At 56.0% G+C, this 66,643-nt stretch overlaps 5 protein-coding genes across 11 annotated transcripts; 4 read left to right on the top strand and 1 right to left on the bottom strand.

The window, feature by feature from the left end:
* Positions 1–27,239: 27,239 nt before the first annotated feature.
* SP6 (Sp6 transcription factor) lies at positions 27,240–33,326 on the top strand. Its single transcript, XM_059998546.1, has 2 exons — positions 27,240–27,332; positions 29,509–33,326. The coding sequence occupies exon 2, from the start codon at positions 29,567–29,569 to the stop codon at positions 30,692–30,694; it is 1,128 nt and encodes a 375-aa protein (XP_059854529.1). The 5' UTR covers positions 27,240–27,332; positions 29,509–29,566; the 3' UTR covers positions 30,695–33,326.
* A 3,937-nt stretch (positions 33,327–37,263) lies between these two features.
* On the top strand, positions 37,264–40,893 carry SCRN2 (secernin 2). Of its 2 annotated transcripts, XM_059996554.1 has the most exons (8): positions 37,264–37,322; positions 37,706–37,879; positions 38,182–38,363; positions 38,958–39,157; positions 39,602–39,817; positions 39,914–40,079; positions 40,172–40,352; positions 40,583–40,893. In XM_059996554.1, exons 2-8 carry the CDS (start codon positions 37,706–37,708, stop codon positions 40,739–40,741), a joined length of 1,278 nt encoding a protein of 425 aa, XP_059852537.1. In that variant the 5' UTR covers positions 37,264–37,322; the 3' UTR covers positions 40,742–40,893. The 2 variants fall into 2 exon arrangements, with proteins under 2 accessions (XP_059852537.1, XP_059852536.1); XM_059996553.1 differs by lacking the exon at positions 37,264–37,322 and having other exon boundaries at positions 37,333–37,879.
* A 401-nt stretch (positions 40,894–41,294) lies between these two features.
* Positions 41,295–45,782, bottom strand: LRRC46 (leucine rich repeat containing 46). Of its 3 annotated transcripts, XM_059996428.1 has the most exons (8): positions 45,656–45,782; positions 45,450–45,555; positions 44,030–44,138; positions 43,141–43,187; positions 42,746–42,855; positions 42,487–42,556; positions 42,037–42,185; positions 41,295–41,788 (listed from the first exon to the last, which is right to left on the bottom strand). In XM_059996428.1, exons 1-8 carry the CDS (start codon positions 45,663–45,665, stop codon positions 41,418–41,420), a joined length of 972 nt encoding a protein of 323 aa, XP_059852411.1. In that variant the 5' UTR covers positions 45,666–45,782; the 3' UTR covers positions 41,295–41,417. The 3 variants fall into 3 exon arrangements, with proteins under 3 accessions (XP_059852411.1, XP_059852412.1, XP_059852410.1); XM_059996429.1 differs by lacking the exons at positions 42,746–42,855; positions 44,030–44,138 and having other exon boundaries at positions 41,905–42,185; XM_059996427.1 differs by lacking the exons at positions 44,030–44,138; positions 45,450–45,555; positions 45,656–45,782 and having other exon boundaries at positions 41,905–42,185; positions 43,141–43,517.
* A 130-nt stretch (positions 45,783–45,912) lies between these two features.
* Positions 45,913–51,724, top strand: MRPL10 (mitochondrial ribosomal protein L10). Of its 2 annotated transcripts, none has more exons than XM_059996430.1 (5): positions 45,913–46,206; positions 48,082–48,251; positions 49,488–49,652; positions 49,907–50,051; positions 50,771–51,724. In XM_059996430.1, the coding sequence occupies exons 1-5, from the start codon at positions 45,927–45,929 to the stop codon at positions 51,025–51,027; spliced, it is 1,017 nt and encodes a 338-aa protein (XP_059852413.1). In that variant the 5' UTR covers positions 45,913–45,926; the 3' UTR covers positions 51,028–51,724. The 2 variants fall into 2 exon arrangements, with proteins under 2 accessions (XP_059852413.1, XP_059852415.1); XM_059996432.1 differs by having other exon boundaries at positions 46,142–46,368.
* A 2,851-nt stretch (positions 51,725–54,575) lies between these two features.
* Positions 54,576–66,117, top strand: OSBPL7 (oxysterol binding protein like 7). Of its 3 annotated transcripts, XM_059998105.1 has the most exons (22): positions 54,576–55,311; positions 55,420–55,545; positions 55,720–55,773; positions 56,385–56,498; positions 56,854–56,964; positions 57,060–57,177; positions 57,855–57,958; positions 58,312–58,404; positions 58,489–58,621; positions 58,710–58,804; positions 58,988–59,083; positions 59,754–59,891; positions 60,486–60,579; positions 61,513–61,745; positions 61,891–62,028; positions 62,879–62,942; positions 63,043–63,121; positions 64,014–64,158; positions 64,257–64,401; positions 64,488–64,614; positions 64,825–64,947; positions 65,115–66,117. In XM_059998105.1, exons 1-22 carry the CDS (start codon positions 55,237–55,239, stop codon positions 65,221–65,223), a joined length of 2,514 nt encoding a protein of 837 aa, XP_059854088.1. In that variant the 5' UTR covers positions 54,576–55,236; the 3' UTR covers positions 65,224–66,117. The 3 variants fall into 3 exon arrangements, 2 of the variants coding, with proteins under 2 accessions (XP_059854088.1, XP_059854089.1); XR_009517073.1 differs by lacking the exon at positions 65,115–66,117 and having other exon boundaries at positions 64,532–64,614; XM_059998106.1 differs by lacking the exon at positions 58,988–59,083.
* Positions 66,118–66,643: the final 526 nt, after the last annotated feature.

The following is a 66,643-nucleotide window of genomic DNA, read 5'->3' as shown; positions in this document are numbered from 1 at the left end:
AGTTCATTCCAACCATCCCCCTGCTTCCGGGTGGGAAAAGCTTCCTTCAGGGGAGGCCTGCCCCATGGAAGTCAGAAGGTCTTTGTGTCTCACAAGAGTCCTTCAGCATCAGAAAGGGGTTTTCACTTGTCCTCAGGGAAGAGAAATCCCAGGTCTGTTTATTCCTAGGACAAGGTCGACAGGGAACCAGGTTCATACCTGGGACCCAGACACAGTAGTGGAAGCCTCTGACTGGTGCCACCTTGGATGTTGGCATCAAGGGTCAGGAGATCACTGGTTTTTCAAGTACAGTCTGACTCCTCTCTCAGACCATCCATCCCCTCCACTAGACTGAACACTGCTCAAGAAGGTGTCTTCCCAAGAGAGGACCAGGCCTCGTTTGTTCTCTGCCCCTTCCCTCAAGTGGGCCTCCGCTGCTGTCCATCAAACAATGGTTCAGTCTTTGGCCCAAAGGGGGGGCTGCATGCTGGCTAGGAAGGGCAACCACAACCTGTCAGAGCCTTCACTTCCTCATCTGTAAAATGGGGTAATAGTAAGACCCACCTCAGGGGTTGTTGTGAAGAGTCAACAAGAAACTCTGTGTGATTGGCCCACGATAAAGGCTCAGTAAATGCAAGCTCTTATGAGCTCTTTGGGCAGCTGGCAAAAGGGAAGAGACTCCTTCCTGAGCAGCAGCAGAAACCAGATGGGAGGGACTTCCTTGGTGGTCCAGTGGTTAAGAATCTGCCTTCCAATGCAGGGGATGTGGATTCGATGCGGGGAACTAAGATCCCACGTGCCACAGGGCAACTAAGCCCACGCGCTGCAATGAAGATCCCTCGTGCCTCAACTAAGATCTGACACAGCCAAAAATAAATAAATAAATGTTAAAAAAAAAAAGATAGAAACCAGATGGGACCCCAGCCTCCTAGGTGTAGAGGGGTAGCCCTCGAAGTGGGAGTGGCTCTGTGTGGGTCTCTGCATTTCATTGCTTCAGAAGACTGGGGAGGGGTATGGTGATGTCTTTCTTTTTAAATTATTATTATTATTTGGCCGAGCCACATAGCTTGCAGGATCTGAGTTCCCCAACCAGGGATTGAACCCAGGCCACGGCAGTGAAAACATCAAGTCCTAACCACTGGACTGCCGGGGAATTCCCGGGGGTATGGTGGTTTCTTTGCTAGGGTGGTAGTAGTCTCAAACCCAACAGAGATGCTCACCCAGCATGGTAGAGGGTTGGGCGTGGGCAGGGGAGTGGACACAATGACCTCTCCCAGACCATGGATTCTAAACTCACCTGAAGGAGGGAGGAGGGGAGAGAAGGAGGTGGAAATGCACCCGAGCTGAGCACACACACATCCACCTACTCTGTCATGGATAGAGAAATGCCCCTGAGTTCAGAGCAGTCCACAAGCTGCTTCACACATGGATACTGCCTCTCATCACACGGAAGGGGGCCTTCACGTTGACAGATGTTGGGAGGAAAAGGAGGCACTGCCTCCGCAGCTGGTTCTGCCCTGAATAAGGGTCCTGGGTGAGCCTGAGTAGGTTGACACTTGGCTTGGAGCCAGGGCCCTCAGGCGGGCAGGACAGGCTAGTGGGAGGAGGAGGGAGCACCATGACATTACAAAAGAGATGGGACAGACCCTCTGCCCTCTGTCTTGGGCTTCCGAGGAAGAAGCAAGTGGGAAGGGGAAGGCAGGGTGGGAGGAGGTGCTCTGAAGCTCTTGGGGGAGAATGCCCTCTCTTCTTTCTTCTTTTTAGTTTCAAATTAAAAGTCACCCCCACTGGAAAAGAAGCCTTTCTTATAAGTTCCCATTGCTCCCTGGGCTTACCTTTGGGGTGATCTGTTTACAGGAGTAGAGAAATGAATGTGCCTGTCTTCCTCCACCCTCCTCCCTCCCCAGGGCTGTTGGCTACGCCTGCCAGTGGGCAGGGTTCTGTGCTCGGTGCTGGGAGTAGGTCCAGAAGGAGATCGTTTCAGGGAGCTCTTGGTTAGACAGGGGAGACATGGCTCTAGACTACAAAGATTTCCCAGTCTGAAGGGAAAGACAGAACACATCCCTGATTCATCATCAGAGTCCAGAAACAAGGGCAGACAGCAAATGAATGGAATTCTTGAGGTGGTGCTGGAAGAATAGGAAGAAAATCTAGGGAGGGGGCTTCCCGGAGGAGAAAGTGAAGTAGATTTAGGGGGAGAAGCCAGTGAATGCCATTTAACCTTAAGCTATACCCATTTATCCGAAGAAGAAACTGCCTGAGACTTCATGGTAAATCTAGGCTAGGACTCCAAATCGCCCCTTTTTCCCAGGCTAGGGGGAGGGAACAAAGATAGGTGTGGAGGAAGGGAAGAGGCAGGCGGGCAGGGCAGGGCACTCCCAGGGAGCGGGAGGGGGAGCATGTCATTTGGTGAATTTCCTCCCTGGCCCACGGATGAGCCAAAGTCACTGAAATGAAAAAGAGAGCGACTTCCCTGGTGGCACAGTGGTTAAGAATCCGCCTGCCAACGCAGGGGACATGGGTTCAAGCCCTGGTCCAGGAAGATCCCACATGCTGTGTAGCGACTGAGCCTGTGCGCCACAACTACTGAGCCTGTGTGCCACAACTACTGAAGCCCGAGAGCCTAGAGCCCCTGCTCTGCAACAAGAGACGCCACTGCAATGAGAAGCCGGCAAACCGCAATGAAGAGTAGCCCCCCCTTGCTGCAACTAGAGAGAAAGCCCGCGCGCAGCAACGAAGACCCAACATAGCCAAAAATAAATAAATTTTAAAAAAAAACAAAGAGAGAGAGAAAGAGAGGCAAGTTGAACAGGTCCCCGTCTGGTGAGTCAGGCAGCCGGCTGGCCGTCTGATCCTCTGAGCCAAACCCCCAAATCTCTGGAGCTTTAAAGGTTCCCTGTGTCCAGCTCTGACCACCAGGTAGGGATTTGCCCCCTCCCTGACCCCCTCCTCTTCCTGCCCTTTTGCTGCACTCTGACCTCTAGAATGGGCCTGAGGGACCCATTCTGGAAGACTGAGTTACTCCTCCCCCTACCCAGATTTGGGGTAGACCTGGATAAAAATGGCAGGATGAAGAGTCTGTGCAGATGGGCACAGGGCAGGGGTGCCAGAGAAATCCATGTTGTTCAGTCTGGCCACGGCTGGGTCCCACTCCGGTACCGCAGTGGAATTTAACCCTATGTAAGAGGGTGCCAAGGGCAGGAATATGTTGTGTGGGAGAGAAGGAAGAATTCACATGGGTCCCCAGACCCCCTTTATGTGGGTGCTAACTGCCATTAGAGGGAGTTCATTAGAAGGAAACACTGCAGGGAATGCCCTGATGGTCCAGTGGCGGTTAGGACTCCACGCTTCTACTGCAGGGGACCTGGGTTCAATCTCTGGTTGGGAAACTAAGATCCCGCAAGCCGCGCGGTGTGTCACAAAAAAAGAAAAAAAAAAAAAAAAGAAGGAAACCCTGCGGGGAACTGGATCCTGTGGCTCTGGGTCTGACCCTTTAGGGACACCAGAGAATCCCTTATCAGCCCCTGCTTTAGGGAGGCCCAAGCAGGGCCAGCCCAGGGGGTCTCCTGAGACACTTCCTAATCAAGACACTTGAACTGTCTGGCCTCTCAGGAGGAAGGACCCCCTGAGGTGGCACCTGGGTCATCCCCCTGTCCCCAGGCACATTCACAGGAGTGGGTCCCCTTGGCAGAGTCAAAGGCTCTCTATGTCCCACTCACAACAGGGTGGGACATGGGGGAGAGGGGCAAGAAGTGGGATGTGTGCTCCTCACTTCGCTGGAGGAGAGGAAGGGAGAGGGTATCCCCTGAGCCCCTGGACCCTCTCCCCCAGCCCACAGGAGCTAGTACCACAGACCTGCGCCTGAGTGGCGGGGGGCAGGCTCGGAGCCTGGCTGAGCCCCAGTCTTAGGAGGGAGGGAAGACGGTGCGAGGGGGTGGGATGTCTCTTCCGCCTGGTAGATTAGTGACTCTGAGACAGGAGAGGGCCTGTCACCGGGCCCATAAATAAAGCAGCTGAGTCTCTCCCTCCATCTGTGTTTATCTGTCTGGCCTCGGAGTTTCCGGGACAGGAGATGTCTCAGCACCCCCAGCATCAAAAGCCAGGCGTGGAGGGGAGGGGGGCAGCCTCCTGCCTCTGCTCTCTACCTCTGTTTCTGCTTCCTCAGTCCCTTCCTCTCAGCCCCTCTCTCTTTAGCCTGGTCACTGACTGAGACCAGGGGGAAGGAGCAGGTAGGGTGGGGAGAATGGGCTGGGTCTCTGCCAGACGGCTCTGCCATCCATCCCCACTGGCGCTGACCCTTCATGGACTCCAGAGAAGGTGCCCTGAGGCCCTGAGGGAGGTGAAGGGCAAGACTCAACAGGCTGCTGAGAGACATGAATGTGCAAGGTCCTCCCCAGGAGAGGGAGGCAGGCCTGCTCCTTAGGATGGCGAGGGACCGGGAGGGGACCAGCAAGCAGAGAGCGGCCCTGAGGAGAAGACCCTGCATCTCCCCTCCAGCTCCAGCTGACTCTTCCTCTCAACACCCTCCTCCCCTCTTTCTGCCTCCCTGGGGCCTTGAAACTTCAGGCTGTTCTTAGAATCCAAAACATACCACCAGGGCTTTTAAAATTGTAGTCCCCAGACCACTTGCATGAACATCACTGGGAAAGGGAGGGAGAGACGCTTGTCTAAACGCACAGTCCTGGGACCTCATAGACTTACTAAATCCAGAGGGGCGTGGGACCTTTTGTTTTAATGAGCATCCCAGGTGATGCTGGTGTAATTCAAGCTTGAGAACACCCGCTTGTGCTATATGAGGGCAGGTTCTCTTGTCCACCACACCCTCAGGGCCCAGCTCAGTGCCTGGGACATAGTAAGTGTTCAATAAACACCCGTTGAGTGAATGCATGTCTAGACAGTGACTACTCTTTCTTTCACTCCAGTTTTCTTCCCTGGCCTCTCCAACAATCCCAAATCCACAGGGAGGGGGAGTTCCAAGTTCCTGCTTTCTGCTGAGGTGGTAACACATCAGCCAGACCCTGCCCCCACCCCACCCCAGTGTCACAGGTCTTTAAATAGAATACGTCTGCGTTCACCACTGACATCCACAGGAACACTCTAATGGCAGGGATTTTAGGCTCATGGGCAGGTTGGTGGGGAGCACCCACTGGGGCAGGTGAGACCCCTCAGAGTCTGCATGGGGAACCACCTCTGTCACCCAACGACAGGGAGTGATGGTGGGGTTTGGGGCTCCTGTGCCGAGGGCAAGGAGTGGCAGGAGGCAGAGAAGGGGAAACTCACAGAGATGGAAAAGTACAGAAACTGTGTGAAAGAAGAGCCACAGCTGGATGAGGTCTAAGGAAGAGGAGAGCACACCTGTTGCACAACTCAGGTCAGTGGCCCCTGGAATTTTCCAAAGGCCCAGATATCCCAGCCAGAAACACATGAGTAAGTGACTTCTCTCTAAGGCTCAGTTTCTCTGAATTGCAAATTACCATCTCTGGAAAGAAAGGAGAAGCTCTTTCAGATGTGGAGTCCTCTCCTTGGCCATCCAGTGTTGCTGCCTCTTTGTATTTTGTTTACATTGTGTTTGCATTAATTTCATTGGGCTGGACCAATATATGCAGTACACAAATTAATATCAAGTGGCGGGGTTCCAACGTAAGGAGTCTCTCTGAGGTGAAGACAGAGAAGATGTGGATGAGAGACGCTCAGGAAGATGCCTGCAGCTCCAGTGGCAACCCCCAGGCTTACTCTGACAGCCTTTCCAGCTCTGGAGTAGAGAGAGCGGTCTAGGACTTTAGGAGCCCTGGCACTGCAGGCCCCAGGAAGCCTAGGAGGGGAGTGAGCAAGGGATCCAAGCATTCTGGGGGTGGCGAGGGCAGCTCTGATGAGCAGGGTTCTCAGGCCCCCCAGGGCAGCCGAGAGCCTGGGAGCCAGCCCTAGGAATGTACTAACATGGCAGATGGCAAATACTTGCCCTGAGGCCCTAGAGAGGGATGAGGGAGACAGGAGGCTGGAAGAGGGGGAGGAGGCAGGTGCCAGGCCAGAGTTTCTTGAGGAAGGAAGAGGCAGAATGACTCCCGGGCAGGAGAGGCAGCTGGCAAAATCAGCCACCCTGGCCATGGCAGAGGGTTGAAGGAGAAGTTGAGAAATCAGCCAGTGAAGACCTGGGAGAGGCAGGCTGTCTGGGTCCCTCCTCCCCTGAGAATGGCTCCTCCTGAAACAGGCTTGGGGCAAGTCGGGGAGGCAGAATCCTCAACCCCAGGGAAAAGTCCTAATCTGATGGTAGAGACACAGTTCCACCCTGATGGGGGCCTCTGTCCCCAGGACACAGCCCAGGTCCTTGGGAAGGCCCTAGTCCAGTGGAAGAGACACAGTCCTTGCCTGCAGCCTGCGGTGGAGGGTGGAGGCACAAGGGGATATTACACACATCCTCAAAATTACCTAAGAGTTCTTTCAGCAACAATAACAACAAAGCCAAACTTAGGGGACAAGCAGAGCCTTTCACAGTTGGTGGGAACCCCAACATAAGGGAGCAATCAGCTCAGCAGGGTTAATCACAGCAGGCTCCCTGAAGTGGATTTTGAGTGAGATTTTGACGATAGAGAAAGACAGGGGTTAGGGGTTCACTCTCCGTTGACCTGGAGCAGGGAAGGGTGAGAGCTGGTGGGGATGAAGAGGGGGACAGTGGTCTCAAAGGCCCCTGAGCAGCAGCATTGGATGGCCCTGGTACCAGAAGAGGACTCCACGTCTGGAAGAGCATTTTGCCAGAGCTGGTCATTTGACATTCAGGGGAACCGAGCCTTAAGGAGGAGAAGTGACTTGAACAAGATGACCCAGCCAGTTAGGGGCAGAGCTGAGACCAGAGACCAGATCTTAGGGCTCCTAGTCCGCACTCTTTCCCCTCCCCCAGTAAGCATGCTGATAACCTAGGGCTATTGTCAGAAGGTTCCAGGAGCCCTGCCATCCTCCAGGTGGGCTGTTAGTACAGGGGAGAGGACCCGAATCTCTTAAGGCCTCTTTTTCCCCATCTGTACTTTGGGCCCTTTCATCTAGAGAGGGGAAAGTCCTTTGCAGGAAGGCCCTAAATGAATCCAAGGTAGTAACAGGATTTCTAACAGTTTTCCTGTAGCTAACATGGGTGGATGGAAAGAGAGAGGGAGGCCAGCAGACGCCGGGGCACCCCCTCACCCCCCACCCCCACCCCCACCCCCGCTGATCAGGCATACCGCACTTCTTCCAAAAGGGCCTGATCCAAGATTTTTGAGGGGAAAAAAAAAAAGAAGACAAATTTGCATTTGATTTGCATATCGATTGTGTGAATTCCAGGCCTGGCCACGTGCTCTGGAATCTCCCTGGCTCCTGCTCCCTCCTCTGTGGTTTTCCCCACCTGCCTGAGAGCCTCCCGGTTGCCAGTTGTGTGGCCACAGCTGGAGAACAGGGGTGGAGGGTGGGATTCAGGTGGTGGCCATTGGCTTCCTCAGGACCGACGAAGAGCTTCCCATGCCCCAGCCCTGCCCCGGCCCTCCTGCCTCGCTCCCTGGGTGCCCAGGAGGCCTCCTGGAGGCCTTGTGGGAGGCTCTGGGCTGGCTGATCGATGGCTGTAATCATGCTGAGGGCCTCCTACAGCTCTGCCTTTCCGAACAGGGACCCCCACTGAGGGTAACCCAGCGGGAGTCCCTGGGGCCCCCCTGCCCGCGGGGGCCGGCGAGAGCAGAGTCTGCACCCTTAGCCTCCACGCCCTCGGCGAGGCCCGGTGCTCAGCAGCAGTGGGCCGGCGAAGGGCTGTCCCCTCCCACTGGAGCCAAATAATTGCGTCCTGCTTTGTTGTGTGGTGTCTGGGGCCCGGGGCCTCTCATTTGTGGGGACGTGCTGTGGCGAGAGCCTCCCAGCGTAATTACCCTCCTCCCCATCGCCGCCGCCGCCGCCACTGAGCCTCCTGCGTCCGCTGGGCCTTACTCACCCCCGCTGGCCTGCAGCTCCCCCCGCGGCCCAGACGCGGGGAACTCCCCTCCCCGGTCCCCAACTGTCCTTTCCCGGCAAACAACCTCTCGGCCTCCCCGCTTCCTCACCCCCCGCCGCCCCCAAGCCGGGTGGGGAGGAGAAGTCCCGGCCGGTCGCGGTCTGTCTCCAGGACAGGGACCTGAAAGGATATTTCTGGTCTGAACAAATCCTCCACCACTGTCCCTGCCCGGGAACCTGACCCAGACCCGGGCCCTGGGCACGCGCCTCCCCTTGCGCAACATCTGGACAGGAGTTGCACCTGTCCAGACTCGCTCCCAGTTAGGGTTGGAGCTACCTGCGACCCTGATACCTGGGAGAAAACACTCCACTCTAGCTTCTTCTTCTTTCCCCCACTCCACCCTTTTTCCATTTCTCAACCACCTGTTTACCTACTTGCTGTAAGGAAAAGGAAGAAAACAGAGAGAGAGACGGAGGGAGAGAGGGCCTGAGACACACCCACAGACAAAGATAGAAACAGATTCCAGCAAAGAAACAGAGACACAGAGGGGCCACAGAGAAGGATACACAGAGAGCCAGAGGCACACAGAGACAAAAGGATGGAGAAGTGGAGAGGCCTTCACTTAAATGGTGACAAAAGAAGAAATAGAAAGAACAAATATAATTAGAAAAGGCAAGCCTCTTGTTTCTTGTTGTATTTTTTTAAACATCTTTATTGGAGTATAATTGCTTTACAATGGTGGGTTAGTTTCTGCTTTATAACAAAGTGAATCAGTTATACATATACATATGTTCCCATATCTCTTCCCTCTTGCGTCTCCCTCCCTCCCACCCTCTCTTGTTGTATTTTATTAAATCTTAGGTAACTCTTGGAGAATAGACCATTGAAGTTGAATGAAGGCTGGACGTGGAGGATGGAGGGAGGTAGTGAGAGACACTGGGATGGGCCAAGGCTCTTTTTTTTTTTAATTGAAGTATTTTGACTTACAACATCATATTAGTTTCAGGTGTACAACATAGCAACTCAACATTTTTATAGATTATACTCCAATTAAAGTCACCAGAAAATAATGTGTATACTTCCCCATGCTGTACAAAGACTCTTAAATTATGAAGAGACAGTCGCATATCACAAAGGTTTGCACACAGGAGGTGTGCCATGAATCATAACTGATGGCAGATGACCCCTCTCTTCTGAGGCCCAGACAACTGAAAATTTAGATGGCAGCAATAGGGATGTAGGATGGACTTCTGGAGGAGGGACTTTCCAAGCATAAGAACCATTCGTCATCCAACAAATATTTATAGAGCTCCTACTATGTGCCAGACACTGTTCTGGGTGTTTCTGATACAATTGGTGAATAAAATGAAGATCCTTGGGAAGACTTGAGAAGGTCATGGACTCTGCCTGCTGGATGGAAGTTCAGAAAGTACAAATCCCTCTTCTCAGTGTGTTTTAGGGGAGCTACTTAGAGAGGATGAGTTCAGGGAGTGCTGGGATTTGCCAGAAAACTAGGGAAGGTGAGCTTGAGGCTCCAGGTTATGGAGACCATCGAACCAGTGTAGACCAGGTCTCCCCACTGAGTTCGGAGGCAGGAAAGAGTGGGTTCCTCCTGAGGTCACACAGCGCAGGCAGAGTTTCACTGTCTGGTATGGCTGTGGGTTCTGGGGTACCAGCTGAGAAACCAAAAACATTTATTCCAACCAGATAGGCAGTATCAGGAGGAAGAACCGTCACTGTGTTCACGCATTTCCCTCCTGGTCCCTCCAAGCACTTCTTACCACCTCAGTTATCAGGAAGTTTTCTGGAAGGTCCAACTCAAAATCCTCTCCCTCAGTGGCAGTGGAAGAAAGCAAAGCCTCCTACCCTTTTCCAGGGGGAGGAAGGACAAAGAAGCAAGGATGTCATTTGATGAGGTAGAGACCAAAGGCTCTTTCACAAACACCCCTCCACCTCTCCCCAGCTACTTCTTTTAGGCCCTGAAGCAGAGGAAGAAGATGAAAGGGACAGAGCTGACTTGGGGTGGTAGGCAGAAGGTGGGAGCTGACTGGGAATGGATTTCAGGAGCAGATAGAGGGAGTGGGGCAGAGGAGAGTAGAGATTCCGGCAATCTCATTGGTTCCTTGGGCATCAAAGCATCCATTGGCTTTCAGCAAAGTAGAACTGGTTAGTGTGTTAGTGTGAGTATTGGTGGTGGCGGTGGCAGGAAAGGGGTGCAGGAAAGGGGTGCAGGATCCTCCACCAACGTGCTCAGTCTGTAGCGCTTCATATCCATCCCCCTTCTTATCCACACACACAAATACAGTCAAGAAATTCTCCAGGAATCTGGCCCCACTGGGTCTTCATTCTGGAGTGACCCCTGTGATCTTCCAGCTGAGGAAAGAGACAGATATGAGAGCCCCTTCAAGGAATCACAAAGCAAAGTTTTGGCTTGACATGTAAAAATATTTTAATGTAAACATTTATTGAACCATGAGATGCATATAGAAAGGGGCCGTAAGTATATGACATAAGTAAATCACAAATTAAAAAATGAAGTGAAAGTTCACCAAGTGAACACACTTGGGTAACCAGCACGCAGCTCAAGGAACAGAACATGACCACCACCCCAAAGCCCTCGCTGTGTCCCCTCCAGTTACTACCCCACCCAAGAGTAACAGAATGTTCTGACCTCAAAGAGCATATACCGTTTTTCTGCCGATTTTCCACCTTCATATAAATGCAGTTGTGTACTGTGCACTCTTTTGTATATGGCCTGTTTCACCCCACATGTTTGTGAGATTCATCCTTTGCTTGAGTTTGAACCTGTCTGTGAGGGGTGGGATGGGATGTATCAGAGATTATCCCCTTTAGGTCTCAAACTCAGGCTCCCCTGAGATCCCTTTCAGCACCTCCAGGTCCCAACCAGGATGAACACTCTGGGAGACCTTGTCCTCTCAGGGCTTCTATCCAGGATGGGATCTGGGAACTGCTGGTCCCCCACCACACCCCTCCAAAGGGACTCAGAAGAAGTCCCTGACCTGGGTGGGGTTAATTAGACAGCACTTTGAGTTCTCAGGATGAAAGGACTGCTTAGAGCCATTATCCTTGGCCTGCTGTCCAGCTTGGTGGGGCAGGGGAAGAAGTACTCTATCCCCTCAGGCCCCAGGGATGGGGCATCAGCCTATTGGGATTGGCATCGCCAGGTTCTGGAGGATTCTTGGTTCTGAGAAGCTCCTGCCCAAAGAGGCAGGGAGCCCAGGGCCGAGAGACTGGGGAGTGGGGAGTCAAGGGCCCACGCCCCTGGGGTCTGCCTCCCTGCCTCCTGGGTAGCGCCCAGACAGCCCGACTCTGGTGCCGTGTGTGGTTTCAGGATAAGCTGCCGATGCCACCCAGAGCGCCCTGCTGACAGACAAGGATCTCGCCCGCTTTCAAAGACGCCCTTTCATCTGCCAGGGCTAATTACACCTGCAGAGTGGAGAGGGCAGTGGAGCCAGCCCCCTCCCTCCTCCCCCATGCCAGCGCCCAAGCCCCCTGCCTCAGGAACCCTTCTCCTCCCTCCCTTCTGCCTGCTCTAAAGCTCCAGCAGCAGCTCCAGCACCTGCCTATTATGGCTCCTCTAGTGACAAGTGGCCCTGTCTCCTGGGAGGGAAGACCCGTGAGAGCAGCAGGCTGGAGGGTGGGCCTGTGTGTGTACACGAAGATTGGGGCTTGAGGGGTCTGGGTGGCATTAGGAGGGTTGCTGAATGGCTCTAGAGAGTAGGTGAGGGCCTGAGAGCATGAAAGTTCAAGTTCCCGATGGAGGCAGTTTAATGGTGACCATGAGCACCTAGGCTCTGAGTCAAGCAGCTCCGGGTTAGAGTCTGTGTGCCATTACTTTACCAGCTGCATGACTGTGCTCTGACTTATTTGAGCCTCAGTTTTCTCTCCTGTAAAATGGGGCTATTAATACCTACCTCATGATGGTTGTGAAGCCCTGAGCCTTTAGCAGGGGTGCATCTGAGCATGGGCAAGATGTCACTTTATGTGGGAAGGCTCTTTGGACTCCCAAGACTGGGTAAAAGTCCCCATAGTACTTGGCGCTTACTCCCCTGCCGCCCTTAACACACTGCTTTGCAACAATCTGTTTATTGGTCCGAGTCTCCTATCACCTTGTGAACAAATTCCTCGGGCGCCATATTGGATCTGCCTCCAGCCCAGTGCCCAGAACAGAGCAGGTGCTCACTATAGAATCTGCCAGTGCGGGATGGAGGTACATGAATGCAGGGCTCCTCTGGAGTGAGGGTCGCTGTGTCAGCAAGAGAGTGTATCTGACTGCTGCAGGTAACAGTCACATAGTGAGGGGGGTCCGTGTGTGGGCTCGTGCACGAGTGGTCGCTGTGGGCAGACGGGGAGTGGAGTGACTCCACAGCATCTTTCTGCATTTGAGTCTGAATGAGCCTCTCAGTGGTGGATGAGTGAAGGGGTGTGTGCATGTGTGTGTATGTGTGTCATGGCAGAGGATCTATGTGATTGCATGTGAAAGTGTGCAGGAGGAGATGTATCCATCTATGTCTGGGCGCGTGGGGATGGCAGGGGTCACGTGCAAGTCTGGCTGCACCTGAGAGTCTGTGAGGGCTTCCAGTGGTGGGGAGGTCTTTAGAGAAGCAGATAAGGTCCCCAACTAGGGGGGCTTCTGGGTAAGAGCCCACTCCTTCCCCAGAGTGGGGTAAATGGGAGGCTGCCACTACCCTAACACCACAGTCCTCCCATCCTGGGCCATGGGAACTGGTGAGGTGCTAGAGGTGGGTTTCCTTGGGAGGCCCAGGGAGCTAAGGTAGGTCCAGAGGAGCTGGGGGCAGGAGGGTCAGAGTCCCCTCCTGACTGGCTGTGGAGCCAAGCAGCAATCTGCCCTTGCACAGGAGACCTGATTCCACACTTTCAATATTGGCTGTGGGGCTCTGCATTCAGACCCTTAATGGTCCTACTAACCAAAAGCAAGGAAGTTTTGGTGTCTAACCCAAATCTCCTGTATCCCAGGCCAACCTGGGCCCTGCCCTGTCCTTGTCAGAGTGCTTACATAGACATGAATCATTGATCGTGGGTACGCTGGATCCTCAATCAGAGGGCGCCGATATCACAGTTTCCCCACTTTCCTTCTAAGCCTCATCATTTCTCTTCACCTTCCCACATCCCCTCCTCTGATTCTATCCATCTCTGGAAAGTCAATTCCCCAAGCTCATCCTGATAGCAGGTCCTTCCAGGAGTCTAACTGACTTCATGTTCTCAGGCCCTGTTTGGGGGCTGGGTGCAGGGGGACCCCACTGGAACAGCGTGATGAGACGGGGTCTGACGGCCGGCTGAGGTCACCGGCCGCTGAAGTACGTCAGCAGAGGGTGTGTATGTCCCAGCCGGCCACACAACCTCCCTTTCATCCTTTGTTCTGCCTGCCCGGCCCATTCCCACCGTGGATTCTCAGATCCCCAGCGTGGCATGTCCGATGAGCCAGAGTCTTTGCCCAGACACGATCCTTTCCCAGCCCTGGCCTCCGCTCACCTCCTCCTTCCTGTCTCCCTCCCAGCCACGGGGAAGCCACTTTTGGGGTGTGGGAGTGTAGGGGGTGGGGTGAGGTGGGGGCAGTGGCTTGCAGTCTCCCTCCCGCCCCTCTCCTTGCCAAGCCCCCACTGGCCACCAAGGGAATTGCGGTCGGACACAAGGAAGAACTTTTAGGGGTATCATCCGGTGGGGAACTTGGGCAGGTGGCAGGCCCCACTTCTCCTGGGAGCAGAGGAGTGCCGGTCAGGAGCATGTGCCTGGGCAGAGAGTGGACAGGGGGACTTCTCCTGTCTCCCTTCTGTCCTTAATGCTGTCCCCAACCCTTCGTTCCCCACAGATGTCTGGCTGCTAATATTGGACCCTCCCAGCTGCCCGGTGACCCCATGTCCTGCCTCCTAGCCCCTTCCCAGGCATCATGATACCTCCCCAACCCGGGCCCATCTTCCTCCTCGTCTTCAAGAATTCTGTGGCTTGGATTTTCTACTCCAGACATCTCCTCACATATTCCTTCCCCTCCTTCTCCAGGGAGTCGGTCTTCACCTGGCCATGCGTCCTCCTTTCTGCCTTGCCCTGTCTCCCTAGTCCTGGTGTCCCCTGTGTTTTCAGCCAGAGTCTGCCAGCGTCTCTCCTGGTGTGTGCGTTGGGTCTTACATAAGTAAGCCAGGAGTTCCCTGAGGACGGGGCCTGGATCTCCCCCAACCCCTATTAGAAACACCCCAGAGATAGGAACCTTGATATTTTCCCAATTCCCAGAAAAGTCCATGAGAGCAGGGCTGGAAGATGTGAGGGAGGGCAATTATCAGGGAGGTGATGGGAAAAAACTGACAGGAGCTAAAGCCTAGGTAAGGCTGGTGTGTCCCTGAGCTCTGGCCCAGGGAGCAGGGCAGAGAAGAGGAAGGAAGAGTTACGAAAGTTCAGTGGGGAGCGGCGGGGCGGAAAGAAAGTTCTGATGGCTTCTCTGGTGAGTCTGACAGGAGGTTCCCTAGAAGAGTTTTTCAAAGCAAAGGCTGAGAGAGGTGAGGTTTCCTTCCTACCCAGGCATGGGGGAGGCCAGCTTTGGGGGTCAGTTGTTGAGATGGAGGGAATCTGCTCCACTGGTCTCTCTTTCTTGAGCCCTACTTGCCTGGCAGTAGTATTGGGGTGCCATGGGCTCACTGGAGCCATTCCAAGTCATAAAGTGCTAACAAAAGTCCCCAGGCATCCTCCAATCTTGGCCTGGAAGAGAACCCACTGGGTTCTAATCCCGGATCTGCCATTAATTAATTTGCTGAGTGATCTCTGGCAAGTTCCTCAACTTCTCTGGGCCTCCCTTTCCTGTCCCCACCCCTCCATCCCATGAACAGGTGCCTGAGGGAGGAAGTGGTGCTTCTCCAGCCTGGCTCTGAGGCAGGAGGAGGTGTGAGATGACCTCCCCAGAGTCCCTTTTGATGCCGGTGGTCAGAGCCTTTCCCTGGTCAGCGGAGGAGCTTGACAAGGAGGACAGAGTGCTGTTTCAGTCCTGGTGGGGACATTAATCTCTCCACACGTCCTTCCCTGCCCCTCCTCAGGTGCCTCCTGTTCCCTGGGCCCCCTCCCCTGACACTCCCATCTTCCTGCCCACCTGGGGCCCTGCACGGGAGCAGGAGAAAACCCTCGGGAGGGAGAGAGACTAGCCCAGCACTTCTGATGAGCAATAATTTGTTTTATGACAGAAAAGGAAATTGTCTTCAGTTTCACAAGAGCGAAACGAATTCGTTTGAAGTAGTTTGCCCTGCGGCAGGCAAGAGAAGGTTTCTCCTGAGCTTGCCTTCGCACTCCTTCTCTCCCCCTCTCTCCCTCTTCCCTTCTAATTACTGCAGCTTCCAAGCCGTTGGCATGAGTCAATGCCACACTGTCAGATGTGAACTGCCCCAGGATCTCACCTCTTGGGTGTGGATGGGGGATGTAGCCACGGGAACAAGGTGGGGTGGCTCTCAGTTCAGCTTCTGCCATGCCCCAAGCCTTACCTGGTACCACCACGGAGGGAGCAGGGGAGCCTGGGCAGAGGGCGGCTCGCCAGGGCCCTGGAGGGCCAACAGCTCCGGGCTTGGGAGACCACTAGCACCTTGATGCCCAGGGAGGGGACTGTCGTGGCCTGGTGGGCTTTACCCCATGGACCACCCATGTTTCCTGATCAGCCCTCCTTCCTCATCCTCTCTGATTGCAGCCTAGAAGTTGAATTCCCAGGTGGCATCTGGGCAAGAGAATGGACAATGGCCACCTACTGGCGTCAAGACTCAAAGATTCATTTGGGGGCTTCCCTGGTGGCGCAGTGGTTGAGAGTCCGCCTGCCGATGCAGGGGATGCGGGTTCGTGCCCCGGTCCGGGAAGATCCCACATGCCACGGAGCGGCTGGGCCCATAAGCCATGGCCACTGAGCCTGCGCGTCTGGAGCCTGTGCTCCGCAACGGGAGAGGCCACAACAGTGAGAGGCCCGCGTACAGCAAAAATAAATAAATAAAAAGATTCATTTGGGGCAGCCAGGATGGGGAGGAGAACACCTGTGGATCACCGGTGCCCCTACTAAGAAGTCCAGTAGACTGAAAAATCATGGACCCTCCTAGACTCATTCTAAGGGCCCCCTCCTTCTTTCCTTCCACCTCTCCATCCTTCCGTTAGTCCATTCAGCAAACTCATAAAGCCTTCATAGAGTGCCAGGCACCTACCTTTGCAGGCACTGGGAGTGTGGAGCGATGAACAAAACCCCCTGCCTCCAGCAAGGAGTATGTTAGCTACAGGGGGAAGGGGCTGTGCTCAGCACGTTCTAGGACAAAGCAGGCGCTTACAAACATCTGCCGAATGCCCAATATGAATCAGAGGTAACACTGCAAAAAGTCAGCCGGTGAAGGAAAAAAGAACCCCTTGTTTAACCCCTTCTCTGTCATGCCCCATCTCCCCACTCCCTTCCTCTCCAGGGAGTCCTCCTGCCGAGGTCCTGAGCGAGGGTGGGAAGGGGCAGCTGCTGCCTGGAGAGCAGGCAGACGCCAGGGTCCCGGCTGCCAACCTGGCACCGCTGCTTGGCGCTGGGCGCCCTCTAAAACAACAAACTTCATGTCTCTAATTCAGCACTTCCTGTTTGTCTTGATATTGTCTTCTGTCCTTGAAGCCCACAGGCCCAGTCAGGGATGGGGCAAAGGGCCAGAGCTTTGGGGAACTCAGAGAGAGGGAGAGGCCAGGGTGCCCTCCCCTGTAGGTTTCTAGGCTGTGTTCAGGGACACTGGGCAGAGGTCAGAGGTGTCATATTCCAGGGTGCTCAGTGAGGAGCCTGAGCCCCCTGCGCCCACACCATAGAGAGTTTCTAGATTCTGGGTTCTGGTCGTCACAGGTTCTCGGATCAATGATATTCCTTCCCCTCCATGACTCTTGGTTTTCTGAATGCTGCAGAACAGGGGGAATTCAGGGTGGGAATCACCAAGCTTCACTGCCCTCTGTTTCTCATTCTCAACATGGCTGGGAAGTTCTTCTTGATGTCTAACTTGAGTACCTTTCACTAGCCTTTGGGGAAGGACTCCGACTTTGGGTGCTTTAGCACCCACGTCTTATGTGTCTCAGGTTCCCGAATCAATACTGTAGGGACTTTACAGATGAAGCTTATTCTAGACTTTAAAGTCCCCCTGGGACCAGCTGTCTCCCATAAAAGCAGCCCATGCCCCCGCTGTGCGAGCATTCCACTATGATAGGCGTCAAGATGGCTGCCCTGTGGGTGGTAGGATCAGGGCAAATTCCAGACAGGCCCCCACCCTGGCCAGAGGGGCAGCCCTCTGCCACCCCCAGAGCTCCAGGTAATAACCTAGGGGCCATGCCAGGCTCGCCAGCACCTGAGCCACCGGCAGCAGATAATGACTGGGGAGCTGGGCAGGCAGAGCCAACCCCTCAATCAGGAAGCAAATTAAAAAGGGGAGGACTCTCTCAGACAGACCACAACAATGAGACTGGCCCCCTTTCCAGGGCACTGCCTGCCTTCCCCCTTCCCTGTCAGATTTCGCCTGCCAGCTCCTGAATCCCAGCCCTCCCCTCTAATTCCCTTCTCGTGGGATCCAGCTGGAGGTTATCTGGGTGACCCTGGCTGCAGGTTGGTGGCAGTGCCCGGCTGGCCACGACACAGGATGCTGGACCTCTCAGTGAGCCTCGTCCACCAGCCTGATCTTGGATTCCTGACAGGGCCCTGGGCACAGTGAGGGGTGAAAGACAAAGGGTCAAGGCATGCTTTTGTGCTTTTTGTGCCACATCTTGATGCCCATGAGGCAAACTCTGCATGGCTGCGACAATAGGATTTATAGAGAACCCACCAACCCCCGGCCTGGCAGCCCATTCTCTGCAAAGGGTGCAATTCAATTCAGTGCAACACATATTTATTGCACACTCAGCACTAGTCATTGTACGAGATGCTGGGGGGATACAAAGATGAACAGAGAAAACTCCAGTCTCTCGAAGGGCTCGTGAGCTGACACACACACACACAACTAATCGTATCACCCATCAGGCAGTGTTAAGGCCTCTATATGATAGAACTCTAGGAACACAGAAAAGGGTAACTTGGAGAACTGGGAAGTCTTCATAGATGAGGGGGACATATAAGTTGGGCTTCGAAGGATCAATAGGAGTTCACAGGCAGAGAAATGGGGAAGAACATTTCAGACAAAGAAGACTATAGGGTGTAACACTGTATGAACAATAGGATGGAGTAGAAGCCCCCTGTGGCTGGAGCCTAGGGAGTGAGAGGGTTGAGGCTGGAAAGGTAGGCTGAGACCAGATGGGGAAATGGGGCTTAAATTCCAGGACCAATGGTACAGACTTTCTCTTGCAAGGAATGGGGAGCTATTGAACGATTTTGAGCTGAGGCATGACATGATCAGGATCCTGCCACCCTGGTAAGAAGAATTTTAACTGCCCACAGAGGGACAAAGAGGATTCTGCTTTTTCTGCCTCTTCTTTTCTCCATGGCTGCTGTCTAGCCAGCCCTTTCTCCCAGCTCCCACTCATTATCCTTGCTCCTTTTGTCCCAAACCTCCAACTCTTTGTTCCAAGCAGGCTGACAGGGCAGAGCGCTTCACTCTCTCCCAGCTCTCACCCCAACCCTTCATGTCTCAGACACCTTGCTAGGTCCTTCAACCTCCATCACACAAGTGGGGGAGGGGCTAGGTGATGGGACAGCTGGTGGGGAAGCTGGGCTCGGTTCCTTCATGAATTTTTGGGTGTCAAGCCTTCTGTTGTGTCTTCTCTCCCTACCCAGGTTTCTGCCTTCACCATTACCCTCCCCGACTAAGGAGCTTCTGGAAGCTTTGATTCCAGGGAAGCACTTTTCCATTCACTCATCTGTGCCCTATCTGCCCCTTCTCAAAGAAAGGTGCTGAGCTAAGGACTGTGTGGCATGAAAAGGATATGGTTCCTGCCCTTCAGGAGCCTACCGACCGTAGGGAAGATAAGACAACTCTGTGGAAACGGGGCACGTGACAATCAGTGCCAGGGAAGTTCACAGGAGCAAGCCAGTGACGTGCTGGTGAGAGAAGACTTCATAGAGAAAGCATGAGGCTGGAGCTTGGAGGATGAGAAGCTTTCTTGAGGGCAGGTGGGGTGACAGGGGTGGAAATAGTTGGAGCAAACTAGTAAGGCTAGACATGTTTAGTGAAGATTAAGTCCAGTGGGCTGGGCTGGAGGCTCTGTACAAAGACCATTGCAAGTGCAGACTGGGAAGGTGATGGAGGCCCAGTAGGAGGGTCTTAAATGTCATGGCTAGCACTGGGGAGCCATTGGACGTGTTTTGTTTTTTTTTTTTGCGGTACGCGGGCCTTTCACTGTTGTGGCCTCTCCCGTTGCGGAGCACAGGCTCCGGACGCGCAGGCTCAGCGGCCATGGCTCACGGGCCCAGCCACTCCGCGGCATGTGGGATCTTCCCGGACCGGGGCACGAACCGGTGTCCCCTGCATCGGCAGGCGGACTCTCAACCACTGCGCCACCAGGGAAGAGCCCCAATTGGACGTGTTTGAGATGAAGTGTGCCAAGGTGGAGGGACATTTCAAGATGATTAATCTGGTATTGGTCTGCGGGACACCTTGGGTAGGTGGGCAGAGAAGTGGGAGAAAACCCATAGGAGACCTAAAAAATAATCCAAATGAGAAGCAATTCCTGGCAGCTACTCACCCAGGTGGGCCCGCTGTCCCCCTCAGAGCGAACTACCTACCACTTAATAAATCCTCGCTGTGCTCTGTCAGAAAAAAAAAAAAAAAAGTAATTCCTGTCACCAAGTTGGCACCTGTCTAGAATTTTCACAGATCAGTGCTCATTTCCAACTCATTCTATTCGCTCATTCATTCAACAAATATTTAAGCCACACTTACCAAGTACCAAAAACCATTTTAGGCTATTTCTTCATTCTTTTCTTCTCTCTCTCTCTCTCTCTCAGGTAAACTCTCACCTGCGCCCATCTGGGGGCCTTAGCCCAGCCTCCTCCTTCCCCCCACCCCCAAGCTAATCCAGTAACTTCTGCCTTTGGAGCAGGTATATGGAAAAAAATTAGAGAACTACACACAGTAAGGATTTGGGGGATGGCACGAGTTAGGAAAATCTGAGGGCAGGAGGGTAAGCAGCTTGGGCAGCAGAAAGCTCTTGATGGGAGGGAAAAAGCAAAGTTGACAGCTGAGTGTTGGGGCAACCCGGGATCTCTGGGGGAGGGAGGATGGGGGAGGAGGAGAGAGGTGGAGAGAAGAGTGGGAGACAGGCCTCTGGGTGAGAATGGGGGCCAGGAGGGAGGGAGGGACAAATTAGAGAGCTGGAGAAGGAAGTAGGGTCTTAGCAGCTAGAGGTGGGTGAGGGAGGAGGTGGGGCTGGGAGGCGAGGGCAGAGGAAATGGGCCCAGGCACTGGAGACAAATGTCTGGGCGTCTGAGCCTCTGAGGAGCCGCCTGGAAGGTGCAGGCAGCGGCAACATCAAACTTGGGATTGGAAGGTTGGCTCTGGGAGTGAGCTGGAGCTGGGTGGGGGTGGCTGCAGGGGGAGCTGAGAGCAAGAGAGGGGCTTGAATCTACCCCGAACCCTGCTGGCTCTTTCCTCTGAACGCCTGGGCTCCAGAGTCCCACCCCTGACATGCAGGTTGAGGCCCCATTGGGCACCGCCCCCCCACCCCAATTGCCTACCTCATGACTGGTGGTGGGAGAGCACTTTGTTGCAAGGTGCAAATAGAGAGGAGGTAAGGGGGTCTCCTGCCAGACAGGGTCCAGGTGAACCAGGATCCGGGAAAGCCCCTCCCCGCCAACCAGGCAGGGTCTCCACGGACTCTTTACTGATCAGAGAGCTGGGGAGGGGTGTGGGCCAGCAGGTCCAGGCCAAGGGCTTCATCCTTTTCCTCTGCCCAACCCCCCACCCCACAAGATTCTCCCATTTTGGACTGGACCTGCTACCTAAGCATATGGAACCGATTGAAAGAATTTGTATGCTCACCTTATAATTTATGCAAATCAACTCTGTAATTAACTATAATTTGGAGGCATCCTTTGGTATTTGAGACATTTATCCATGAGGAAATGCCCTAGTGATAATGTTCCGTATTAACATTATTTACTCCACCTGTGTGGTCTCCTCGCCTTGCTTCCCCCCTCACTCTGATTTTCTGGGCTGGAAGGTGGGGAGGGCCAGGGAAGCCCCTCCCTGGAGCCTGCCTCCGTCCTGACGCCTGGGCTCCCCCAGGGAGTTGTACTCGCACCCTGTCCTCTTAATTTTCCCTGGGATTAAAGGAAAGGGTGCAGCTCTGCCTCCTAAGCCCCCGACCACTCTATTCTCTCCTGCCTGATGAGTGGCTTTCTGCTGAGCTTTTTCACGCTCCTAAGGGCCTCAATGTTCTCACCTCTGAAATGGGTAGAGGAAGGACCTGTTGGGGACTTTACAGGATAATTACTGCAAAGCTAAAGAGAGGACTGGGAATCTTCAGTCTAGAGATTTCTAGGGGTGTAGGGGGAGGAGCAGGACAAGAGTTCAGGGCGAAGATGCCCTGACTGAATGGGATGTGGTCACGAGAAAAGTCTCCAGGCCACTCTCTTATGTGGGTCACAATTCCTAGTTTCAGAGTGCTTTGGGAAACCAGTCTTATCCTGTTTCATCTGCTTTCCCCTTCCTCATCTTCTGTCCCTCTCTGCTCCAGGACATGCTCCTAGTAGCCTAAAATTCAGTTCACGTAACTCGTTAGGGACGATGGGGGTCCACCTAAATTCACCTCCAGGCCCCTTCTCCCTTTCCAGGCCATGTTCCCAGCCTCTTCACTCTCTTGGAGTTCTGGGATTCCTGAATTATCCATGAAAGTTCTTGGCTGGGCTCTGCCTCTGGTTCTAGGTGAACTCTTATCCATTCCAAGTGCCCCATGCTACCCTAAGCCAGAGAGAGGGTCTTCCCTCCCTATTTGACAATGAGAGATCCCAGATCCAAAATGTGAATTCTATTGGACCCTCCTGGTGGTTCCAAGTTGAGAAGTAACTGAAAAGGAGACAAAGGAAAGGGAGGAGGGACAGGGCTCCAGCAGAGGAGGAGAGACCCGCTTCAGCTGCCAGAGTAGCCAGGAAGACTGCTGGGGAGCTCTGCAGGAGGGACCATGTGAAGGGGAGAGTGTGTGTGTGTGTGTGTGTGTGTGTGTGTGTGTGTGTGTGTGTGTGTCAGGTCTTAAAAGTGGTACTTCTTTCTCTCCCACCATGTCCATGGAGGAAACAAAAGGAGGGGGTTGGAATTTGGAGAGTTCCAGCCATCCCAGCTCTCTCCTCTGGCGATGCTCTCATTTCCTCCATCCTGAAAGAACCACTTTTGTCCCTCTCCCACCACCTGGCCAACCTCTGGGGAGGGAAGGATGTCCTGCTCCTCCCCACCCCGATCCCCACCCCCACCCTCAGCTGCCTCTTCCAGCTGAAATCCTCCTTTCCTGGCAGACCTCAGAGACTCAGATCTCAGCCCCACCACTCCCCCAGGAGAGCCGGGGGCCACTGTTTCCTGGATTATCCTAGAAGCTTCCGAGGCCATGAGGACTTGGCAGCATCCCTGCCCGAGTCTCTCACCTCCCACTCTGGCTCTGACTGTTGCCTCCTTTATAAAGCTTGGCTCTTCCATCACCCCCACTTGCCCCTCACTGCCGCTGCCAACTCTGGGCTCCATGGACTGGTAAGAGGGGCTGTTCCCTGTCCAGTTCAGGGGACAAGAGGATCAGGTCTTCACTCTAAAGTGGGGATCATTGAGAAGGGGTTAAAAGGCTTGATTCTCTCTGTACTGGGGAGGGGGACGTAAGAGAGAGATAGTGGATGCATGGAGAACGAAAGAGGGTTCCTTGAGGTCTCTGGACTGGGCTGAGATCTGAGGGAGAAGTAGAGTGGTGATTCACCACTTTCACCAGTTAATAGATGACTGGGGACTTCATTCTGAGGAAAAAGATGGGCTAATATAACAGACATACAGGGCACACACTCACCACATGGAAGTTCATGCATGAGAGCATATCTGCAGAAGTCATAAGGGAGAAACCGCTGTGCATGGCCTGTGGGTAACACCCTTTATGATGGAGGAGAGAGGACAGACACCCCACATTCAAGCCCCAAAGGTACACACTGGTGGGTAGGTACACACTGGTGTGGTGGTTACACACAGGCATGGTGGGTACACACACATCTGTAGATACACACACACACACACACACACACACACACACACACACACACACACACACACAAATGCACTAGCCTCAGCTGGGCTCATCTTTCAGACCAAGAGTGGTTGTGATGTTATAGGGACGTTTGGGTTTATAATAGAATTAGTACTCAGGGTAGTGCTTGGCCCTGGGTAGACCCTCAGTAAGTGTTAGTTCAGTGAATAAAGGATGAACGAAAGAAAACCATTTGGCTCCAGCTCTGGACCTTGTCCAGCTTCCCAGGAGGCTTGAAGAGTGTGGGGGAGAGGAGGGGATATGAGGATGGTGTCAGTGTCTGTGATCACCAGCTTGCAGCTGGCTGAGCACAGCCTGGAAGCGGGGGATGGGAGAAGAGAAGCGTGAGCCACTAGGAGACCAGGAATCAGGAGACTGGGGTTCTGGTCCCTGCTCTGCTTCTAACTTGTGTGATTTTGAGCTACTTGCCTCCTTGTTCTGGGGTTTAATTTCCCCTACTAGCAAAATGAGGGTTTGCACTGGACAATTTTTATGGGCAGAACAGTTTACAGGTTCTGCACTATAAGAATGCAGATATCTATATTCTTATAGTCCAGTCTCCATGGAGGGACAGTTGAGGTTTGGAAGAGACCACAGCAATCCAATCCAACATGGGACCAGTTTGTCCTATCTTAGTAACAGGATCTTGATGGCTTTGATCTGGGGAATAGTTTAAAAATGTCATCCTCTCCACCTTCAGGATATAGGGGAGCCGGACTGCCAGGGCCATCACTGCTGCCATAGTGAGGCCGGATGGGACAGCAGGCAGAACGTGTGCTTTAGAGCCTGACAGATCTGGACTCAGTCTCCTTCTGTCTCTTAACAGCTCTGTAATCTTGGGCAGGTCATTTAACTTCTTTAATCCTCGGCTTCCTCATCTGTACAATGGGGGCACAATAACAACTACTTTGCTCCATGCTCACAAAAATTAGAGATATTTGTGTGAAGCACCTGGAACGTAGTAGGTGCCCAATAAATAAATGCTGGTTACTATAAGCATGGAGACCAATAAGGCTGCTCCAGGTACAAAGTGGATTGCTGACTAAAATGAGGCATGAGAAGCAGAGGGGCAGCAAGAATGGGAGACAGACACTTGTGGCAAAATCTGTCCGTTTACCCCTTTAGTGGAATGAGGGAAAGGAGTAGAAATGGCCCAAGTCCCGGGCAGATCTCAGTGGGCTGCATGGTTCAACTTTGAGGTGAGATGAGAACATGGCAGTGGGCAGTGGTGATCTTGGCAGTCATGTCAACAGATCATGAGCACCATTAAGTAAGGAAACATCTAGAAAGTGGGAAATGGAAAGGGCTGGAATCAAAGGAACAAAAGCAGAGGGGTATCTGGAAGAAAAGAAAGTGCCCTGAGTCAGAGGCAGAAACCCAGGCAGTGCAGGACGTCAGAGCAGCTGAGTTTTCTGAGACAACTGCGTTGCGGTTGAATTTCATGCTGATGAGTGCCAGGCAGATGGAGGGTCTTTGCTTCTGGGAAACCCGGGTGGCTGCGGGTCAGGACCAGGTGGGGTGAAAGGGGGGTGGCATGTCTACTGTCCAGGGGCTGGATCCCTTTCCATCTTCTTTCCAGGAAAAGATGGAAGGAGCTAGGAAGACAAAACAATCTGGTGCCTATAAATAAATGGGAGAGGGGGCTCAGGTTTCCCATTGAGAGTCAGATCCTTGCTCAGGTGTTAGCACCTTAAGAGCTGCAGCTTTGGGGAACAGCCAGAGGCCAGCGGGCTGCAGGGAGGAGGAGGAGGAAGAGAATGCTTAGGGGTCGAATCAGACTTAACCCAGGAATTCGAGTAGCAGGCTCTGCAATGTGAGCCCGTAACTCTGTTCCGGACACGGCTGGGAACTGAGGTGCAAAACCAACTAAGTCAAGATTTGCAGGCTGAGTGCACGGAGATAAAACCGTATGGACAGAGAGGGCTGTGGATTTAGCCGTGGCCACAAAGTCCCAGAGCGCTTCTTGAGAATCTACATCTCAGGGGCCCAAGAGTCGGGAATGAAATCTGACTGATCTGAAAGTACAATCCCTGACATCTGGGAGGCACCTCGCGTCTTCCCAAGTGCCTGTCCTCTACCCCGCAGGGCGGCTGCTCTAACCGCATTTCACCCACGAGGAAACTGAGGCTCAGAGCAACCTCATCTGCCAGGTCAGCTTAGCAAATGCAGGGCTGGAGCTAGAATGTTGGTCTGTCAACTTCTAGCCCAAAGATCTTTGTGACTATACATTTATCCAACAAACATTTGCTGGGAACCGACTTATTTAATAATTATAACGCTACCAACGATATCTTCCCTTTACTCTGAGCTTACCAGGGGCCCCACAGGCTAAGTGTTTTAAGAACATCAATTCCTTTAAGCCCCAGGAAACCCTCCCAACTTGTACTCAGGTTGTCCAGATGAGGAAACTGAGTCTTACAAAAGAGGGATTTGCACAGATGAATCAGACCCTGATTCTGGATACGAGAATGTGTATGTTTGGTGGGGGGAACCATACACAAAAAGATCGATTTTCAAGTGGCTTGTGGATGAGTTTAGCCGTTTAATAGTCGCACTTCGTATTCAGGACAGGTAAACCAACGGTGGTGGAATCGGGGCTGTACCCGCGGAAACGAATCAGCCTAAGTTCTGCTCGGGCTGTACGAAATAGACTGTAAAGATAAAAACGAAATTAAAAAAGCAGATGGCAGAGTCCGTAGGGAAAGCCAACCGAGGCAGCGAAAAAAATTAGGAAGTTGATCAGAGTGCCCCCTGCAACAAGAGTCACTTCAGGAGGTCAAAGCGGCCGGTTCGGGGAGGCATCCACCGGGAAGGGAGTTTCGTACCCGGTCGCACAGGCCATTCCTGGCGGGGAAGGAGAGGGGAACACCCCTACCCACCGCGCTGGATATCTCAACCAACTCTGATCTTGAGAGAAGTTTTTAGGTGGGCGTCGCAAACGCCCTGAAATTCCGCACTGTGTTGCAGACGGTTGCACTGTGTACGTGCATTTGCTTTTCTCAAAGGAATCCAAGACCCGTCCCCAAAATTATGAACCTTGGGTTTAGACATTCAGATGAGAATAGGGAAGGAATGGTGGCAAGAGGTCGCGCAAATGTTTGCAGAAGTGTCCTTTCCCAGGGCTATCCCGGCTCCTGCCCCATCTTTCAGAGCCGGGGGCGAGGGTGGCTGGGCGCAGGCTGAGCACCTCTGGGACCGAAGGGAGCTCGGGTGTATTGGAGAGGCGGACCTGGGAGGCGCTGGGGTTGCTGCCCAAGGGTAGATGGAGAGTGAGGGCTGAGGCGCAGATAGAGACGGGCCAGATGGATGGGGAGAGGAGGAGGTTACTCTAAAAACGGTGAGTGGCCGGAGAAAGAGAGCCGGGCAGCAAGAGAGAGAGAAAGGACCGGGGAAGGTGCTGGTGGTGTAAAGAAGCGGCGGGAGGAATGGTGAAGGAGGGCAGCGGCCAAGACCAGCTTCTCACGGCCCAGGTCTGGGTGTAGACCGGACACATCCTTGGCGCTCAATCCTGTTTCCTTCTATCCTCTCAGTTCTGGGGCAGCGCTGCCCGACTGGGGCGGGTGGGTGGAGGGCCGTGGAGGCAAACGGCGCCCTAGGTTGACTCGGTATCACCCCCAGGACCCGCCCCCTCCTCCATTCCCGCAGGGTCAGAGTCCTGGGTGCCCGCCAAACCGAGACAGCTCGAGGGCAGTTTTCCACTCGATGGGGCGGGCCCCAGAACCTGGGAAACACTCCGCCCAGGCCCCTCGCCCCAGCAGTGCAGGGGCCAGGGAGGAGGGAGGGAGGGGGCAGGGTGCCACCTAGATAGCGATTCCCTCCGCCCGCCTCCTCCCCGCTGGCCCGGCCCGGCTCGGCCTCTGGTCCGGCAGAGCCCGCAAGGGTTAAAGGCGGCCACAGGTGAGGTGGGCGGGGCCGCGAATTCGGGAAAAAGGAGCGCAGGGCCGAGGATGAAGGCAGAGAGAGCGGTGAGTCACGGGCGGAGCTGTCCTCGCTCGCTCGCTCGCTCGCCGGCTCCCGCCCGCCCTCCGCCCTCCCGCCGCCTCTCTCCGCCCCTCCTCCGCCGCCAGCCGCCGGGTCTTGTCGCGGCCCCCTCTTGCCCTCGGCTCCTGCCCCTCGCCTCTGGAGAGCCCAACGGCGCGCGAGGCCCAGGAGCGCCCGTCGGGAGGGCGCCAGCCTGCCGTGCCAGGCGCCCGAGCGCAGCCTCGAGGTAGGAATCCGGGTCAGGGCGGCGAGGGGTGCGCGCATCGGGGATCGTCTCGGAAAGACGCGCCCGGAACGCGCCACAGCCTCCTCTGGCCTCGGGGGAGGTGGTCTTAAAGAATCCGAGGGGTTTAGAGCCCCGGCGGAGTGAAAACGGGGCGGACGGGCGAGGCTAGAGACTGGGGAAACTGGAGCGACTGGGACAACTGGAGGATTGGAACCTTGAGGACCGGGAGTACGGAAGTCCTGACCACCTGAGCACCGGTGATGGGAGAGGCAGCCGGCGGAAGGGGGAAGGAGGGTGTCTCTACCAGCCTTCCCGCCTTGGAGAGAGGCAAGCAGGGGTACGCGCTCGGCTGTCTCCCTTCCCGAGGTCTCGGTAGCAGCCTAGTGCATCCCAGGATTGGGCTCCCTGGCCCTGTGGCGGGAGAGGCCACTCTGGAGCCTGGATCGTTAGCCTCCCCCCCCCCCACCCCCGCCCCCAACCCCTGGGGCCGTTCCCAGGCGCCAACAGCTATTAGGGTCCCAGGCCTCACTGCTCCCGCCCAGCCCCTGCTGGGCTGCCCCGCCTGGGCCTGAGGCTCCATTCCTGCCTCTTCACCCTGTTCCTTTCTTGTGGTGAGGCAGCAGGAGCCTGAGTAGGCGCCCCAATCCCCTTCTCCCTCCCTCTCCCAGACCACCAGGGCGACCTCCCTGGTCCCAGAAGCAGAAGGTGGTAGGGTCATCTGAATCCTGATTTAGGAAGGAAAAGTCCCTGCCCTAAACCACTGCGTCTCCTCCCTCATCATCAGAGAAGGCTCAGGCACCCAAACCCACATACTCCAGGCATCACAGCAGGGCTCGCAGACCTTAGGGAGAGGTGGTGAGACGAGGGGGAACTTCAAGCGACAGGTATGTGGTCCAGAGAGGGGTGGGGGGTTCTTTAGGTTCCCAGTGGTTTAGGGAAAGAGAAACAGACCAGGAATATACCGTATATACCTCTGGTTCACAGAGGTATATACAGTACATATTTACTGACTGAATGAATACATTTTTTTTCAAGTGACTTCTCCAAATATGGCCTCAGTTTTCTCTTCTCTAAAATAAGAGGACTGGCCTGGAGGAGTAGTTCTCAACACTTGGCTTCATGTTAGAATCATCTGGAGAGCTCCTAAAAATGATCCAGGCCTAGAATGCACGCCCTATATAATCTCTTTGGGTAAATTCTTCCTCTTAATTTCTGTGTGATTCCGGCTTTTCCTGTTGCTCCCCCCACTCTGTCCCCGAATCCCTTAAGGGGTGGCAATTTTATCTTCCCGAGCGTGCTGGTAAGCTCTTCTCTGGCCGACCCCTCCGAGCTTCACATCTGGTCTACCCTAGATTGGAGGAGGGCAGGGGTAGCAGCCAGGAAGCTGGCTGGGCACTGGTGTAGGTCAGGACAGGGAGGGGGGCTTAGTTTCTCTGGCGGGGAGAAGTCTTCTGGAAACTGACACTGCAGTTGCACCCCAGGGAGGTGAAGTCCCTGCCAGAGGGAAAGGGGCATGGGAGTGGGTTTGGTGGGGCTGAGGCAACCCAGCCAGGCAGGGAGCTGGGGTGAGTGGTGTAGAGCAGTGACATGCTTTTCTTCACTGAGCAGGCCTCAGGGATGGAAGGAGAGCTCTTTTTCCAAAACCTCAGAACCTGCTTTGGGCTTCGGGAAGTCAGGTCACTTTAGGCTTTGGGTTAGACCACCTCCCTCTCCCCAACTGCGTCCTGAGTTAAACTGGGGAAGCTGAGATGGGCCTAGATTCTCCATTTGGGCTGGCAGCAGATCTGTGGGTGGGCAGGCATGGGGGCAGGGGTTATGGGGCAATGCCACTGCCCCTCCCACTGGGCTGGGCAGCTACAGTGGTTCCAGCACTGTACTCTAGTTGTATCTGACTGACCTACTTGCCTGGGACCAGCCCAACTTCCAGGATGAGCTGGGTCCTATAGGAGGGATCACCTAGCGGAAGGTAGACTTCCGTCATCCTCTGCACCTCACACCCTCAACCCTTCCTAGCACCCCCAAGTTCTCTTAACCGATCTTTAGTCCCCACCCAGACAGGCCTTCCTCTTTTTCACCTGGGGATGGGAAAGAAGCATTTGACAGGGAAGGGAACTGGGCTAGGACGGGAAATGAGACGGTTACTTTCCTCACTTTACCTCATCTTTTCCTCCTTTAGGTCCCACCTGAGGTGCCCTTGACCATCCCTGTCCCCCACCCCACCCCGGATCCCGGCAATGCTAACCGCCGTCTGTGGCTCTCTGGGCAGCCAGCACTCGGACGCGCCTCCCGCCTCCCCGCCGCGCCTCGACCTGCAGCCTCTCCAAACATACCAGGGCCACACGAGCCCGGAGGCCGGGGACTACCCCTCCCCGCTGCAGCCTGGAGAGCTGCAGAGCCTCCCGCTGGGCCCAGAGGTGGACTTCTCACAGGGCTATGAGCTGCCGGGGGCCTCCTCTCGGGTAACCTGCGAGGACCTGGAAAGCGACAGTCCCTTGGCCCCGGGACCCTTTTCCAAGCTCCTGCAGCCGGACATGTCACACCATTATGAATCGTGGTTCCGGCCGACACACCCAGGCACCGAGGATGGCTCGTGGTGGGACCTTCATCCGGGTACCAGCTGGATGGACCTCCCCCACACTCAGGGCGCGCTGACCTCACCTGGCCACCCCGGGGCGCTTCAGGCTGGCTTGGGGGGCTACGTCGGAGACCACCAGCTTTGTGCCCAGCCGCCCCACCCACACCCGCACCATCTCCTCCCAGCCGCCGGAGGGCAGCACCTCCTCGGGCCTCCCGACGGGGCGAAGGCCTTGGAAGCAGCCGCCCCGGAATCCCAGGGGCTGGATACCAGTCTGGATGGGGCGGCCCGGCCCAAAGGCTCCCGGCGGTCAGTACCCCGCAGCTCAGGCCAGACCGTGTGCCGCTGCCCCAACTGCCTGGAGGCGGAGCGACTGGGGGCTCCGTGCGGGCCCGATGGGGGCAAGAAGAAGCATTTGCACAATTGCCACATCCCGGGCTGTGGGAAAGCCTACGCCAAGACATCGCACCTGAAGGCACACCTGCGCTGGCACAGCGGCGACCGCCCCTTCGTGTGCAACTGGCTCTTCTGCGGCAAGCGCTTCACGCGCTCCGACGAGCTGCAGCGCCACCTCCAGACCCACACCGGCACCAAGAAGTTCCCCTGTGCAGTCTGCAGCCGAGTCTTCATGCGCAGCGACCACCTGGCCAAACACATGAAAACCCACGAGGGCGCCAAAGAGGAGGCTGCCGGGGCGGCGGCGGGAGAGGGCAAGGCCGGCGGAGCGGAGCCCTCCGGGGGCAAAGGCAAGCGCGAGGCCGAGGGCAGTGCGGCTCCCTCCAACTGAGCTCCTCGTCCCGCCTCCCCGTCCCGCCTCCCCGTTGGTCTCCCCTGGGGCCATCAGAAGAGAGCCCTCTGGCCTGATGCCCTTGTGGGGGTGGCTTGAGTAAGAGAAGGTGGTTATTTATTGAGAGGGAGGGAAAGTGGTGCGGGGGTCAGGGAGCCGGGTCGCTAGGGATTTCATAGTCTCTGGGGCTGGACAGGACGGACGCGTTTGACTGGGCAGGGAGGAGCTGCGCATGCCCATCGGTTCTCCCCTTCCTCGCTCTTTCACTCACGCCCCTGGGCTGGGGGGTTGGGGCGGACTACCCCTACGGTGGCTGGAGGGCCGAGGGGATAGGTTGGAGGATACGGCGCGTCCCCGGAGCAGAGAGGAGCGCCCCGGGCGCTCCGGGTAGCTGTCTGGACACGTCGTTAGCGCCTGGGAACCCGGACATAAAAGGGCCACTGGAGCCGCGCTGCAGCCCGGGTCCCTTTCATCCCCTTTAGAGTGCTTTACCCTGGGGTTTCCGGAGGGAGAGCTGAGATGGGGTAGCAGAGGCTGGGGGTCCCCCTAAGGGAGGAGTTTCTATCTGGCTGGGAGGATTGTCATCGCAGAAATAATGTCTCTGATGTGCCTCCTTATTAAGCCTTCCAGACCCGGCCTGATGGAGCCACGAGGGAAGAAGGGAAGAGGGCCAGAATGGGCGACAGCTTCCAGCCAGAACTGTGGGGTGGAGGAGGGAGCTAGATGTGGAGGTTGAGCAAGGAAGTCTCCTCTAAAATGAGAGAAAGGGATTTGGTCAGGGAGTGGAACTAAGCCCTTCCCTCTCTAACTCTGATTCAGTCCTTAACTCTTGGTCTTTATAAAAGTAAAGTTCAGTAGTCCACTCTCATCTGTCACCCCAGGCAGGCCTTCAAGACAGCCAAGAGCCCTTGCTTCAGAATTGACGTAGTTCCTCACCCTTGGTGCCTGGCATTTGCCCTCCCCTTAGGGTTGGAAGGAAGAGGGTTACCTCGGTTGGGTGAGGGTAGGTGGGGGTGTCCCAGCAGAGGGACCTCCAGCGGTTCCTGCTCAGAGCGGAGGACTCTGTCCCTGCCTGGCCATCTGCTTGCAGAGAAGCTAAGCCCCACTCTTTCTTTAGCTCGACGCTCCCCTTTCGTGCTGCCTAAAAGCCTTGCCCCTCCTGTAGAGTGTGTTAGGAGGCTCCTCCCCATCTCATCTCTTGTGGGGCTCCCCTTCCATAGGAGGAAGTTGTCCTGTCACTGGAAGGGGCCTGCCTTCTGAGGTGATGTCCAGGAAGCTGTCCCTGTTCCCTTCTTTAGATGCTAGAAATACATCCTGTTGGTAATCCTGGAGTGGGGAACGTGGGGCGGGGGGGAAGCCAGAAGAGGCTGAGCCAGGCAAAAGGAAAAAAGCTGATGGGGGCAGGGACTGACAGGCCACAGGAGCCTGGAACTAGTGGGCTTTCCCAGGCTCCAAGTAGAGGCCTTAAGATTCCCCCCGACCTCCCGTTTCCCTGCCTTTCTTTCTCCACCCAGAGCCCTGTGCGAGGATTAGTTGTGTATTGATTTTTTAAGTTATAAGCAAAGGGTATTTTATTTAATATTAGGACATGTGTGTTCATGTTTTGTGTACCTGTGTATGTGTGTGTTTCTCTACTGAGCCTGGGGTCTCCAGCCAGGGAGACCCCATCTTGTTCACCCCAGCCGAGGTCCTGGAGCCTAGGCCCACAGCATCTCTTCCTTCCTTGGGGATATCAGTCCAAGGATTGGGTGCTATTGGGAAGTGGGGCTGGGATCTGGGTGGGAATATGTTTGTGTAGAAGAGAGCCCTTCTTAAGAGGGATGGGGTGACTCTCCCTGAAGGACGCATGGGCCTGGGGTAGGTTAAGAAGTAATGTCCTTTCTTTATGCTCCCTCTTCCCCTACCTCCTGCTAATCCGACCAGAGGTCCCTTTCCTTGCTGAGAGGGCTGGGGGCAGAAGAGAGTTGGCAGTGCCTGCAAGTTGCCTAGCCAGGTGGATGAGGGAGAGAGAGGGAGGGCACTGTGGGTGTGAGATGCCGTTTTCCTCCAGCTGAGGAACCAGCCACCTCTCCCTTTGCTACTAGGACAGCCTTTCCCAGTGACCATCCTCAGGGGAACTCCCAAATGTGCGTTGGGGAGAGGACAGCACGGATATTCCCCCCATGGAGGCCCCGAGCTCTAAGGTGTGCTGGTGAGGGCTTTGGATAGGTTTTCTTCTGCTCCCCTCTTTTATAGATCTAGGTTGCTTGGCTGTCTGCCCCCTTCTAGGCAGCCCCCTAGAGGAGAAATGTAGGATTTTTTTTTTTTCTTTAAGTGCTGTGAACCCATTTTGGGGGGGAGGAGGAGGAAGAAACAGCCTGTGTTTTTTATGCCGCAATAAAGTCATCAAACACATCACTGCTTCATTTGTCTTCCAGCTCTGGTTTCCTTTTTGACTCATGGTGTCTCAGCAGCAAGGACCAGGCTGGCTGCAGGGTGGGGTGGACACTTCTCTTTGATCCTGCAGCCCTGGGCAGCCTCACCTCCCTTTGTTTGGGGGCAGAGCTGAGCTGATTGAAGGGTCTGATCCTGCCCGGAGGTTGTTGATGCAGAAGGAGGGTGGCGCTCCCTCGGGGTTGGTAGCTGGGCTGAATGTCCCTCCCTGGTCTTCTCCTGTGGAGATGAAAAGGTTCTAGATATTTCCTTCCTCTTCCACATGGAAGCCCCCTCTTTCGCCTCCCCTGCCAAGAAGGCCAGTTCCCTGCCTTCCCACAGATGGCCAGCCCCTTGGCCCCCTCACCCCACCCCCGTGGGTGTGTGCCTGTCCATCAGGCCTTCTGGCTCTGAGAGAGGCGGGGGTGACTGACAGCGATTTCTTCACCCAGGATGATCCCTATCAGGGACAAGGTGATGAAAGGCAGCCAAGATATCTGATGGGCTCCCACCCAGCTGAAAAGCATGAGGGAAAGGTTCCTAGCGCAACTCCCAGCTAGAGACCTGCCACAGTTATGCAACCACGGTGTGCACAGAATTTCCTCACTGGACCCATCGGGAACCCCCGGATATGCACACTTTCCCAGGCTGCTCAAACGCCTGGTGCGCAGTTGGTGCCTAACACCAACTAAGCCCCACTAAACGCCCCCCCTCTAAACGCCTCATGGCTCCAGAGCCCCGAACCTAGGAAAGTTGACAGGGTCAGTTTTTGGCGCCAAGGGGGCAGCAGTAGGGTATTACGTTCCTTCACCTTTCCATCCTACATCTTGGCCAAAATTATCATCTACCCCAGTGGGATTCCTGTTTCCCCCCACTCTAACCCTAACCCAATTTCTCAGAGCCAAATATGGTACCCAGGCTGGCCCATTCCACCACTTGTTTGGGAGAGTGTGGGGTCACAAAGTTTCTTAAATGGGGGCATCAGAATGGTTTAGGGGTTACAGAGGAAAGCAGACCACTTGAGGGGGCCAAATGTTTGTTTCTGTCTGCCTGGGTGGAGGAGGGACAGGCGTGTTACGGGGACCTCAGGCCCACCCCACTCCCTGGGGCTCCGCTTTTGTCTTCCTGGTTCTGGGGGACTTAGACCCCAGGAGCCTGGCGAGTCCTCTCCTGCTCTCCCCCATTGCTGCCCCCAGGGACAGGAGGGCAGCTGTGGGGCCGGCTGGGCCTGTCTGGGCAGGGCTGGGACTGCCCCTCCTCCCCTCGCAGATCCTTCTGCCTCTCACTGCTGTGGCCTCTCCCGTTGCGGAGCACAGGCTCCGGACGCGCAGGCTCAGCGGCCATGGCTCACGGGTCCAGCCACTCCGCGGCATGTGGGAGCACAGGCTCCGGACGCGCAGGCTCAGCGGCCATGGCTCACGGGTCCAGCCACTCCGCGGCATGTGGGATCTTCCCGGATCGGGGCACGAACCCGCGTCCTCTGCATCGGCAGGCGGACTCTCAACCACTGCGCCACCAGGGAAGCCCTGACCTGCGTTCTTATCGGGGGCCTTTGGTGGGGCCCTGACGCTCACTTGCTCGCTCTGACGGCAATGCTGCCTGGCTGCAGCCACAACCGCCCCCCCTGCCCCGAGGCCAGCTCCGACCCCTCAGTTCTGGCACCCCTGGCAGGACAGTCCTGGAGGTGCTGAGAGGGAGTTTGGGAAGTCAAAACACCTGGGCTGGCCCTCTGGGCAACGTCTCTGAGTCACCCTCTCCTCTCCTGGGAAGTGGGAATAGAATCCCTCTAGGGTGGGTGAGTGAAGTCAGGAATGGGAAAGTGACGGAGGAACCTGCAGCCAGGGGACTGCAGCCTGGGACTGTGCTGTCCTGCCCGGTCCTGCCCCCCAGCGGGCAGCTGGGGAAGTTCAGGATGTGAACCGGCTTTCAGGTCAGCCACCTCGGGGATTCACGTTTATCACCACACAGTCTTGCTGTTTGCTTCTGGAATGACGTCCAATGGCAACCTCCCGACCCCCACCCCATACATCACACCAGAAGCAGCCTTCACCTCCCATTAATCCTTGCGAGTCTGGCTGCTCAGCACCTGAGCAGTGTAGGTTTGAAATGAATCTCAGGCACCAAATAGTCCAGTTGCTCCCACCCGGTAGAGGGCATATCAGAGTCACCCATGGAGTTTTTCCAGATGTTCCACTTCACTCCCCAACATCCCACCGAATTATGTCCCTTGGGGGTGCAGTAGAGCAGCGCTTCTCAAACTTTACACCTGGCGGTCTTGTTAACATGCAGATTCCTATTCAGTAGGTTTGAGGTGGGGCCTGAGATTCTGCATTTTTAACAAGCTCCCAGATAACGCAGATGCTGGCAATCCGAGGACACTTGGAGAAGCAAAGTATTATCTTGTGTTGTGCAATGGGAGTTGCGTCGTTGAAAACTAATCCCTCCTCATCCCAACCACGGCTGAGAACCACTGATCTAGTCCAATGCCTTCACTTGCTACTGGAGGAACTGAGGCCCTGGCGGGTAAAGTGACCTGCCCGAAGAGACCCGCGGAGCTATATCATAGCAGGAGCAGGATGCTACGCCAGTCTGCACAGTTCCGGGTAGTGCTCTTCTCTGCCTCCAGCTCAGCTTCTAGGTCAACCTTCTGTGCAAGTGGCAGTCCCCTTTCTGAAAGTGAAGTCCATCTCCCTGGAGACAGCACCCTCTTGGGAATCATTCTTGTTTATCTAGAGGCAATCAGAAAATACCTCAGATTTCAGATGTCCCAACAGCCTTATCTGGGAGGTCTTCCCCGGCCATCACCCAGCACACCTGCCCGCAGCCTGCCTCCTGGGGAAACCTCGACCTCAGCCTTCATTCCCATCCCAGGAGTGACCACAGGCTGGGATGCTGTGGCCAGGGCTCCAATCAGCAGCCCTGATTGGTTGGCAGGGTGGATGTGGGAGAAGTATATAATCTGCCGTGTCTCCCCTCCCCCCTTTCCTGGACAGCTCCGTAGAGCAAGAGGGTGTGAGACGCATTCGCTTAAATGCTGGTTATGGAGATGGTTTACAGAGGAAAATGACCTGGGAAGCAGAACATTTGGGCTCGGAGTCTACCTCCACATGGATATGTGCCCCCTTGGCCAGGATTTCTCCTTTGCTGTTTCAGTTCCAAATCTTTGGGCTAGAAATTTCCAAATTTCCTTTCAAAGCTAACCTCCAGTGAGTTTGCGCACTGCGGGGCAGAATCGGCCTTTTGGAGGTCGGATGGATTTTGTGCCTATGTGCCTTAAAAAATGCATTAAATTATTCCTACACCTCCTGACCTGTGACCATTCTTTTTTTTTTTTTAGCATCTGTATTGGAGTATAATTGCTTTACAATGTGTTAGGTGCTGCTGTACAACAAAGTGAATCAGCTATATGTATACATATATCCCCATATCTCCTTTGTGTCTCCCTCCCACCCTCCCTATCCCACCCCTCTAGGTGGTCACAAAGCACCGAGCTGATCTCCCTGTGCTATGCGGCTGCTTCCCACTAGCTATCTATTGTACGTTTGGTAGGGTATATATGTCCATGCCACTCTCTCACTTCGTTCCAGCTTACCCTTCTCCCTCCTCGTGTCCTCAAGTCCATTCTCTACGTCTGCGTCTTTATTCCTGTGTGACCACTCTTATAAATCTATTTCCGAGGGGTTGGGGAGTGGGAGGTGGGAGATGGGGAGGAGTAGGAGGGACAGGACAGAGAGAGGATGCGGGGGAGGGGGCACCAGCCCGGCGTTGTACCTTTGTAATTCAAACCAAGTCACAAGTAGCTGAGGTTCTTCCGTCATCTCCGGATGCCCTAGCATTCCCCGTTCTCTAACAAATCAGCCAAGTTTTTCTTTCCTCCCCTTTCACGTGGGCTCCTTTCCACCCCCCAGCTCCCTCTCCCGACAGTGGCCCCATTGGAGGAGCTAGCGGATTCGTCGCAGCCTTTATCCGGCCTGAAAGCTGCGCCCGGGGTAGGGCAGGCAGCCAGCAGGACTCCGAAGGCCGCCTCGCTCCAAGAAGTGGTGCTGGCGCGCGCCCTGGTGGAAAATCAAGGAACTGCAGGTGCTCGATTCCGACTCCGCCCCCAGGCCCAAAGCCTTCCAGGTCATCTAGGAGCCTCCGCCCCTTGAGACCGACCTTACCCGAAGCGGAGCCAGTGGCGCTCGGGACGAGGCTGCGGATCCTGGAGGGAGAGAGGGTGAGGGGCATACAGTATTGGGGAAGCGAGAAACTGGCAGACAGAAGAGTGGCGTGCGATTCTTGGAGAGGGGCTGGGCAGCGAGGGAGACGCTCCCGCGACTGCCCTGAAGGGTCAGGACTTCTGGGAGAGCACGGCCCTCGGAGCATGCGGTCTGCGCCCGTCTGCTGGCTCCCAAGTCTGGAGCCTGGCGAGAAAGTGGGCGTCTCCGTCGCGCACGCCGGGCATCGAGTGTGCGTGCGGTGCTGAGCGTCCAAAACCCGACGGCAGTGTCTTCCCTGAGTGTCTCACGTGTTGGGAGAAGGGCTCCCTAGGACTGCGCCCCGCTCAGGATAATGGAGAGGTGGCACGAGAGGGACACACTCATCTCCACCTCTCCGCAGATGGCATCGTGGAGCCCTGACACCCCATGTTCCTGCGACTGCTTTGTCTCGGTGCCCCCGGCCTCGGCCATCCCAGCTGTGATCTTTGCCAAGAACTCTGACCGGCCCCGGGAAGAGGTGCAGGAGGTGGTGTTTGTACCGGCAGGCACTCATGTCCCTGGGAGCCGGCTCCAGGTGGGTTAGACCTTATAGGGTGCTGGGAGTTGTGGCAGAACTAGGCGTTCTTCTAAGACCTTCCTCCTCTGCTCCCCCACCTGGGAAGCTGCCAGATGTGGTGAAATGAGCATGAGCGTTGAGTCTACCGACTGGAACCTAACCTATTATTTAGCCTCTGTCGACCTCAGTTCCCTCATCTGTAAAATGGGAATAATAAGACCTTCCGTGAAGGACTGTGTAAGGTGACGGGCATAAGTGCCACCACTTTATAGGTACCTCCTTTCTGAGTGGACTCTCCCTTTCTCCTCCCTTATCTCCAGTGCACCTACATTGAGGTGGAACAGGTGTCAAAGACCCATGCTGTGATCCTGAGCCGCCCTTCTTGGCTGTGGGGGGCTGAGATGGGTGCCAATGAGCATGGTGTCTGCATTGGCAACGAGGCGGTGTGGACCAAGGAGCCAGTTGGGACAGGGGAAGCCCTGCTGGGCATGGATTTACTCAGGTGTGGACCCTGCCTCCCTCATCCCGTCAATATACCAGAAATCTGGGGCTGAGTACTGACCCAGGCCATCCTCCTTGCCCTGCCCCGAAGCCTGGTTCACAAGCGCCTCCCCCTTTCTGCCCACTTTGTCATCATCTCCAGGGAGGCTGTCCCTGCCCCGCCCCTCTCTTGGCCCAATCTCCACAGTCTGGTAAGGAGCTCCCAAGTGTGGCCATCTCTGGGCTTCTGCTGACCCAGAAATAGGACAGTGGTTTAAAATTTTTTTCAATAGAAGTAAAATTTTTTTCAAATGAAATCTCAGGGAGAATTTTGATTTGTAAAACCACTAAACATGGAGCAGCTCTGATTGAAGAGGTTGGAGGGCTCAGGGCACTTCTTTCTCCAAGAATATGTTTCAGTCCTTTTTATGAACCCCTTAGAGCACAGCTTGAAAACCACTGGCCTATATGTGCTTAATACAACCAATGTTGGCCGATTTTCTCTGTGACTTGGGCCTGTCACCAAACCTCTCTGGGCCTCTTCTGTCCACTGAAGCTCTGCCACCAGCCACTGATACCCCATCGCCCTCTGTCCCCTGGACTCTCTTTGTGTCAGGCTGGCTTTAGAACGTGGCAGCTCAGCCCAGGAGGCCTTGCACGTGATCACAGGCTTGCTGGAGCGCTACGGGCAGGGGGGCAGCTGCCGGGAGGACCCCATGCCATTCTGCTACCACAACACCTTCCTGCTGGCCGACCGGACTGAGGCATGGGTGCTGGAGACGGCGGGGAGGCTGTGGGCTGCGCAGAGGATCCAGGGTGAGGGGCCTGGCGCTGGGGCCTGCCTCCCAGAGGTGTTCCCCTTTTGGGGTGGGAACAGTGCTGGGGGCAGGGAAGGCCCGATCCAGGAGCAAATGTCTCGGGTGGTGGGGGCATCCAGGGAGATGGGAAATGAGTTCACTCAGGAACTTATCCTCCCCCCTCACTTGGTTGAGTCCTCTTGTGCTCCACCCTGCCGCTTCCTCTGGGGAGCCTTCCTGGACTTCCTGGTGGCCAGGTTTCTCCCTTAAACGCAAGCAGGTTCCTCTTCTTGATGCTCACCACAGCTGCAAGCTCACAGTTATTTCTGTGATCGGTTTGTCTGTCTCCCCCTCCACGAGGGTTGTCTGTTCCCTTCACCACTGTGTTCTCAGCACCTAGCTGAAACCCTGGCACAGGACAGGGGCTTAACGATAAACGAGCGACTCCCCATCTCCTCCGCAGAGGGGGCCCGCAACATCTCCAACCAGCTGAGCATCGGCACGGACATCTCAGCAGAACACCCTGAGCTCCGGCCCCACGCCCGGGCCCAGGGCTGGTGGGATGGGCAGGGTGCCTTTGACTTTGCCCAGACCTTCTCCCTGACCCAGCAGCCTGTGCGCATGGAGGCTGCCAAGGCCCGCTTCCGGGCCGGGCAGGAGCTGCTGCAGCAAAGGCAAGGTCAGTGAGTGGATGGGGTGGGGGCCGGCCTCCCTCCCCTCCCACAGCTTCAGGGGGCTTAGTCTGAGGCCGGAAGGCCCCTTTCTGCCCTGGCAGGGGGCATCACGGCAGAGGCAATGATGGGCATCCTCAGGAGCAAGGAGAGTGGCATCTGTATGGACTCCGGAGGCTTCCGCACCACGGCCAGCATGGTGTCCGTGCTGCCCCAGGACCCCACACAGCCCTGTGTCCACTTCCTCACTGCCACGCCAGACCCGTCCCGGTGAGAGTGTGGGGAAGGCTGGGGAGAATGGGCCAGGCAGGGGAGACGGAAGGGTGCAATAGCCCTCAATCCTTCCATCCCTGTCCCATCAGGTCGGTGTTCAAACCTTTCATCTTCGGTGTGGGAGCGGCCCAGGTCCCCCAGGTGCTGTCCCCCACTTTTGGAGCACAGGACCCTGTTCGGAGCCTGCCTCGATTCCAGACTCAGGTGGATCGCCGGCACGCCCTCTACCGCGGACACCAGGTGGCCCTGGGGCTGATGGAGAGTGAGCAGGTAACCCCCAGGGAATCTCCCACTCCCAGCTGGGACTCTGGAAACGTGAGGGGACCTGGGAGTGGAGGAAAGACTGCAGAGCTGGGGAGAGGAGTCTCTCCCTTCAAAGCCAGCTGTCCAGGAGAATGTTGGGTGCTCTGTCCTTTCTCCTGCTTCTGTGAGACGGCAGCCACGCCCCCCTTCCGGAGGGAAGCCGGTCCCAGGGACTCAGTGCTACCTTTCCCGGGCAGGATCGTGGGCAGCAGCTCCGGCAGAAGCAGCGGGACCTGGAGCAGGAAGGCCTGGAGGCTGTGCGGGGGCTGCTGGCCAGGGAGTGGGCCCCACCGCCCCAGGAGCTGGGCGGCCTCTTCCAGGCCTTTGTGGAGAAGGAGAGCCAGGCATATGCCTGAGCCCGGCTCCTCCCGGCTTGGCCTGGGGTGCAGCGGGCTGCAGTGGGCACAGGACCCCTGGGGTAGAGGGACAGAGCAACCCCTTCACCGCCTCCGCCTTGTTCTGAGTGGCCGGGTCAGCCTTTGCCTTAATAAATGTGTTCTATTTCCTCGTTCAGTGTCCAGGGCCAGTGGGCGTGGGAGAGCCAAGAGAGGGCAAAGGGCAGCCCTGAGGTGGCTGCAGGGCCTCTGGGTGCCTTGCTGGGCGGTGCATTCTTCTGACTTGGTGAAGGTCTTGGGGGGCCCTGTGGGGAGAGGAGGCGGCCGCTACGTGGGGAGGATTAGAACCGGCTTTTTGGTCCTTGACCTGAACCTCCGAAGGGCACTCCCTGGGGGGGCGGTGAGATGTGTGCCCCGCGAGATGGCCTGAGGCGGGGTGCCCGTCCCCTGGGTAGTTCCTGCAAGATCCTATTCTTTGGAATCAGGCTCTGTGTTCCTGCCACTGTTTCTGGGTGCTTTTACTGACAGCTTCCCCTGAGATTCCCCCAAGTGACACGGAAGACACATGCAGGGCCTGGGGATACTTTACTGGGGACAGGCTCCTGTCACAGGCGAGGGCTCTGAGGGGGAGGGAGACCCACTCCACTCTTCGCTCGTCCGTGTTCCTGGGGCTTTGCTGGTAGCGATGGGCTGCGCTTCACTTCTTGATTTTTTCGGTCACAGTTTTGGTTGTGCTGGGGGCCCCAGCCGGCGAGGCCTTGGCGGCTGCGGCCGCTCTGGCCCCCTTCCCTGCCTGAACAGTGCTTTGCTGGCTCCTGGAAGCCGGAAGGCATGGTTTCTTGGTGGCAGAGGAGGCTTGTGGCAAGGAGACGGGCTCCGGGGATGTCTCCTTCCCTTGCCTGGGAGTGACGGAAGGGCTGCTGTTCCCGGCCATGGGCGCCCCTGGCAGCAGTGGGAGGTCGGTGAGGGTGGGCCGCATCTCCACCCTCAGTAGGTGCTCCAGCAGGGCTGTCTGCTGCCTGTGCTCCCGGTGCCTGCTCGTCTCCTGCTCCAGCTCCTTGAGGAAGCCTGTGAGGGGCCAGGACGGTGGGTGGTGGATGGAGCCCCGGGCTTAGCAGGAACAGACTCTCCCCTACCATCCCTAATGAGGAGGAGCCTAAGATGGGGTGGGGAAGATGAGTCACCTGCATGCCCAGACTGGTCTGGCCCTGGGACCACGTCCCCAGACACCACCGCTGTCTTAGCTTCTCCCAGATCCCACAGGGCAGGCAGGGGTGTGCTCTGGGGAGGCTGCAAGCCTTGGAAAGCAGGGTCACCTCGCTCTGAGCAGAACGGGCCTCTCAGCTCTGGGAACTCCTCGTCCTCATTGCTTGAGGCTTGATCCTCCTCGTCCGAGGTCCAGCGCTCTGCCACAGGCTGCCCGTCTAGGTCCAGGAGCAGTGGCAGGGCTTCTGTCACCAGCCTCCTGCAGGGCAGAAAGAACAGAGGCTACCACCCAGGAGGGCATGCCTGCGCGTGGAGCCTGGGAGGATGCACAGACACAAGCCACAGCAGCCACGCCAGGAGGGGAGGTGTTCTCGAGCTGGAAGATAGGCCTGTGGTCAGGCCAGCCAGCTGAGGGCAGGCCCCAAGTGGAGTTATGGGGGGTGGGAAGGCCAAAGGGGCCCAACTCGAGCTGGAGTGAGGGTGGAGAAGGTGCCAGGGATGCCCCCCCCCCAGGTTTGCAGGCCGTCACCCCTCTCTTCCCACCTTCACTTCCTCCTCACCTGTAGCTCTCCTGGTTGGTGCAGCTGTTTCCAGTCAGGTTGAGGATGAGAAGGCTCTCGGGGAATTCATCTGCACACAGCAAAGAGAGGAATAATGAGGTTCTCACACCCGCCTTCCTGTCTAAAGCCACTGCCTCTTTGCACAGCCCCCCAGAGCCCCGGAGGATGTGCCGATAATGCAGGCACGGGGAGGGAGAGCAGAGAGGAGGGAGGGCACCACCGGGACTTATTCCATGAGCCAGGGCAAGGATGTTCCTACCCAGCTTCAGTATTTCTATCAGGTTCTCAGAAAGGTCCAGAAACTGGAGGTGTGGGAGGTCGCGGAGGTTTTCCACCTGCCTGATTCGGTTTCCTGCCAGAGACAGGAAGCTGTAGGGGAGGGAGGGGGAGAGACAGCTGAATCACAGAACAGCTGAAGCGGGGGACGGGGGCACCAGGCGTCCGGGGCCCCGTGGCTAGGCAGCCGGATGATAAGTGGGGACGCATGGCCTTCTGGGGTGAGGGAAGCAGAGCTAGGCTTGCAGGGTCCTTGGCTGACCAGCAGCTGGGCTTGGGGAGATCTGAGCCAGTTCTTCGGGGTATTACCAGGTTCCTCCCCTTCATCCTCCCTCTTCTTCCCTCCCCCCACCCTGCCTGAGCCCTGGCACCACGTACCGTAAGGAGGGGACGCAGGCCAGGTTCTCAATTCGCTCGATCTTATTCTGCAGGAAGAAACCGAGTTGGGGAAACCAAGCTGAGGTCAGCTGAATGGGGGGCCTTTTAAAGGGACAAAGCCCCAAGACCAAGTCTACTCTTGAGGCTGGAGATGTGGCGCTTTGGGAATGATCATCCCACTTCTTGAACTGGTTGTCACTACCTTGGGATGATTTGTTTTCTCCAGGTGGATGGTTGAGGGCATAAACTTGGGGCTGGGCTAAATTTGATTTAAGTACCCTGATCACCCCACAACCAAAGAGTGACCTGGACATCAGAGAAGGAAACCAAGGGGAAACGGGGAAAGGGAAAAGGCTTTGGTGGTGGATTACACACATGGAGGGGACAGTGTACCTATACTACTTTGGTCTGTCAAGTTTCTGTGGGGGAAGGTTAAGGGATCTGGGTATATTCAACCTGAGGGAGGCTGGAGATCAACCACCCACCCACCCCCACTACCACCACCACCAAAAAGCCTTCAAGGTTCTGAAGGATGCTGAGGAATCTCGTGGTTCCTTCTTCCTTTTTTTCAAAACAGGAAATGGACTTGAGCTATATAATGTGAGAGATTCAGGGCAGACATCAAGAAGGACTTCTAGAACAAGAGAATTGTCTGACAAAAAAACAGTGACTCAAGAGCATGGTCAGCATGTCTTTTGGGTGGATTGGTCTTTCAATTCAAGATAATTCCTGATTCATCTGGAAACAGTTTCTATGAAGGTCTGCCTGCCTGAACACCAGTAAATGGGCAAGATGACCTGGTTGGCTCCTTTCAGATTAGACAGACATGGCCCACAGGGGATGCAGTCCTGTCCACAGGGAGGAGTAAGGGCAGGAGGCAGGAAGTTACCCCTTGCAGATAGAGGCTGTGAAGATTCTGGAAGCCCTCTAGGTTCCTGATAGTGGTAATTCCCTCCCGGTCCAGGCGGACAGTCTGCAGTTCAGCAAGCGTGTGGAACCTGGGCAAACGGTCAGCAGGGTTGGCTAACAAGGCCACTTCTGTGGTCTCTTAGGAGGAAGACGGAGGGGAGGGTGTTTCAAGGAGGGGGTGGATGGCTCAGTGATTGCTCAGATGTCAGGGACACCTGCTTGACTCATGAGGCGGGGTCTAGATCGGGGAACCTGGGTTGACTTGGAGACCTGGGTATCTGCCAGTAGCACTGGGAGGGATAAGAGTGAGAGGTGAGTAAGGGCCCTTGGACTGGGAAACTGGGTGATGGCAGCTTACGGTTCCTGCAGAGGCAGGGGAAGACTTCCTCCAGCCAGCTTGGGCTGGGACAGAGAGGGGACAATCTCTGCAGGAAGATCCTTCCTCACCTCCCTTCTGAGTGGTCCACGGAGGGAAGATCACTTGTTCCACCCACCCATTCATTAATCCCCAAACATTTAGTAAGTGCCCATCAGAGACAAATGAAAGAGTCCCTGCCCATCACTACTAGGGAAGCTGGCCAAACATCTATGACAAGTGGATGACAGAGGCATGTGCAAGGGACTAAGGGAGACCATGGATTATACACTGCATTCAGACTGGGGTGTTCAGGGAATGCTTCCTGGAGGAGGTGACATATGAGTAGGCGTTAGCCAGGAAGGTGAGGGGGGATGAGGAGAAGGCATTTCAAGCAGAAGGTATAGTATGTGCGAATCCAGACTTCCTTGAACTTTAATGTGCCCATGAATCCCTTAGGGGGTCTTGTTAAAGTTCAGATTCTGATTCAGTAGGTGGGCCTGAGACTCTTCATTTCTAACAAGCTCCTAGGTGATGCAGATGCTTCCCACTCGTCCCAGCACCACTCTGAGTAGTAAGGTGCTAAGATGTGAGAACACGGGGTCTTAGAGAAATCACACACTTATGGAGAGTGGCAAGAAATAAGGCTGAAAAGGCAGCAGAGGTCAACTCAGGCTAAGGTGTTTGGATTTTATTCTGGAGGTACCAGGGAGTCAGGTTCTATCAGATTTGTCATTTAAAAGGATCACTTTGGCAACAGTATAAGGTGCCTGGACTGGGGGTAGAGAGACTAATTAGGAGTTTGTTGAGAGGTGATGACTTATTTAAGACCCTGACTTAAAGCAATTGAGTGGGCATGGTGAAAAAGAAATAGAATGATTTTTAAGGAGGGAGAATAAGTTGGACATTGCCACTGACTGAATGTGTGGAGTTAAGTAAAGAGGGGGACAAAGAAAGGTAAGTTGACAGATCAGTAGAGCTCAGGGGACTGGTCATCCTGTGTGTTTCAATATTCCAGCACCCCTTTCCTCTCCCATGCACTCACATCTTCTCTGACAGGTCCTCATCCTCAGGGAAGGCCAAGTTCCGCTTCGTGATAAGGGCTTCAGTAATGCACACACCGCCTTCCTCTGGACTCTGGGCAGGCTTATCTGTGAAAAGAAGAGTCCAATTGTTACATTTCCTGATTCTTGGAGGCCTGACTCTACTGTTAGTCAATTGTTCTACCCAACATCCCACCTCCCTACTCACCTCCAGGCATGATCTAAAAGCTGCTGGCTTGGGGAGGGATTTGAACGAAGAGGAGCAGAGCAGCTTGGACAGCCCCTGGGAATGGAGGAATGGAGCCCCAGGATGGTATGAGGATAGAGAAGCTCAGAGAATTGGGGGACAAAGGAAAGGCGTTGATTCAGGGCAAATTGTTGGGGTGGCATAGAAGACGAAAGTAAATCGAAGTGGAGGGTCTGGAGTTTGAGGGGTGTATAGGGGCTTTACTGGCCGCCTACAGGGGGCTTGTAGGTAGATGGTGGCGCGTGCGGATGGCAAGAGCGGTTGGAGGAGTCTAGCGTCGTTGCTAGGAGACTGGACGCCAGATGGGTCATCCGGGAGGGCGGGCTCGCCGGTGCCGGGCTCGGCGCATTCGTGTTGCTGCTCCAGCCGGCGGCTCCGCCCTCCGCTTCCGGCCCTGGGACTACCCACAATCCTTAGCTCCTTCCGTCTCGCTAGGCTCCGGGCCATTCTTCCGGTGGCGATGGCTGCGGCCGTGGCTGGGATGCTGCGAGGGGGTCTCCTGCCCCAGGCGGGTAAGGAGCGGCCCACGTCTTCTCGGCGCGTTCCGGCCGATGCTCTCTACTCGTCTCCCTCCTCTACTACTAATCCCGTCCCGAAATCTCTGATCCCAGACACCTCCTGATGACCCCTGACCCCAGCTAGATCGCCGGCCTCTTTCCCCCATCTAATTTCCTGTGAGTCCAGACTCTAGTAATAACGACAACACAGCAAAAACGTCAGCGACAACCGCAGTATTTATTCTCGACGCCCCAGTCCCCCTGCCTTGTTTGGGGTTTCTCTAGCCCACCACCCAGCTCTTTCTGCCTCCAGAGATTCCTTAAGGTCTCAGCCTAAATGTCATCTCAGGCCTTCCCTCGCCACCCTCCGCAAAGGTTTCCCCTGTTAAATCTGTATCTCTCACCCTGTTTACTGACCCCTTCGCCTTATCACAATCTAATTTAGCATTTCTTTATTTGTTGTTTTCTCTATTAGACTATAAACTCCATAATGTCAGAACCCATGTTCATTCAGCATAGCCAGCATGTGGCATGGTGCCTGACAGTAATAGGCAGGCTATAGATATTTGTTTAATGAATGATTTTGAGTACGTAATACAGGTCAGGCACAGTGATAAATACTTTACATGTATTATTTCATTTAAACCTTAAAGCGTCCTTTGAAGAAAGCGTTATCTTCCCCTCTTTACAGATTAAGAAACTCAAGTTTAGACCAATTGAGTGACTGGTCAAGGTCACAGCTAGTAAGTGGCAGGAGAGAGATTAAAATCTGGTTCCATGTGTGTCAATTATATCTCAATAAAACTGCAAAAATTTTTGAAAAATCTTGTTCCATCTGATCTAACTTAACAGTTAGGTTTTGTGGCCACTGGCAAGAAAACCTCTCACTTAAGCAAATCTCCATGCTCTCTGACCGTTAGAGCCACCTTCTGGCTGCACCTTTCTCTGAGATCCCATTCCGGCCTTGGGAAGGGCTGAAAGTGGGAAGCTCTAGCTTGGGTCCTTTTGTTGAGCGTGAAGCGGTTACCTTGGCTTAGGGCTTTCGAGTGGCTCCCTTGTCTTCTGAGGGGTGCTTTCCAGCAATGCCTGTAAACAAGAAGCATAGAGAGGAGGTAGACTTGTTTGGGGGAGCTGCGAGGACAGTATAACTTTTCCCTCTTGCTTCAAATCATGGGGGAAGGGGCAGTGCGTAGGGCAGTGGTTCTCAAACTTTAGCCAGCATCAGCGTCACCTGCAGGGCTTGTTAACACTGTTTTCTGGGCTCCGCTCCAGAGCTACTGACTCAGTAGATCTAGGACAGGGCCCGAGAACTTGATTTTCTAACAAGTTCCTGGGTGATGCTGATGTTGGGTTGGGGAGGGGTGGTGGTGGTGCACACTTTGAGAACCACTGGCTTATAGCAGGGGTTGGCAAACTATGGCAGGGCTAGTCACCATCTTTCCTACATAGTTGTATTGGAACACAGCTACATCTGTTTGTTTACATATTGTCTATGGTTACTTCCATCATACAGTGGCAGAGCTGAGTAGTAGCCATATGGCTCTCAAACTTAAAATTTTTATTTGGTCATTTAAGAAAACATTTGCCCAGCTCTCTCCTCCTTTTTAAAATGTATTCAAAATACTTTCTCCTTTGTTCTCATTTTTTCCTTATCTCTGCATAAAGAGCTGGAGAAATGGGCACCTCCAAGGATCAAGCACCTGAGCTAAGGTCACCAATTAAAGAGAAGAGAAGGTTCGGGGATTCAGGCTTTCTAGCAGAGTTCCTTGTCCCACTCAGTGCTGAGGCTAGCTCTGTGAACTCTGGTTGTCTGTGCCTAGGGGGTGGGTTTTGTCCATCTGGTGCAGACTAAGAGGCTGCTTCTCACCATATGGCCGTTTCTTCTCCCAGGCCAGCTGCCCATCCGCCAGCTTGTCCGCTATGGCTCCAAGGCTGTTACCCGTCACCGTCGTGTGATGCACTTTGAACGGCAGAAGCTGATGGCTGTGACTGAGTATATCCCCCCCAAACCTGCTGTCAACCCCAGATGCCTGCCGCCCCCTCCCAGGCCCCCCCAGGAGGTAAGAAACAGGCTGGGCATGTCGCCTGGTGGTGGGATGGTGGATTAAAGTGATCTTGTTTCTGTGGCCATAATGAAGTAGCACTCCAGGACATGGTCATCCACATCATTACTTCCCCACTTTGACCCTGTAGTCCAGATACTTTCAAATGAAATCTGCACTTGATTCTGCGTCGGCCTTTTGGGCTCTGTGGTTTGGACAGGGTTCCTGGATTTCCTTCATTCTTGTCTCCAAAAATGTGTGTGTGAAAGCTATCCACACAGGCGGAGGTAGGAGAGAACATCGCTCCCGTCTTGAAGCTTCCATGTTTTCTTAGAGGAACAACACGAGGTTTTTTGTCCTTGAAAAAGACCAGTGGAGAACTGGTAACTTCATGGTGGTTCTCAGCTCCACAAGTTCTCAACTTTGAGAAACACTGTCTTGAGAAAATGAAGTCTTGTCCTGTAAAAATACCTCAATTTTGAATTAACATTGCAAAAGAGTGATCTTGTATTTATAATTGGTAAAATAGTTCAGCATGAGTACAGTGTCAGGGATAATTAAATGATTTTGACAGTATTATTATCAAAATAATGTTTGCTGGATCAGACTGCTGTCCAGTTCAAGGGGACTGAGCATTCTCAGGTTTTAAAAACACTACTCTAGGGAATTTCCTGGCAGTCCAGTGGTTAAGACTCCGTGCTTTCACTGCCCAAGGCCCGGGTTCAATCCCTGGTTGGGAAACTAAGATCCCACAAGCCACACGATGCAGCCAAAAAGAATAATAACAAAAACTTAAAAATATATATTTATTTACTTATTTAGGCTGCACCTCGTCTTTGTTGTGGCACATGGGATCTTCCTTGCAGCCTGTGGGCTTCCTTAGTTGTGGCATGTGGACCTTTTAGTTGCAGCATGCATGCCGGATCTGGTTCCCTGACCAGGGATCAAACCCAGGCCCCCTGCATTGGGAGCACAGAGTCTTACCCACTGGACCACCAGGGAAGTCCCAATAATAAAATTTTTTTAAATTAAAAAAATAAAAACACTGCTGTAAAGCCTGTGGTTATCAAATGGAAATGAAAGGATGGAGTGGGAGATAGAACATGTCTGAGAGTCAGGGGCCCAGCTCTCCTGCCTGTACCCTGATCTTCATTAGGGCATCGCTGGAAGCTCCAGCACCTGTCCCTGAGGGAGTAAGGGTTGTAAGGAGACGGGGCATTTTACATCCCCTTGGTCCTCCTTTTCTGACTGCAGGAGACAGGCCTCGTCCGGCTCCTCCGTCGGGAGATAGCAGCAGTTTTCCGAGACAACCGAATGATAGCTGTCTGCCAGAACGTGGCTCTGAGCGCGGAGGACAAGCTTCTCATGCGGCACCGGCTGCGGAGGCACAAGATCCTGATGAAGGTCTTCCCCAACCAGGTAAAGAACGGCTCCCTGGCGTGGGTTGCCGTATTCCCCTCCCTCACCCCCATCTCAAACCCCAGCATCTCTCCCAAGATGTGGCACTCCTGACTCCTCCCTGCCACGGCAGCCCTCTAGTCCGGGGCCTAATCTGTGATTAGGGTTTGAGGTGACCCTCGGCTTGAGCCCTCAGCCTGGTGTGGCCTGTGACCAAGGTGGGTGACTCCTTCTCCTACTTGACCCCAGTAAGCCCTTCTTTCTTGCTGTTCCAGATCCTAAAGTCCTTCCTGGAAGATTCCAAGTACCCAAATTTGCTGCCCCTTTTTGTGGGGCACAACCTGCTGCTGGTCAGTGAAGAGCCCAAGGTCAAGGAGATGGTGCGAATCTTGAAGAGTGTGCCTTTCCTGCCGCTGTTGGGTGAGCAAGCTCCCCTGCCAGTTGGGGGTGAGGGTGAAGGGGAGTGGGTGCTAGAGCAGCCTGCTGCCATCTGCAAGGCTTGTGTGGGTAAAAGTGCGGACATGCTTGGAGGAGACACCCTCTCGCGATGGCGCCTGCGTCGGTAGCACCATTTGATGAGGGCTGCTTGTGTGTGTCACTCCGCGGAGGGGACGTTCAGACACCTTGAGTCTAGCAAGGGGGTAGTGGGTATTGAAACCCACAAAGACAAAGATACTTAAAACAAATAGCCCAAGTGAAGGGTGCTGAGGGGTAGTGAGCAATGTTTCCTAGACTCCCCTGGCGCCGAGAGTCCCTGGAGGTGCTTCTTTCAGAGAGTACTGATTTCACAGGTCTGTGTTGGGGGGCAGGAATCTGTGTTTATTATACAGACTCTCCCCACCCCGCCCCCCCGCCCCAAACACACACTCCATGGTTCTTCAAGGAAGTTTAGGAAACTGACTTAGTGGGGGTCGGACCAGGTAGATGTATTATGTAAGGGATTCTAGGGAAGAGTTAGGAAGGAAGGGAGAGGATTGATCTGAAACAGTGGGAGTGGGGCGGGGCACAAGTGGGAACCAGATTTTGGGGAAGGCTGGGAGGTAGAAAAGGGCAATGGAGAGCAAATTCCTAGGGTTGGACCATTATTTTTGGAGAAGAAAAGCAGTTGTGGGAGCCTCGCTGATCCTGTGTTCTTCCAGGTGGCTGCGTTGATGACATCATCCTCAGCAGGCAGGGCTTCATCAACTACTCCAAGCTCCCCAGCCTGGCCCTGGTGCAGGGGGAGCTGGTAGGAGGACTTACCCTCCTCACGGCCCAGACCCACTCCCTGCTTCAGCACCAGCCCCTCCGGCTGACTGCCCTGCTGGATCAGTACGTCAGACAGCAACACGAGGAGGACCCTGTCGTGCCAGCCAGTGGGCAGCCGGATCCTCCCGACGCTGTTCCGGACTCGTAGCCAGCCTCTTGTACCCAGCCTGCCCATAAATACACTCTGCCCCGTTGGCTGTCAGAGAGATGGGGAACTTGGGGTGAGGAGTGGCGTTTGTTACCTGGCTTTCACTGACAAAGATCTCTTCCAGTACATGGCAACCCAGAGATGCAGAGGGATCCCATTTCAGAACGGAGGTGGCTCGTAATCACTGTCTTTGTCCCTAGTTTTCCCAACTTGGGACCTGATAGCAGCGGTCTCTTTCCATTCTCCAGGTCCAAGGCGGAGAAGCCTTTGGTTTCTGTGTTCACTGCCCTTGCTGCACGTGCCTCCCAGCCTATCCCCTCGTGGCTCCAATGTGCCAGAATAGCGCAACTGAGTAATTGATTGTGCTGAGAGTGGCATCTGTTGAGAGCCTACTATGCCAGGCTCCCTTTCCATGTGCTAGATCCTGTATTCCTCACATGTCATCCCCATTTCACAGAGAGGAAGACTAAGGGGAGGAGAAGTTAAATAGCCCGCCCACGGTCATGCAGTTGGCAAGAGTCAGCACAGGGACTGAGCCAGGCTCTTCCTACTCTGAAGATGCTGCCCTGGTTTTCTACACTAAAGCTTTTTCATTAGGGTCCCAAGTGTGCTTGGGTGTTAATTCTGCACCCTCAGGGTGTGCCATGTCGTGGAAAAGTTGGGAGCACTGCTTTATGATAAAGTGAAATGCATTTTACTTACTGTGTTTTGCTGTTGACAAGCTTATCCTCCCTGTAGACTTATTCCCAAGGTCATCTCTGACTCACTTCTCTTCCTAGAAAATCCTTCCTCTTCCCATGTCCAAGCCTGTTACCTCCCTGTACTTGCTCCCACAAATGGCATTGCTTAAGTGCTTGTCCTTTTGAAGGCAGCTGCCCACTTTGTCCAGTATCTGGCCCATCTCAGGTGGTTCAAAACAAAAGAGCTGGGACTTCCCTGGTGGCGCAGTGGTTAAGAATCCGCCTGCCAATGCAGGGGACACGGGTTTGAGCCCTGGTCTGGGAAGATCCCACATGCTGTGGAGCGACTAAGCCCGTGCACCACAACTACTGAGCGTGCACTCTAGAGCCTGTGCCACAACTACTGAGCCCACGTGCTGCAACTACTGAAGCCCGCGCACCTAGAGCCCGTGCTCCGCAACAAAAGAAGCCACCGCAATGAGAAGGCCGTGCACCGCAATGAAGAGTAGCCCCTGCTCGCGGAAACTAGAGAAAGCCCGCGTACAGCAACGAAGATCCAACGCAGCCAAAAATAAAATAAATTTATTTAAAAAAAAAAAAGGAGCTGAGGGAAAGCCAGGATTCTGTTTTAATAAGGGGGTCTGGGGGCTCTTGAGTAGGAGGCCTCATCCAAGTCTCAGGGAACTGGAGGTTTTTAATGGAGAGGGGGTGTATGACAAGAAGCCTGCCCTTGTCCTTGGTTGGAGCGCATTCCGGGTGGACGCGGGTGATGCGGGGAGTTAGTTGATCATTGCTCTAGGAGCAGTGCCACAGCTTCCTTAGTCCTGGGCAGACACTGCTCTGGCAGTGATGGTCTGCAGCAGCTTTTCCTTCCCTGGTTCAGGACCAGCTCTCCACAGTGCCCAGCTCTGTGCCTTTCGCCCAGGGATGCTCAATCAATAGGAACTGAATTAAAAGGCCCCTGAGGCTCCTGGATGCCAGAGCTGGTCTGGCCAGTGGTGCCCAGTGCTCTCCCTGACTCCCAGAACCCTGCCAGGTGCTAACAACGCCCTCCTGGGGTGGCAGGGACTGCTGAGGTTCTGAATGGAACAGAGAGCAGGCATCTCCTGAGAGATGTGTAAGCCAGGGCCCATGGGACGGCTGGTTGGGGAAGTGGCCTATGTCATATTGGGAATCAAAGAAGAACCTCGAATTGCATCCTTCGCCTGCTGGCGTTGCCTGAAACCACAGCATTAAACCCACTTCTTTCCAGAAAGTGGCTGCACTGCACTTAAAGCTGTCAGTCCAGTTCATATTCATTTGAATGAATTCTAGACCTTTCTCAAGAGGTAATTTTTAATTAGAATTGAGCAACTGCACACAGTACTCCGGCAGAAGGGCAAAGGTATTCAGAAGGGGAGGCCAAGGGTACTAGAGTTGGCTCCAGCTAGCTTTTTAACAGCCAGGTAGTTACCGCCCCAGACCTGCCCACCATCCAAAGACTCGGTAGGCTGGGGGGTGGGGGGTGTCTTACTACATAGGTGCTTCCGGCCCCCATGGGTCCTGACCTGGTGGGGCATCACCCCCAGTGACAGCCTCACTGTGGCCCTCTTGAACTATGCCCTGCTGACTGCCTTTGGCACTGTCAGCTGTGGTTCCATGGGTCACCCCTCCCTTTCTGTCAACCTGAAAGCTTTGCTGGCTCCAAATTCCACAATCTATTTTCAGATGTAAAACTGAGAGTCAGGGGTTAATAAGGAAATGGCCTTGGGTACTAATTGGGGTCAAGGCCATACTAGTGTGAGCAAATTCTTTACCAGCACTAGCTTGGGGCCAGCGGCTCCCTAGTCCTCTGTGATCTATCTGGAACTGTGCCCACTGGGGACTCTGCTCTCACTCCCAAGCTTTCTGGGTGCTGGGGAGTCGGCTCAGCCCTGAGTCCTCCGGGGAGCAGGGGGGCAGAGCTGAGCGGCTGCCCAGAGTTTGGCTGGAGGAGGGGCCGGGGGAGGGGGAGGTGAGGAGATCCGGCTAGAGGGGAGGCTCCGACGTCTCCTTCCTTCCTGGTTCCTGCTGCAGCTGCCGCCACTGCTCAGCTCCGTAAGCAGGGAGCTGGCGGCTCGGAGACGGTGACAGAGGCGGAGCGGTGCGCGGGCCAAGGAGCACTGGTGTCCATGGACCCTGGGGTAAGGGGGCCGCGCTGGCATCAGCTGACATTCCCCAAGAAGGGGACATTCACCTGAAGCTGGTGGGTCTGCTCTTCCAGAGATGAGGGCGGGAATGGAGGTGGAAAGGGGGCACCCACCTGGCTCACCTCGACCTGCACCCTCTACTAACAGAGCCTCCCCTCCACCCGCAAGCAGTGAGGGGCCAGGATCCCACGGAGCCAGGAAAAGGGCACAGAGACACCCAAAACACTGGAGAGTTTGTTAACTTTCAATGGCTGAACGTAGGAGTTTTCCCCCCAGGTCAGCCTCTGGTAGCATGGGCCCCTCTGCCCTGACCTCCTGGCCACCCACACCCCACCACGTCCCTGTCCCCTCCTGGCCTCAGCTCCACTGGAAGATCTGGGCTGCTTCCCCAGCTTCAGGCCAACCTTGCCCCTCCAGTCCCCTCCCCCATCTCACACACACCGAGCCTCATGCATTATGGATCTCCCCGTGGAGCCAGGATGGCCAGGGCTGGTGCCAAGGGCGCCTGTGGGCACTGCTGCGGGGCCTGTGCGGTCCTTGGCATGTGTCTCCAGTGGCTCGTCCCCCGCTCTCTCCAGGTGGATGGTACTTCTTAGGAGCCCCAGGGATGGGGATGAAAGAAAGGAGGCTTGGGGGACGGGGGGACAGAGGGTCCGAAGTGGGCATCCTAGGGGGGCAATTGATGGGAGGCACAGGGGAAAATGCGGGCTGTCTCAGGCCTCAGTTTCCTCAGGCAGAAAAATGGGAGCCCAGGAACTAGAGGATATGGAGGCCAATTGGTGGGGAGCTGGGGTCAAGAGGTTGGGGGGCTCTGTAAAGGGATGATGGCAGAGGAGTCTCCGTGCCGTGGTGCTGGGCTCAGGGATCCTGGCGGAAGAGGAGCTGCGTTGAGATCTCACATGTCTAGTCTCTGGATTCCTCTGTCCTATTTTGGGGCCTCTTCCTTCACTCCCCTGCCTCACCTCTGATTACCCCCAGGGAATCCTCCAGAGAAAGCATGGGGTGTTTCCTGGAGCCGGGGAACGTGTGAGTGCCTAAGGTGGGGCAGGGCTGACTTTTCGAGGTTTTCTTTTGGCACCAGCCTGCCTGCTGCGCGCTCCACCTCTCTGGGCAGCGGGCTCTGAGACCTGCCCAGAGTGGGGTGGGGACAGGCTTGGGAGAGGTGTGGCAGGTGAGCGGAAGATGTGCTCGGGGGCTCTCATCCCAGAGGGTGCAAGAGGGGCTGGAGGTGGGGAAGGTGATAGCCGAGTCTGTGCTAACAGGGTCTCTCTCTGCTTCAAGGGCACCCTCAGGACAAGGTGACATCTTTCCCCTTCCACTCTTCTCTACGTCCTCAGCAGGGAGTGGCCACTCCCTTCCCCATGGACTTCCAAGAGCGGGACCCTCCCTCCCTGGCTGAGAGCACACAGTCCGCCAAGCCCAGCACTGCCCAGCAGGTCTGAGGGTGGGGAGTAGGCAGTGGGCGCGCCAAGCTTGGCCCACAGGGGAAAAAGGCAGAGGTGGTCGCTTCACCGGCCGCTCCCCAACTCTGTCCTGGACTGCAGGCCTCCGAGCTGTGGGAGGTAGTGGAGGAGCCTCGGGGCCGGCTGGGGGCAGAGGGTATCATGCCCGAGAGGCAGGAAGGCCACCTGCTCAAGAAGAGGAAGTGGCCTCTGAAGGGCTGGCACAAGGTAAGGAGGCAGGGCAAGGGGAGGGGCCGGATGGGGACGCCGGACGGGGATGTGTGGGGTTGCCGGGGGGTACAGTCTGTTTGTGTGTCAGAAGAAACTTCTGTATGGTTGCTCTCTCCCCACATCCTTTCCTCTCTGCCCCCCGGGCCCTGTCCCTTCTGGGCAACGTCACAGAGATACTTTGTGCTTGAGGATGGGATCCTTCACTACGCAACGACTCGGCAAGATGTGAGTCAGGGCCTCGGCTGGGGGATGAGGGAGGACTTTGGCCCCAGAGTGCCCTGCGCGGGCAGGGGGCTTCTGGAATCCCCCAGAGCAGGGTCTGAATCCCAGGGACACCAATTATTGGGTGTGGGGTCTTGGGCAGGTTACTTCCCTGGGCCTCAGCTCCTCACTTCTACGGTGGAGAGAGTGCAGCCACCCATTTATAGAGTCTTTGTCTTGGTGAGGGCTCTCAGGACAGTGCCGGGCATAAAATAAGTACCCAAGACATGGGAGCTTTATCATCGTCATCCTTGTCCTCTGCTCTTGCAGGAACAAGGAACTAAAGGCCTGGACACCCAGGCTCTCTCCAAGAAGGTGCTCCTTTCTCAGCCTTGCAGATTCCTGAGGGTGGGAAAAGTTTTCCTCACTCTGTGACTGCCTAGAGCTCAGATTGTGACTTGACATAGCGGGGTGTCCTGTGCGCAGGAGGACGACTGACAAGTCCTGCTGATACTGTGACTTGGGCATGAGGGTGAACCTGCTGCCTGGCCCTTGAGCCTAGCGTGACCTCAGTGATGGTGGCCCTGGTGGCCTAAAACCAGTCCCCCTTTCCCCCTCCGATCTCTCCACCCCAGATCACCAAGGGGAAGCTCCATGGCTCCATTGATGTCCGACTGTCGGTCATGTCCATCAACAAAAAGGCCCAGCGCATTGACCTTGACACTGAAGACAACATCTACCACCTCAAGGTGACATCCCTGGGAGCCAGGTGGTGGCTTGGTCCCCAGCCTGTCAGAGGCACTGGGGCACGCAGGAGAGAGGGACAGGGGCCGAGGGTCTGTCTGAGTTTGACCAGAAGGGAGTTCCTACCATGTACAATAGCCAATGGCAAACTGGCCCTGTTGGCTGTTGTGTGAACAGGAACAGAGCTGAAGGCTTGGAGACCTGCAGACGCTGTTTCTGCCTCCCCGCAAGGGACCTTTGCACAAGCTGTGTGCTATAGGGAGAGACCCTGCCTGCCTGCGGACCCGAGCCCCAACTTCTTGCCTCTAGAAAGCAATCCTTCCTTTCATGCATCCCTCCCCTTCTCCATCACCTCTGCAGATCAAATCACAGGACCTGTTCCAGAGCTGGGTGGCTCAGCTGCGTGCCCACCGCCTGGCCCAGCACCTGGATGTGCCCCGAAGCCTGCTGCCCAGCACCACTCACCGGAAGGTAAGATGGGCCCTGGGGCAGCGACAGATGATGTGGGGATTCAGGGTGAGACTCAGGGAGGCAGGCACCTTGCTGACCCTTGACTCACCCCACAGGTTCCTGGTGCCCAGCTTCCGGCAGCGGGTAGTGCCTCGGCTCTGCCAGGGGTTGGACCTCGGGAGAAGGTGTCTTCCTGGCTGAGGGACAGTGATGGGTTAGACCGCTGTTCTCATGGTGAGGGGCCCCTGGCACTGCGCCTCCGTGGGAAGGGCCCATGCTATTGCATCTAGGTGGCATCAGCAGTCACAAGGAGGAGAAAATGTTACCTCCATCCCTGCCTCTGGGAGACCCAGTCTGATGGGGGAGACAGCCTCCGTCTCTAGGCTGATCAGGTCTCCTAGGGCCCTGCCCTGGGGAGCCTCAGGCTTACAGAGAATGATGGGGCTCATGCTCTAGGCATATAGACAGACTCGGACACAGGGCCAGGACTCATGAAAAAGAAGATCCAGAATGCCAACGCAGGGAGGGGTCCTGAGGAGTAGTGCCAGGGAAGGGGTGTGCACTAGAACCGGATTCCTGGAGTTGCAGGCTGCGATGCTGGCCTGGGAGAGGGAAATGCAAACCAAGGGGGGAGAGCGAGAGTGGGAGCCCCCTGGCCTGTGTGGAGGTGGCCGAGGTAAGGTGTGGTCTGGAAACAGAGTGCAGATTGGGGTGCGGGCGCTTCCGTGAGGCCAGACCAAAGGGTGGGAGCTGGGAACTGCTTTGGGCTCGTGAGTGGGGGAGGGCAGCCAGTGTCGGCATTTCCGTGGCTGCCGGTGAAGTCTTTGGAGGAGGAAGGGAAGCTAATGGACAGACTCTGGGGGGCCTGGCCAGTGTTGGGAGAGGGACTTCCTCATTCATCCTTCCCGCAGAGCTCTCTGAGTGTCAGGGGAAGCTCCAGGAACTCCACAGACTCCTCCAGAGCCTGGAGTCCCTGCCCCGGATCCCCTCAGCCCCTGTTATCCCCACACACCAGGTAAGGTCCAGGGGAGGAGGCAGGGGCCCGCCCAGGGCCATCTCCGCTCTTGCTGTCTTCATCTCCATCACTTCCCCGGACAGGTCCCCAGTCCCCCTTATATGCTGCGGTTTCCTGGAGAGCCACCATCTCCCCGTTGCCCCTCCCCACCGTGTCCAGACCGCCTCAGGGTTGTCTTTCTGCCCCTTTGGAGCGACCCCTTCCTCCTGTGCCCAGGCGGCTGCCAGGCTGTCGGTCTTCTGCCTCCGGGATGCTGGTGTCTCTGCGTCCTCCTTCATGACCGTCTACCTCTCTCCCGGCTTTGGTGGTCTTCCCCACCCTGAGACTGAAACTCCCTCACCTCGACTTGCCAGGCCTCGGTGACGACCGAGAGACCCAAGAAGGGGAAGCGGACCAGCCGCATATGGTGCACACAGAGCTTTGCCAAGGATGACACCATCGGGCGGGTGAGGTGGGGTGTGGACCCCGAGATGCTGGGTGGGAGGCTCTGAAGGAGGCTGCACCCTTCAACCCCTCCCCTTCGCCTACAGGTGGGTCGTCTCCACGGCTCTGTTCCCAACCTATCTCGCTACCTGGAGTCCCGGGACCCCTCGGGCCCCCGCGGGCTGCCACCCCCAGACTATGCCCACGTGCAGCGCAGTTTCTGGGCCCTGGCTCAGAAGGGTGAGTGCGTGCCCTGGGGGTGGCTGGGGGCAGGCGGGGAGAGGGAGAGGGAGAGGAAGGGAGTCTGATGGCCAGCCTGCCCCCACAGTGCACAGCTCGCTCAGCAGTGTCCTGGCCGCCCTCACCACTGAACGGGACCGACTGAGGGACCTGCACCAGGGTTCGGATCCGTCCAGGCTGGGGGTGAGGCTGGGGGCAGGGTGGTCAGTGGGAGGAGTGGGCCCGAGCCCCGAGGACTGCAGGCCTGGGGATGGTCCCGGACCTGGGCCGGGAAGGGAGGTTGGAGGAGGCAGGCTGTGCCCGGCAGGCTGGGGAGGGCTTCACCCGCCCCGTCCCGGCACCTGTGCCCTCACCCTCTCCCTGCAGGTCTCTGAGGCCGCAGCCGGCCCGAGGCGCCTCCACTCGCTGTCCGTGTCCTCCGACACCACTGCAGACTCCTTCAGCTCCCTCAACCCCGAGGAGGTGGGAGCCGGGGTGGGCTGTGGGGACCATTCCTCTGGGCCTTCTTTCTCAGCAGAAGTGAAGGCGTGGTTGGTGTTCAGACCTGAAACTCCAGCCCCTTTCACGGAACACGGGCAGCAGCCACATCTGGGTCATTTCTTAACAGCGTGCAGAGTGCTTTTGTTTTTAAGTCAGAGTCCCGTGAGGCAGTGATTCTTACCCTCAAGTTCACAGATGAGGAAACTGAGACTCAGAGGATCTAGTTGATGGGCCCAGGCTCCCGTACTACATGGGTTTGAATCTGGCTCCACTGTATGCTGGCTTCATGACCCAGAGCCTCAGTGTCCTAATCTGCAAAGTGGGGGTAATAATTGCACCTCCCTGGTAGGGTGAGTGTTGGGATTGATGGAGTTGATACACGCAAAGGGCTTGGAGCCAGGCTCAGAGTCAGTGCCCAGGCAGTTATCATGCAACCCGTGTCTCCTCACTTCCAGGCCGGGATCTTTCCACCAGGCCTTCGTACCCCACTACACTCGCTCCCCTCCGCATCTTCTCCTGCTCAGCAGGTCTCAGACTCAGATAGTAAAAGTCCCCAGTCACACTTCCCTCACAAGGGAGCTGTCAGGCCAGGGGAGCCCTGCCTGACTCTCCCGGCTGGGCCTTGGGCCTGACACCTGTCCCGCTCCCACAGCAAGAAGCTCTGTACATGAAGGGGCGAGAGCTGACCCCTCAGCTGTCCCAGAGCAGCGTCCTTTCCCTCGCTGATTCCCACACAGAGTTCTTTGATGCCTGTGAGGTTCTCCTCTCTGCCAGCTCTTCTGAGAATGAGGTGAGGGAGCGGGGAAGCTGGTAGTGAGAGAGGAGGGACCCTGGGAATAGAGGGGTGCGGTCCCGGGAGACTGGAATCTGTGGATTCCCAAGTCCTTTCTAACCACCTCGGCCACTTCTCTGGGAACACGTCCAGATCTGCTGGGTTTGTGCGGCCCTGCTTAGAAATCTCTGCTGGAGACCCTTCTTCCAGTTTGATGTGCTCCATCCCCATGGGTTCTACTGAAACTGCTGTCTCAGCTGCACCCCATCATCTTTCTGTGACCTCGTTTCAGCCTTAGCACTCCCTTGACGCTCACCCTCCTGACCCTGAATCCCAGTAATCCCCAGCTTCCCTTCCCTCAGTGTCCCGCCAAGCTCCTGAGCTGTCTCCCTGCTAGTTGTAAGGCCAGGCCCTCTCCCTCCCAAGGTGGCAGGGCACGCCGTGATTCCAGGCCTCCCAGGGCAGTGTCTTAGGGCTCAGACCCTCCCAAATATATTCTCTTCCCCTTCCCACCAAAGGGCTAGCTGGGCAGATTCTTGCCAGGCCCTGGGCACTGTCCAGCTGCCTGGGGGAGGCCTAGTCTGCCCAGCCTGTCATCTGTCCCTGGCCCAGGGCTCAGAGGAGGAGGAGTCGTGCACCAGTGAAGTCACCACCAGCCTGTCCGAGGAGGTGCTCGACCTCAGGGGAGCTGAGCGCTGTCAGAAAGGTGCCAGCCAGACGGGCAGGAGGGAGGGCAGGAGGTGGGCACAGCAACGGGGTTCGTCCAGGCCCAGGCCCCTTGGGAAGTAGTGCCTTGTAGTACTGGTGGGCTAATGGCTTCGGGTGCTGACTCCAGGGGTGACCCTGGGGGTGAGTAAGGCTAAGCTGTGACTGTGCTCCAGGGGTGGCCCTGGGGGCGGGGCAGGCTCAGCCTGGGGCTAGTCTCCAATCTGGGCTTCTGCGAAGGCTCGCGTGGGCCTGATAGGCAGAAGGGCCCGCTTTTTAGCAGTGTGGCTTTGTACGTGTTGTCTTCCTTCTTGGAGCCTGTTTCCTCATCTATAAAATGGGCTGAATAATTTTATTTGCTTTATTTTATTTTTTATTTTTTTTGCGGTACGCGGGCCTCTCACTGTTGTGGCCTCTCCCTTTGCGGAGCACAGGCTCCGGACGCGCAGGCTCAGCGGCCATGGCCCACGGGCCCAGCCGCTCCGCGGCATGTGGGATCTTCCCGGACCGGGGCACGAACCCGCATCCCCTGCATCGGCAGGCAGACTCTCAACCACTGCGCCACCAGGGAAGCCCTGGGCTGAATAATTTTGACATTGGTTTCTGTGCTCATGAAACGGAGCAGAAGCCAAGGGTGAGAGTCAGGAAGGGCTTCTGGGGTGCAGGGTTTCTGTTTCCAACAGTGGGAACTGTCCTCTGGTTCTTAACTCTGCTGCTCACCTAAATCCCCAGGAGCTCATCAAGAATGAACCACTCCCCACCACCCCCCAAAAAAAAGAATTAGCCCCCAGCCGCCTGCCCCATAGTGAGTCGAGCCTGGGGCCTGGGAGCGAGCAGACCTGGGAGCACCTCAGGAGCTCGGGAGGCCGTGGGCCTGCATGCGAGGTGCCCAAGGCAGAGTGACAGGTAGGTTGGCCCCCGGATTGTGTTCCAGGAGGAGCCGTGGGACCACCCCGCCGCCGATGCCTACCTGCGGCCAGTGGGCCCGGGGCCGATGTGAGCCTGTGGAACATCCTGTGGAACAACATCGGCAAGGACCTGTCCAAGGTGTCGATGCCCGTGCAGCTCAACGAGCCACTCAGCACCCTGCAGCGGCTCTGCGAGGAGCTGGAGTACAGCAGCCTTCTGGACCAGGCCAGCCAAACCACCGACCCCTGCGAGCGCATGGTGGGTCCGCCCAGCCCCCGCCCAGGCTGCCGCCACCTCCCAGGATCCGGTCTGCCGGGCCCACCCCGGGCCCCCGTCCTGGCTCATGGTAGGGTGGTGGTGGGGCGGCATCTCCTCTGATCCCCCGGCGCCCCGCCCCCTGCAGGTGTACATCGCAGCCTTCGCAGTGTCAGCCTACTCTTCCACATACCACCGGGCGGGCTGCAAGCCCTTCAACCCTGTCCTGGGGGAGACCTACGAGTGCGAGCGGCCCGACCGAGGTTTCCGCTTCATCAGTGAGCAGGTGAGGCCCTGGAAGAAGTGGGCTGGTTGGGGCAGCCATGTGGCCAAGGCCGGGGAACACCCGGGCTTCAAGGGGCCAGGGCGTGGGCGAGAACACCCGACAGTCGGGCCGTCAAGGGAGGAGCTCCCCACTCCTTGGGGAGAGGGACTTCAAACAAGGAGTTACTGTACCATGTTCTAGAGCTGGGATTCTGGAAGCTCATAGGAGCTTATTCAGCTCTATCGGTTGCTTGGTTTTTAAATCCTGAAGGCCATGGGTAGTCACGGGAGAGTTTTAAGCAGTAGAGTGACATGCTTAGAATTGCAATTTGTAGGGAACACTCAGGCAGTGGTGGGCGCCAGGGGATGGGGAGAGGCAAGGAGGGCAGGCTGTGGGATCCCTGAGTTCAAGGTTCCAGATGGGGAGCTGTTCTCATGAGGGCAAGGCCGAGTTTTTCCAAGGGTGTGTTGTGGAGATTGCAGGGTGATAATCGGCTTTGGGGGAGAAGATGATTAGGGAAGAGGGTCCTCGTGGGAGGGCTGGCTTTCAGGCAGGCCATGGGTGGAGGCCCCACCTGTCACTGCTAGAGGACTTGGGCAGGATCTCTGGAGGGCACCATGCACAGGGTCGGCAAGGAGGGCCCTAGAGGGGAGGGAGGGAGAAGGGAGAACATAGGGGCCTCGTGGGAAAGGAGAGGGAGATGGAATTTGGGTGGTGGCCAAGGACACCTAGACAAGAGACCTGGAACTAACCGGTCTTCTGGTTCCCAGGGGAACTGGGGATGGGGGTGAGGGATGTTGGGGGCCTGGGGTCAGGAGCAGACCCCAGGGTCCTCAGGAGCAGCCTCTAGAAGACTTCCTTGCTCATCAAGGTCTCCCACCACCCCCCCATCTCGGCGTGCCATGCGGAGTCTGAGAACTTCATATTCTGGCAAGGTAAAGGGTGGGGCTGGGGGTGAAGCGCAGATGGGGGAGGGGCTGGAACACTCTCTGGTCTTATCTCTGCAGTCGTTCTCCTTCCCCCACCCAACTCCAGACATGAAGTGGAAGAACAAGTTCTGGGGCAAATCCCTGGAGATTGTGCCTGTGGGGATGGTCAATGTGAGCCTGCCCAGGTGAGTGTAGGCACAGGCCCAGCCTACAGGCCATCCTCCCCGGGCTGGGATGGGGACGTGGGAGGGACAGGAGAGAGAGGCCTGGTCTGAAGCGGCTCAGGGTGGGGCAGTGTCTGTACATTTATACCTGGGTTAACAGCAGTTGTCAGTAAAGAAAGGTGAACAGTCTTAGAGCTGGAAGGGCTCGTCAGGGTCACCTGATCAAGTGGCTTTCGCACTTTTTGACCATGACTCACAGTAAGGAATGCATTTGAGACGTCAAGTCAGTGCACAGTAACCCATTCACACACACGCACGCACGCACACAAGCCTAAAGTGATTCTAAAGTGATTTCAGGACTGCTCACAAACCACATTTGAAGCACCCTCATCTAGCCATGTTACAGGTGGGGAACTGCAACCAGAGGCCAGTGCAGGGGTGGGGAAGACCCTGGACTTCAGGGTCAGAAGTCCTGGGCGGGAGTCTTGGTTCTGCTGCTTAATTAGACAAGCGGCAGAAAGACTTGACGCCCCAGAGCCTTGAGTCTGCTCGTCTATAAAATAAGAGTAATAAGTAATATTCGACAGAAGTGGGGAGTAAACAGGCTGATATATGTGAACAGACATATATCCCAAGGACATAGACCCGTCTATGTTTTTACCCCTGTGACTTAGGCCCTTTGGAGCTTTCTCAACAGCTGGAGATGTGTTAGTTGAATACTTGCTGTGAAGGCTGCTTTCCTTTATAAATATGTCGTCCTTCAGGGAAGGACCATGAGCTGGAACCAGGACCCCAGGGTTCCTTTCCCAGACCCGCATGACCTGCTCTGATGAGACAGGCATTCCCCGGCTCAGGGTGGCACTTGTTCCCCAGGGCCGGCCAGCTGCCCCCCGCCATGCTCTGTCTCTCTCAGGTTTGGGGACCACTTTGAGTGGAACAAGGTGACGTCCTGCATTCACAACATCCTGAGTGGCCAGCGCTGGATTGAGCACTACGGGGAGGTGCTCATCCGGAACACGCAGGACAGCTCCTGCCACTGCAAGATCACCTTCTGCAAGGTGGGTGGCCTCCCTGCCCCACCTGTCCGTCCCAGCAGCTCGCCCCGGGGAAGAGGAGGGGACACCTCCCTAAGCCCTCTGTCCCACCCCCACCCCAGGCCAAGTACTGGAGCTCCAACGTCCATGAGGTGCAGGGTGCCGTGTTTAGCCGAAGCGGCCGCGTCCTCCACCGACTCTTCGGGAAGTGGCCCGAGGGCCTGTACCGGGGACCCCCGCCGGGCGGTCAGTGCATCTGGAAACCCAGTAAGTGGGGCGCTTGGGGCGGGCTGGGCAGAGGTGAGGGCAGCTGTGCACAGCCCACCTGCCCCAGCCCCCTGCCTTCCCCCTAGACTCAATGCCCCCAAACTATGAGCGCAACTTCGGCTTCACTCAGTTTGCTTTGGAGCTGAATGAGCTGACGGCAGAGCTGAAGCGGTCCCTGCCTTCCACAGACACGCGGCTCCGGCCAGACCAGAGGTCAGTGCCAGGCGGGTGCCGCTCCAGAAGCTCCGGGCTCCTCCCTCCCCACGTGGGTTTCCACGCAGACCTGGGACTATGTCCTTCCTTCCTTGAGTTGCCTCGGGGAGATGGGACCCGTTTGGGGGCAGAACTGGGCAGGCACAGCGGCCTTGGATTTGGGGGCCTCTGAGAGTGGGCAGTTCCGCTGACTGCCGTCTGGTTGCTCAGGTACCTGGAGGAGGGGAACATACAGGCCGCCGAGGCCCAGAAGAGAAGGATCGAGCAGCTTCAGCGAGACAGGCGCAAAGTCATGGAGGAGAACAACATTGTCCACCAGGCTCGCTTCTTCAGGTGCCTCTGCCCCCCTCTCCAGGTCTCTCTGCAGCCCAGGCCCCCTCCTCCTCCCCACTAGCCCCTTCCTGCTTTGAGCGGGGCCGGCAGCGTAAGGCAGCGTCTCGGGACCCCGGCCTCAGTGCTGGGTGTTCACCCCTCTTCTTCCACGGCCCCCTTCCCCCCAGGCGGCAGACAGACAGCAGCGGGAAGGAGTGGTGGGTGACTAACAACACATACTGGCGGCTGCGGGCCGAGCCGGGCTACGGGAACCTGGACGGGGCCGTGCTCTGGTAGCCCAGGCCCCAGGGGCAGGAGGCCCCGGTCCCCCCTCCTGCCCCCACCCCGCCACGGACACATGGGCGAGGCCAGGCTCTCCCACTCACTGCCCTGGAGACCAAAGGGGAAGCCCTGGCTCTGGCCCTCTCCCCTCTGCCGGCCAGAGGGGCTGCATCTCAGCCCATCACCCACCCCTTGTTTGGGGTGGGAAGCAGTATTCGTGCTTCCCCAGTCTTGTTGCCCCAGACAACCAGCATGTAAGACCCTCCTTGCTCTGTCAACCCCTTCCTTACCCCCTGGGGTACTTGGGGGAGACTCCAGGCCCTCCAGGATCTGTTCCCCATTTCAGTGCCTTCCTAGGACACAGGGGACCCCTCGATGTTCCCCAGGATTCCCATGCCCAGGACTCGGGCCCCAGCTGTGAGGTTGGAGTGAGTGAAGGAGAGGGGATGGCCTTTTCTCCCACCCCCGTCCCTCCCATGCCCCAACTCCAGCATCTTCTCCCCCTGCCCTGGCCCAGAAGGGCTCCCTTTGCTTGGCCCTGGCAATTCCTCCTATCCTCCTGGATCCCCTTCTCCCAAACTGCAAAACGCCTGCAGCTCCTTCGTCCCTGGTCCTCAAGTGGTTTCCTTCAGTCTCAGCTCAGTGGATCCCCCAGAGCAGACAGGGCAGGAAGGGCGCCTGGCCTCTGACCCACCCGGAGTGAGCGAGCACTCATGAGAGTGTTGGTTTGTGTAGAAGAGTGTGTGCGTGTGCCTGTGTACTGCTTGCGGGCGAGCAGGATTCCTCGTGTAGGCCGGATGTCCCCTGTGGGGGGTCTGCCACCATTGCTGCTCATTTTACCAGTCTGCCTCTGATTAAGGTGAATTGCTATGACATTCCAAACTCCAGTAAAGACTGTCCCAAACTTTGGCCTGTGACCATTCATTGAAAAACACGTGCGCTCAAGCCCAGTGAAGGCCCATAGCTCCCCACTCACCTGGGCTAAAGACCCAATGTCATCTCGCTCCCTGAATCCTCACCTCCCGTCAATTCTGCCTCAGTGTCTCTCTGACCCCTTCTCGTGATTGCACCTAGCTTAGGCTGGGCTCTTATCAACTTTCACCTGGACTATTGCAGTATCCTTGGAGCCTCCAGTCACTTCCATTCTAATGCTGGCTTTCAGGGTGATATTTTATTTTATTTTATTTTATTTTATTTTATTTTTTGGTACGCGGGCCTCTCACTGTTGTGGCCTCTCCTGTTGCGGAGCACAGGCTCCGGACATGCAGGCTCAGCGGCCATGGCTCACGGGCCCAGCCGCTCCGCAGCATGTGGGATCTTCCCGGACCGGGGCACGAACCCGCGTCCCCCGCATCGGCAGGCGGACTCTCAACCACTGCGCCCCCAGGGAAGCCCCCATGGTGATATTTTAAAAGAGAAATATGGTACCTCGTAC

The sequence above is a fragment of the Delphinus delphis genome, chromosome 19, assembly GCF_949987515.2.
Source record: "Delphinus delphis chromosome 19, mDelDel1.2, whole genome shotgun sequence".
In the NCBI taxonomy this organism is placed as follows: domain Eukaryota; kingdom Metazoa; phylum Chordata; class Mammalia; order Artiodactyla; family Delphinidae; genus Delphinus; species Delphinus delphis.
Note: the sequence above shows the minus strand (reverse complement) of the source record. Positions and strands in the feature narration are given on the sequence as shown.

Bases quoted from the DNA above. Each gene is read 5' to 3' on its own strand.
- OSBPL7 (XM_059998105.1), top strand. From the start codon at position 55,237: ATGGACTTCCAAGAGCGGGACCCTCCCTCCCTGGCTGAGAGCACACAG. The intron at 59,892-60,485 runs GTGAGGGAGCGG...TCCCTGGCCCAG, and splicing joins CCAGCTCTTCTGAGAATGAG to GGCTCAGAGGAGGAGGAGTC. The intron at 64,402-64,487 runs GTAAGTGGGGCG...CCTTCCCCCTAG, and splicing joins TCAGTGCATCTGGAAACCCA to ACTCAATGCCCCCAAACTAT.
- SP6 (XM_059998546.1), top strand. From the start codon at position 29,567: ATGCTAACCGCCGTCTGTGGCTCTCTGGGCAGCCAGCACTCGGACGCG.
- MRPL10 (XM_059996430.1), top strand. From the start codon at position 45,927: ATGGTGGCGCGTGCGGATGGCAAGAGCGGTTGGAGGAGTCTAGCGTCG. The intron at 49,653-49,906 runs GTAAAGAACGGC...TTGCTGTTCCAG, and splicing joins TGAAGGTCTTCCCCAACCAG to ATCCTAAAGTCCTTCCTGGA. The intron at 50,052-50,770 runs GTGAGCAAGCTC...GTGTTCTTCCAG, and splicing joins GCCTTTCCTGCCGCTGTTGG to GTGGCTGCGTTGATGACATC.
- LRRC46 (XM_059996427.1), bottom strand. From the start codon at position 43,517: ATGTGTGTAATCCACCACCAAAGCCTTTTCCCTTTCCCCGTTTCCCCT. The intron at 42,557-42,745 runs GTAGGAACATCC...TGCTGTGTGCAG, and splicing joins GATAGAAATACTGAAGCTGG to ATGAATTCCCCGAGAGCCTT. The intron at 42,186-42,486 runs GTGAGGAGGAAG...TCTGCCCTGCAG, and splicing joins ACCAACCAGGAGAGCTACAG to GAGGCTGGTGACAGAAGCCC.
- SCRN2 (XM_059996553.1), top strand. From the start codon at position 37,658: ATGGAGAGGTGGCACGAGAGGGACACACTCATCTCCACCTCTCCGCAG. The intron at 39,158-39,601 runs GTGAGGGGCCTG...TCTCCTCCGCAG, and splicing joins GGCTGCGCAGAGGATCCAGG to AGGGGGCCCGCAACATCTCC. The intron at 40,353-40,582 runs GTAACCCCCAGG...TTTCCCGGGCAG, and splicing joins GGCTGATGGAGAGTGAGCAG to GATCGTGGGCAGCAGCTCCG.